The 71130-nt window shown below is 33.5% G+C and overlaps 7 protein-coding genes and 1 long non-coding RNA gene across 11 annotated transcripts in view; 5 read left to right on the top strand and 3 right to left on the bottom strand.

Annotated features, from left to right (window-relative positions):
* Positions 1–225: 225 nt before the first annotated feature.
* Positions 226–1743, top strand: LOC142633458 (RING-H2 finger protein ATL3-like). Its single transcript, XM_075807698.1, has one exon. The coding sequence runs from the start codon at positions 489–491 to the stop codon at positions 1401–1403; it is 915 nt and encodes a 304-aa protein (XP_075663813.1). The 5' UTR covers positions 226–488; the 3' UTR covers positions 1404–1743.
* A 732-nt stretch (positions 1744–2475) lies between these two features.
* Positions 2476–4036, bottom strand: LOC142633459 (uncharacterized). Its single transcript, XM_075807699.1, has 3 exons — positions 3792–4036; positions 3609–3701; positions 2476–3238 (listed from the first exon to the last, which is right to left on the bottom strand). The coding sequence occupies exons 2-3, from the start codon at positions 3693–3695 to the stop codon at positions 2834–2836; spliced, it is 492 nt and encodes a 163-aa protein (XP_075663814.1). The 5' UTR covers positions 3696–3701; positions 3792–4036; the 3' UTR covers positions 2476–2833.
* Positions 4037–8449: 4413 nt separating this feature from the next.
* Positions 8450–15238, bottom strand: LOC142636401 (ubiquitin-conjugating enzyme E2 34-like). Of its 3 annotated transcripts, XM_075810615.1 has the most exons (10): positions 14868–15238; positions 12038–12156; positions 11554–11608; positions 10672–10710; positions 10495–10558; positions 10305–10366; positions 10178–10217; positions 9999–10026; positions 9522–9613; positions 8450–8974 (listed from the first exon to the last, which is right to left on the bottom strand). In XM_075810615.1, exons 2-10 carry the CDS (start codon positions 12092–12094, stop codon positions 8704–8706), a joined length of 708 nt encoding a protein of 235 aa, XP_075666730.1. In that variant the 5' UTR covers positions 12095–12156; positions 14868–15238; the 3' UTR covers positions 8450–8703. The 3 variants fall into 3 exon arrangements, with proteins under 3 accessions (XP_075666730.1, XP_075666728.1, XP_075666729.1); XM_075810613.1 differs by having other exon boundaries at positions 10178–10366; XM_075810614.1 differs by lacking the exon at positions 14868–15238 and having other exon boundaries at positions 12038–12188.
* A 3051-nt stretch (positions 15239–18289) lies between these two features.
* On the top strand, positions 18290–18734 carry LOC142636320 (uncharacterized). The gene is made up of 2 exons (XR_012844300.1): positions 18290–18423; positions 18498–18734. It is a non-coding gene; the product is annotated as an uncharacterized LOC142636320 (long non-coding RNA).
* A 46-nt stretch (positions 18735–18780) lies between these two features.
* LOC142636319 (pumilio homolog 23) lies at positions 18781–27002 on the bottom strand. 2 transcript variants are annotated; one of them, XM_075810501.1, is made up of 11 exons: positions 26864–27002; positions 25606–25852; positions 25118–25481; positions 24613–24915; positions 24121–24288; positions 23602–23745; positions 23146–23265; positions 22709–22894; positions 21252–21400; positions 19841–20023; positions 18781–19577 (listed from the first exon to the last, which is right to left on the bottom strand). In XM_075810501.1, exons 2-11 carry the CDS (start codon positions 25800–25802, stop codon positions 19190–19192), a joined length of 2202 nt encoding a protein of 733 aa, XP_075666616.1. In that variant the 5' UTR covers positions 25803–25852; positions 26864–27002; the 3' UTR covers positions 18781–19189. The 2 variants fall into 2 exon arrangements, with proteins under 2 accessions (XP_075666616.1, XP_075666615.1); XM_075810500.1 differs by lacking the exon at positions 26864–27002 and having other exon boundaries at positions 25606–25874.
* A 21942-nt stretch (positions 27003–48944) lies between these two features.
* On the top strand, positions 48945–54925 carry LOC142636157 (pectinesterase-like). Its single transcript, XM_075810264.1, has 3 exons — positions 48945–49649; positions 49819–50272; positions 53894–54925. Exons 1-3 carry the CDS (start codon positions 49023–49025, stop codon positions 54583–54585), a joined length of 1773 nt encoding a protein of 590 aa, XP_075666379.1. The 5' UTR covers positions 48945–49022; the 3' UTR covers positions 54586–54925.
* Positions 54926–59891: 4966 nt separating this feature from the next.
* On the top strand, positions 59892–64761 carry LOC142636597 (pectinesterase 3). Its single transcript, XM_075810864.1, has 2 exons — positions 59892–61112; positions 63812–64761. Exons 1-2 carry the CDS (start codon positions 60023–60025, stop codon positions 64489–64491), a joined length of 1770 nt encoding a protein of 589 aa, XP_075666979.1. The 5' UTR covers positions 59892–60022; the 3' UTR covers positions 64492–64761.
* Positions 64762–67004: 2243 nt separating this feature from the next.
* LOC142636598 (alanine aminotransferase 2) overlaps positions 67005–71130 on the top strand; it is a 7126-nt gene continuing 3000 nt past the window's right edge. Inside the window, exons 1-9 of the mRNA XM_075810865.1 lie at positions 67005–67378; positions 68833–68883; positions 69001–69051; positions 69552–69617; positions 69703–69764; positions 70411–70489; positions 70601–70705; positions 70805–70915; positions 71121–71130. The exon at positions 71121–71130 is cut by the window's right edge and continues 128 nt beyond it. Coding sequence (XP_075666980.1) covers positions 67172–67378; positions 68833–68883; positions 69001–69051; positions 69552–69617; positions 69703–69764; positions 70411–70489; positions 70601–70705; positions 70805–70915; positions 71121–71130 — 742 coding nt within the window. The 5' untranslated portion in view covers positions 67005–67171. The remainder of the gene's footprint in view (positions 67379–68832; positions 68884–69000; positions 69052–69551; positions 69618–69702; positions 69765–70410; positions 70490–70600; positions 70706–70804; positions 70916–71120) is intronic.

The following is a 71130-nucleotide window of genomic DNA, read 5'->3' on the forward strand; positions in this document are numbered from 1 at the left end:
CGAGGAAAGTGACCTTCTTCTACAATGTCTCCTTGCGACTTTTGGACCAACCCCAACCCAAAAAACCAAATACCGTCATCTTCTTTCCTTCTTCCTCCTCACCTCAGGTCCAAAGTCTTTGAGTCATAAGTGGAGGGTTTGAAAAAACACACACACACTCTCTCTCTCTCTCTCTCTCTCTCTCTATCACGTATTTGCCCACCTCATTCTTTTTAGCCCAAAGAACAAGTCTAACTTAACTTACTCCTAGTTTTTTTTCTTTAAGTTTAAAACCTCATTCAATTCAATATATTAGCCCCCAAAGACCTGACTAGTCTTTGCTTCAACAACAAATCAGAGAAACCCCATTTGTTCTTGTGGGCGTCTGAATCTCTATAAGACATCAAAGTTCAAGCTTGAAAGTGAATTCTTAGCTGATACATTCATTTGGGTTTCAGAGAAAAACAGAGAAAGACACAAACCTTGATCATAAAACTATCAGTATTACCATGAGTAGCTCCGGGTCATCTAAACTGGATGACTCAGCAGCGGTAGAACTAACAGGGAAGATAATGGTGGTAGCCATAATTGTACTCTTCGTGGTGGTGGTGTTTGTGCTGGGTCTCCATCTCTACGCCAAATGGTTTTGGTGGAGCATTGAAGAAGCTAACACTACTTCTCCTCCTTCTCGCCGCCGTCGCCGCCGCTTTGTCTTTGCACCAGGCCAAGACCCTGCTGTTGCCAACTTGAGAAGCGGGCTTGAACCATTAGTCCTGCGTTCACTTCCCGTAATGGAATTCAATCCCAAAAACTTCAAAGATGGTTTGGAATGTGCTGTTTGCCTTTCTGAGCTTGAGGAAGGAGAGAAAGCTAGGCTGCTACCCAAATGCAATCATGCTTTCCACGTTGATTGCATTGACATGTGGTTTCAGTCACACTCTACCTGTCCGCTTTGTCGAAATCCGGTTGCTCCTCCTCAAGGCTCCAACTCCAGTAGTACTAGTGCTGAAATGGTAGCAGAGAATGCTTTAGTCCTTGATGAGCCTCAAGGCGAGAATTTGGCTTCTGGGTATTCCATAGACTCTCCAAATTTCCCAACAAACGTGTTGTTTTGGGGAAACCAGACTCAGTTAAGCTCTGGGACTGCTTGTTTGGAAGAAGGCCCTTCGTCTTCTTCGGCTTCATCAGGTATTGCTACTAGGCCAGCGGATGGAGTTTTGGTGATTGATATACCAAGGCTGATGACTGAGAATTTGTCATCATCATTATCCCCTTCAGCAAGCAGGTTTGTCGAGGAGGAATCAAAGTCACCTATGACAACAAGATTGAGGTCATTAAAGAGGCTTTTGAGCAGAGATAGAAGATCAAATCCTTGTAGTCCCGGTTCTGTTGATGTTGAACAAGGGGGGAGAGGACAGAGTTAAGAACCAGTTTTATTAGATTGAACATATTAGCTAGTATAGAAACTATCCTGGCAATGAGAAATTGTTGTTTTTAAAGGCCTTGAATGCTCATGCTCGGTTCTACCACTCTTGAGAATTACTACTTCGTTTTGGAGTGAAAAGAATTCCCTCATGTTACTTTGCTCCATGTTCTTTTATTCTTGATCTTGACAAATTGAGGTTGAGATCTCCACAATCTTATTTTTCTTGTTATACTAGAATATTGTAGATCTGTTCTTGAAACAGAATTGAACAGTTACTTGAAATGTCCATATCGTATGAAAGTGAAATTGGCTTTGCCGTGTTAAAGAGGGCGGACAAATCATCTTCTTTATTTATTTATTTATTTATTTTAAACAGAAGATGTATTATGCCGTGTTCTTTTTTTTTTATTGATACATCAAAGAAGCACCTCTGCCCCCCAGCTCTTTGCTCATGTGAATCTTATAAATTTTCATGTTAGGAACATGATCAATTACTGATGTTCAATTCAATAGAGAATTGGTAACATGCATATGGAATGGAGTGGTAACGGGCTCTTGATCTTGGGATGCATTTGTCACAGTGCCATTGTTGACAATAGACTAGCTTTTTTGAATTAAGTATACCTGCCTTTCCAGTTAGTTTCTCTTTACTTGATTAGGCTACATTTTGGTTCATTTTTAAAGAAATCTACTGTCTGGTACCCACCTACCCCACCCACAAACCCTCTTTCTCAGGGTCGGTTGGTAACAATCATGCATACAGGAAAGACTTGTCGAGGATAGTATAGGTGGAATAAAATCAAGATGGAATGAGGTAACGAGGGACCATTATTGTTTCTATGGACAATCATGTTATTGTTTCTATTCAATTCCCAAGTTTGCTTGATCATACCAATGAAGCAGAATTTAAGCAGTCAGTTCCCTTGAGAAATAGAATTAAAGAACCTCCTGAGGTCATTTTGACCACATCTAAGTAACTAATGCGTCTTTGATGAGAATTTGGTATGTCATGGTATGTTGGGTTGAATTGCTTGTAAAAGACTACAAAGTCTGTTCTCTGACAATGCATCAGCAGTAAATGCAAAATTAACATACATTTCTGAAAAACCACAGTAGGTACCAAGGAAACAGGATATTAATGACACAATGGAATTACAATTGATCAGTAAGAAGTTCTCTTGTTACTTGGATGACTCAATTATACAAAATAGGTCTCCAAGTTTCTTGCTTTTTCAACAAAATGATCAAATTGCATACCCGCCGTAGCCAATATTTAAAGACTTCAGAAATCAATTGTTGCACCTCAACATAAAGTTTTCCCTGTCTTCACAAGTCCCCCAATTTCACATCAGACCAATGAACACTTTCATGTGGAGAATGCATAAGCACCACATTGGGGGTTGAATCAACAACCTCTTGTTGATGCCACTATGTTACGAGGTAAACAGGTCCATAGGTCTGAACATCATGAGGTCTGTCAAGCTGGTCAAGACACGTATAAGGTATCTCATTCTCCACTCTCTTAGTGGGGTTAAAAAGGCCACTAATAGGCCCAGATGTGGAATGCCTGTACCTGCAATCATTAGTCTTGCCACTGCCATGTATTGGACCAGAAACAAGACGCTGTCTTGGAGTTGAATTGTAAGAACTAACTTCTGGTTCTACTTGAAGCTTGCTCTTTTTGTCAGTTTTCCACCATGACAAGAGAGAATCTTTCCATGATTTCTTTCCCTTTTTCTCTTCGGCCAATCTTTTCTTTCCATTTTCTTCTGGATGCAGTGATGAGCTCTGGAAACCTACTTCCCTTGCATGGTGTCTTGCTTCTTGTAAGAACTAAACCAAAGCCAAATCCATAAATACATTTACATACTGATCAACATTGTGGCATTGATTTTTGAACGGATTACATATCAACACACACACACTCGTATATATTGCATAATAGTAGATATCATATTTATGAAAACATAGATGATTTACAATGACAAACTCGGTTTTGAAGATCAATCAATTGGTGCAACACTAGAGATGATCTAAGTCAAAAGGGAGGGGGGGGGGAGTAGTAATTGCAAACACTTGATGTGGGAACACAATGTTCATGTCAAAAACTGGACTAGTCTCTGTTGACAAAGATTCAACATATTAAAAGTCTTCTCCACCATCAATAAACTGACAGGAAAAAAAAAAGTTAGAGAAAAATCACCTGCGAGAAGTCCACAACATGAGAATCAAATCCATCACCCTCATAATCAGTTGTTTCATACTTCGGGTATATTGGAGATTTCTTCATTTTTGCCTGAAAGTTTTAAGTCCAATATCAAGAACAAAGCAAGAAAACTCAAAGAACAAAGCTTGACAAGAATCAAAAGGAAACATTCAGCTTTACAGGTTGGGAGAGTTTGTGAATATGATCCTCCAAATTGTGGAAAAAATAAATAGCTAGAAGCAAGAAAAGGATTTTGAAGTAAATGAGAATTTGCAATTTGGTGCTGTCCTCAAAGAACTAGATGATGAAATGCTGGGAAACAGGGAGCTCTTAAATAAAATAAGATGATTTAACCACTTCGACTAATAAGAGATTGTACTTCCAAGCATAAAAAACAAAAGCCAACTACCCTATTGATATCCTCCTATCTATCACAGTGAGAGTTACAGAATAGAGAAATAACAGAAAATCTTTTGGTAGTTGAAATGGCAGTGTAATCTTTATAATTCATATTTGTTTTAGAAAGAATGGGCAGTGATGTGAGTAGGAAAGTGAAAAATTCACAATGTATTGCATTTCTCTACTCTTAACATATGGCATTTGATAATAATTTTTTATCATCAAACCAAAATTTTGTAACTAAGGCTTAGTTGTAACTTGTTGAATATGAAAGATATATGATCAAACTTACACCGCAAGGCAAAAGGTGGTATATTAGTCAGCAGTGACAAATATTAATGGGGTCTAACTTTTTTTTTGCATTCATACATACTCTTTACCTTTAATGGGACCAAATAATGAATCAACCCGTCAACACGCAAACCCCTCTTTTGGCTTAGACTTGTGACTTGCACAACTTCTTCAATGTAAAGAGAGAATGGGTTTATGTTTATGTGGGGTTCTGAATTTGATTTTGACAGTTTGTGATTAAAAAAATTGAAATTGAAATTAATCGTTTAATAGTAATAATAATAATAAATAAATAGTAAATACTAATTATAAAGCAAAAAGGATTAAAGGAAATGATAGATCCTAGAGCAGACAAATCTGGCGCATGTTTCGGGGACTCCGAGGCCTTTAGTTTTGGAAGTTTGGGAGGGAAATGCAAGAACCTTTTTTAAAAATGTCATAATCATAATCATAATCATAATCATAATCATATATCCTTCCCCTTGGTTTAAGGCGTGTTGTATGGTTCCCGTTGTACATCAATTTCAATTTGTGTTTAGAGAATAAAGACCAAACCCACCCTCACCTACTTATTAGGGTATGTTTAAATGTTGTTTATTGTTAAAAATTGAAAACTGAAAACACTATAGCAAAATAATTTTTAATGTATAAATAATGCTATGGGACCCAATTTTAAAGTTATTTTTGCTTTAAAAAGTACTTATAGACCTCGTGAATAATGTATGAGACCTACTAAAAAAAAGTTAGAATGGAACCCACTAAAAAAGCGTGCTTACCAAACTAAGAAGAGGCTCACCAGACAATGTGCTTGACATGAAATGAGAACAAATTCGATTTCAACCCCACCACCATGTGTAAACTTAATAAATAAATAAATAATTTGAGTAAAAAACAGAAGACAATATCATTCATGCCACAACTACAACCCCTATACAATGATTTCCCTAGAAGAGACAGTGTAACATGGTTTGCTAATGATAATGTCTTTTTAAGACAACGGTACTATATTCAATTCAACATGATCATAAAATTTTCAAGTATAAGTCAAACTCTTTCCTCTCATAGTGTATGCCTTTGCGTGTGTTTGGCACCTACTTAAAAAATTAGATTATTTTACTATTCAGCTTATTTTTATTACTATTTATGGGCTCTACTACATTTTTTGCTGTACTATTTCAGCTAACTTTTACCTTTATTTACAGTATTTTCAACAAAAAGTTTCCAATTACAGCAAAATAAGCGGTTGCCAAACAAATCCCTAACCTAATATCAATGGAATCAATCATCAATAAATCTGGAACAGGGGACTAAATAAAGCTCCTCAAATAAAGAACTGATTACATAAAAAAAATAAAAATAAAATAAAAATAAAAAAGACAACCTCAAAAAAACAAGAATGAAAGCAAAGCATAAATGCGTTATGCTGTGCTTGGATAGAGGACTTGAGAACAACCCGCTCCGCTCAAGGGCAAACAATGGAAAAATATTTGGCATGGGCAAATAATCCCAACTAATACTCTGGTTGTTTCAGCAATGACGTTTTTTAGAAAACGAGTCATTTTTCAAGAAGTATTTTTTATAAAACTATCTCATTTTCTAATGTTTGGTAGCAACTTTAAATGAGTTGAAAAACAACCTCCTAATTTCCCTTATTTAGCTTGCTGTGAGATATAGTTGTTTTCCAAAAAAATTTAATGGAAAACAATCTCTAAAAATAAGCCATACTTTTTATGTTAATCAAAGATAGTTTTCCTTTGACTCATCTTTTCTTATGCTACCAAACAATAGAAAACATGGAAAATTATTTTTACACAAAGTTTTCCATCGAAACAAACGGAGCGTTAAGTCTAATCTAAAAGCTTCTCCCAAAAAAATAAAAAAAGTCTATAATCTAAAAAAAAGGACTAATATAGAGGAAAAGAAAAAGAGTTTATTATAAGGCTAAGGAAGAAATCCTTGAATAAATATAAAAGCATTGCCTAATAACAAAACTGATTTGGAGCAACTTCCCATGCCCATTGGATTTTTTTTTTTTTTTTTTACGCATTTTGACTCCATTACTGACGGTTGAGATTAAAAGAAAACTTTCATTACTGATTGGGTTATATTTGTCCTCTCAAAAAAAAAAAAAATTTGGGTTATATCTATGATTCAACTAAAAGAAAAGTTGAGTCTCCAAAAGGAAAAACAAATGAAATTCATATTATTTATGGTAGTTTAATGTGACATAATATGATTGATAAGAAGAAATCAAGTCCTAAAGCTTTTTTTTTTTTTTTTTTTGAGAGAGAGCTTCGACTTATCACTTCCGCTCCCCAGATCTTTTATTCTCAACCATCAGAGACGCAAATTTGAATTTAGTTTTTCCTATTCGTTTTAGATTAGTTTTCCCTCTATTTTTCTTTACCAATTGAGCTAACTCAAACCCACTGTCCTAAAACAATCTTAGAGGGAAGTAATAGATCTTCTGTGATTAATTAGTCAAATTAATAAAATATAATATGATCACTTAATGTCTTGGTATTTTGGTAAATAAGGTCTCTAGGTACAATTCATGGGTTCTTTGTTCTCCTATCTCTCTTGTGAAAGTGAAGTTTGACGCAACCATCAGTAATAAGAAGGCATATATTGCAGTAGATAATAGGAACCACAAAGTAAAATCTTCTTTGAAGACTAAGATTCGTTGATAACATAAGGTAACTATTTATATATATATATATATATAATAGTTAGAAATCCTATGCTACACTTGAACTTCAACCCCCCCGAAAGCTCTAAGACTTGAGAAAGTGTCATCCCACCTAACAGGTGGGTGGTGCATACTGCATACGCTAACTCTTCTAGGAGCAAAAAAGGCAATAGAATCGGGTATCACCCACGTAATTTGTTAAGGAGATGCTCCATTTGTGATCTTACCACTTCAAAGCTTTGTGAATTCTCCTCATTGGTCCATTGTAAATGTAATTGCTAGGACTAGGCCTATTTAAAATCCTTTTGATTGTACTGTAACAAACTTTGTTGCCCATAATAGAGGTAGATGAACTCTTTTGAGTAATTGTGAAACAAAGATCTCCTTCACCTTTATCCTTGATTTATGCTTGACAAACTTAAAAGAGATGGTATCAATCTCTCTCTGTCGTAATTTCTTTCGGTTTTTTTTTTTTTTTTTTTCATTCAATGATAAGAATTATTCTTTAAAAAATGTTTATGATTAATTAATAATAGGGCATCCAAGGCCTTTTACAGATGGTATGGAAGTAAGCATAGTAAAAATGTCACATCCCACCTCATCCGCCCCAAAGAAGGGACGACCTCACCCCATCTCAGCTGTACACACACACACACACACTACCCATGTCCCAAATTATTGATCCTATTTAGAAAATCTAACTTCTAATGAGAACATTGTTTATTGAGTTGTCTATAAGCTTAAAAAGTACAATTTTTCGAAACCATTCTTATGAACTTTCTAAATAAAATAAACGGTATGACAGTTTTTTTTTTTTGTTGATTTTTCAAATAGAATTACACTTTGGGACATCTAGAATAGAATAAAGGATCAACACTTTGATATATGTTTTATTCTATATCTATATAAATAAATATATATATATATATATATATATATTATCTTACCATCCCAAAAAACCCTAACACTCTTAGAACACTCTCACAGTGACCCTTCCCTTTCATTAAAATAGCAAAATCAAGTCAAATTTATCCTGCTCCTGCCTACTCCACTCCAACCTCTGAAGAGATGAGAGATGGCACAAATGGGAGAACCATGATCCAACCCCACCCCACCCCACCCTGTTGGCCATCCCTATTGTTAAGCCATTAAGAATCCCATGAACACATCTGCAAATGGTTCTCCAACTGTCTTCCAAACGGGCACAGGCCTTGGCATCAACGGCAGCAAGGTACACATTAATGGGTAATCAATCTCTAAATGAGATGAAGCTGCAGAGATCTAAAGCCATCATAAATGGTCTAATGGGTAAATAGTTTTGATTAGCTCAAGAATTCGTGCTAAGTAGCAACAGAAAATCACCACCTCCAGGCTGTAAGATTTCAGTGTAGGCAGTCCAAATAGGAGTATAGAGAGAATTAAAGAAAAGAAGAAACACAAAAAAAAAAATACGAGTGCCAAACACAAAACTGACTACAATAAGAGAACATCACAGGCATGTAAATGTTTGAACATCGACTACCAAGCAGTCAACATTGACTTAAACGAGAAAACATCAACCAGAGGGAGATCCAACTGAACCTCCTTAGCATCAACCCTATACAAAAATTATGTTAGACACTTGACAAACTTAAGATGCATTAGAATGCATCCCTTGACTTCCAAATGCCTGTATGTTCAGTGATCCTATGAATATCTTTTGTTGCCTAGATATCAAAGTTGAAGCAAGGGCAGTGCCATTACGATGCCAAAGATGGAAACAAGCAAGAACATCATCCAAGTAGGGAATGACTCCTTCTTGGCTTTCCTCCTATCTTGCACTGCATCTACTCTTTTTACATCTTCTCCCACAGATTTGGACATGAGTGAGGAATTTTCTTCTCGGGACGGCTCTGGTGACACCTGCTCTGCAGCAAGCTTCTCAGAAAGCAGCTGCTGGTTATACTTCTCCACATATTCGGGAAACAATTTCCTGAATGTTGCGCTGTTGTGATTACAAAAGTCAGATCCAGTTAGAGTTAAGATTGAAACTACCATTTAGATGCTGAAAACAGTTGAAAAGTAAGAAATGATGTAAGGGAAAAATTGCAACAACCAACCCTACTGATAAAAAGGAGTTCTTCGTGTCTGAAAGCAGGTAAAAGGTAAAGAAATTTAATATTAAATCTTAAAAAAATTGTGGCAGGGGTTCTACAAAGCCAAATTCTATTCATCACTTCTATTGCATGGATTCAGGCCTAGTTTCAAGCAAACAAAGTTATAAGTCCAAGCAAACCACTTCTACCATAGCTAAAGTTGAATATTAGTCAACAATACCTTGGGAAAGAGATAACAGGAACATATTTAGACATCTGGTAATGAGCCACACACACACACGGATAGATATAACTCATAGGCCATTCATCCATATGTCATGGGCAAGAATGGGCACCAGTATATGCATAAAATGGATGCAAAGAACTACTTACAGGTTCAACTTAGAACTGGGGGAAAAAATGACAAAATCCTGTTTGATAGTGCAATGTACTTACTTCTTACAATTGAAAGCAAGGGAGGACTTTGCTAGACGTTGCTTCTCAGCAACAGTAGTGTTCACACTGCCAGTGGTAGGACTGTTGTCCATCTGCAGGAGGGAAATGTATCCTCACATTAGCACATTTTAAGAATCAATAAGAACTTCAGATATGCTTCAAGTATATGCCAATAAAAGTTGCTGTCAATCTTTGAGCCCATAAAAGAAAATTTCACATTTCTTGACATTTCTTGAAATGAGTGGATTTCGATTTCAATTTCAACTTAATCCAACTAAGCCTTAGTCCCAAAACCAAGGTCTGCTATGGATCCCCATAAACTAATCAGGTCAGCATTAGTACAATTGCATTTTTACAAACAATTGTTTGTAAAAAATTGCAAACAAAGAAAAAATCAGAAGGTGCCCACTATCCAAACTGCTGAAATGTGAGCTACTGTTCATGAAACTAGAATATGAAAGGGTCACAAAAACTCACCATGAATGAAAGAAGCCCTGTGAGTATGCTGCATTCATGAGGAAGAAAAATTTTAGTGAAAGACTAAAAAAGTACTATAACTATTCCTTTTAAAAACAACTTGTCAGTATGCAAATAACAGAATGTAATATAATACACATCCACAAAAAAGAGTACTTCAGAACTAGAATCTGTCCTACCTTGATACAGACCACATCGGATTCCAACTTTCAGGATGAACTGCAAATAAAAAAGTCCAGTCAAACATAAAATCAGTTGTCAAAGATAAGAAACGGTTTTCTTCAACTAGTAACCTGAAAAACTTACAATCGCTCATAGACAAGCAGATTTTCTTTTGTGTCATGAATCGTCCATTAGGAGTGGTCATGCTACAAGGCAGGAAAATGTGAATCAAAATTAGAAGCGACAAAAATAAATGCATTAACAAATCCAAATACTGCTTCTGCAAGTAAGAGATTTATTAGAAAAGTCTGGCAGCTGAAAAATAGATTATTACCTAATTCCTGGTGGTTTATAGGGATATTCTGAAGGAAACTTGATCTTTCCATAGTAATATCCACCTTATCCAGTAACAAAATCAGATAAACGAGTCTCAGAATACTATATGATCAGGACAAACAAAAAGATAGGACAAAATACGTTCAGTAACTAATACTATACACTGATAACAAACCTGCAAAAGGTGTTCCTTCACTTCCCTCCAACACATAATCTGGAACATAAAGTCAAAATTAAGAATGTCCAACCAAAATAATGATACTTAAGTAGCTGAGAGAACAGAAAGACAAAATAAAGATCAGGAGCTAAGGAATATCATGTAGATATATGACCCCATCTAATGAACAAAGAAGCATCACATGTCAGCACATGCAATGAACCTGGGTGAAATTGAACTGAACACTTAACAGTAAAGTGTGTTTGGAAGTTTGGAGGGAGAGGAGAGGAGAGGGGAGGGGAATGGTTACCCTTTCCCTATACTCTCATCCAAACACATTGTAAACGTTTACCATGCAAAATGCTTGATATGTTAAGCTATGACTCTTTGCCCTCGCATGAAGTAGAGGTAAGTGCCATTGGCCGCCAATGAGTGAAGTTCTTTATATACATATTGACAAAAAAAATTTGGAAAATATGACCAATAATCTCACAGTTCGTTTTTCTTATCTACTATAGCATCAGCCAAATTGTAGAGACCCAAAAGGGGGTCTTGCAATCTATGGAATCCCACATCGCCTAGGGAAGCACATGGGGATGTGTTTATAAGGAGTGACCTCTCTTTAATGTGTAGAGGCCTTTTCCCCCACTGCTGTGTGCTTTGGGGGAGAAAAAAATCGCGAGGAGTATGGGCCCCAAAGCGAACAGTATCTACACAATTGGGGCGGGGACGTTACACAAACTGCCTAAATGTCTAAATAACTCCATATCTCATATGCATAAAGAGAAAAACAAATGCGGCAACAGAGTCCAATTATTTTTAGAGAAATAATTTTCAATTTATAACATCGAGGGTTTAACAATATTCTGCAGAAGAAGAAAAGGATTTGGATACACTTACGCCACTCAAGAATGTCATTTGGGGAAGGAAGGGCCACAACATGGGAAACTGGTTCCTACAAGTTCAAAGGAAACACAATCAGCATTGTCTAAATGTCATATGTGGAATTAGTTCTGGCAAAGCCAAAAAAAAAAAAAAAAGGCCATCATATGCATTATTTAATGCACATTTATCATTCAAGAAGATCCAGTCCAGGAAGGAAGACAAATCAAAGGTCTGACAGATGATCTTAAATTAATCAGGACATCTTTAATCCTTTCTTGTTCAACATATGGCATCTACTCCATGGTGTGGATCACCACCAGGCCAAAACACATTTGCGACATGGGTGATTCAACTTACTCAAGCCAGAATTAAGCTGAAAATAGTATATTACTGAGGGACAACATTCTTTTGATAAGTTACTCCCAGTAAAGATTCAAATATTACAAACCTCTGAAAATAATAGTTAAATAAAAAATTAATGTAACAAAAGAAGACATACTTTACAAAGTGCTCTATATTCTTTCTGAAGGCGCTTGACGCATGACTTCTCTGCCATCTAATAAATTCTGAAACTAGTAAACAAGCCCTATCCAATCCTTTCTTCCTATACAAAAATTACTGTGTTCCAGAAAAACAGAATAGAAGATGAAGGCAATAATTAGATCATTACAAATAAATATGTTCAAATATTTTAATACTATAAACCTCAGTAAAGGTTAAAGAAAAAACTAATAAAATGAGAAAACAAATCAAATTGTTGAAAAAGAATATGCAGCCCATAATTTCTGAAACAGTAAATGATATTAAATGAGAACCAAAAAGAATTTAAATAAAGTCTAAGTAGATGCAAAATGAAGGAAAGCAATTGAGACAACAGCATATTTATGGAAATAACCAAAATAACAAAGTTGATTCTAGAATGGATATGAGAAGACATATCAAGTTTTGATAAAACTCAAGATGCTTTCCACACACAACAATGTCCACCACTACGCATGTTGGTATTTCTGACATAGCATAAAACTAGCGCAGAAATTGCAGACTAGTCCTCTCTACAAAGACGTTCTTCTCACATATCCATGCAGTTAAAATAAAAATAAATGAAATCCCTCAAAGTGAAGACTGAAATGCTATGGTGGATTTACAGATTTAGTTGAATGAATGATTGGAAACTTTTTTTTATATAAGTAATGAAAATTTTATTCGAAGTCACAAAAAGGAGTCACCCTCCTGTATACAGGAAGTACACAGCAGGGGACCAAAACAATCAAATACACAAATTACAAGCATCCATCGAATCATAAACTAAAAAAATAGAATGACTTCCTATGATAAACATCTAATCCAATAGTGTTTTAAAAAAGAGAAGTTTTAAGTCGGCTAATGTCAAAACACTGGTTGTTTCTCTCGAACCAAGTGCACCACATCAAACAATGAGTGAGCCATCCAGTTAACACCATTACGATGGTGACCAAAATTTCCTTGCGAACATGCTCGGAGCTCAGCCTGTCTTTAGCATTGCCCAGTATATACCAAACAAGGTGAACACCATAGACCACAACTCAAAAAAAAATAGGACAATGTAATAAAAAATGATCTACTGACTCTTCATTACTTTTGCACATATAACACCAATCCAGAATCAGCACTTTCCTCTTACGTAAATTACCAATAGTCAAAATAGTTCCCAAAGTTGCAGTCCAAACAAAAAATACAACTCTGTAAGGAACCTTTTGCTTCCAAATACTTCTCTAGGAGAAGGACTGAATACGTACACCCAACAAAGCCTGATAATAACTACTCACCTCAAAGCCCCTACTCTTAGCAAGAATCGAAGACATCTTATCCTCACCAATACCCCTCAACAAGACTCCATATATAACATCCAGAAAAATAGACAAAGATTCCAATTCCCAACCCTAAATTGCTCACAAGATCTCCAAGTCCCAATAAAGAACCCCCATTAGGGAATTGCATGAGATCAGCCACATAAGCCTCCTTAACATTACTGATTCTGAATAATTCTGAAAAACACATGCTCAAAGGATTATCCTTTCACCAGATATCAGGCCAAAATTTTACTCTAGTCCCATCTCCAATCTCAAACTGAATATGGCGAGAAAAAGTAGATGAGCCACTACTAATAGTCTTCCATAAACTCACCCCAAAGGAGCCTAGAACAAAATTAGAGCACCAACTTCCCTCCTCACTTCCATATTTAACCCTTATAACCCTTCTCCATAAGGCTTCTCTCTTTAGACCCAAATCTACACAACCATTTTCCCAATAGCGCTTCATTAAAATGTCTCAAATGAAGGCCCATATGAAGTATTATCTAAATCAATATGGATACTGCTTTGTATCAAGTATCAAGAAAATGCCCCTCATCATTATGAGTTTTAAAAACAGTGAAAAGATAATTGAATTTTACTAAAATGGTATCTCATCCACCATCGCCAATATCAATAAAATTGTTTAGAATCCATTATTTGCAGGAAGTGTCTCGGCCAGTTACACATTTTTACGCCATTATCACTTCAAAACCCAGAGCAAAGTTTAAATGCATCAAATTTTCCATCCATATATCAAATCCATCCCTCCTAAAAGGGAGCGTCTTAAAGGCAGTGAATAGGTAACTAGATAAAAGCCAAGGGAGAAATATCATGAGCACGGAGCACTCGCCACACCCTACTCACAAATAACTAGAACTAATCTTCCAGAATCTAAAATGATCGCAGAAACTATATATCGTTCGGTGTGTTCAATAGAACTAGAAATTATTGCGAATATGATGGTTCTCTCTAAGACCCTAGTGAAACCCTAGGTTGTAAATGAAACAATATAATTTTGCAATGAATAGATTTTGAACCCATGACTCTGCCCTCCACCCATTTGACCCATAGTTCATTGGCAAAGACAAAATTTTTTTTTTTCTTTTTGGGGTATAAATTACTACCATTTATGTGGACATCACCCAAGAGACAATCATTCCATAGTAATATCAAGGCTCCTCAGAAGAGGATTATATATACATTTAACAGTTTAGCAAAACATGTAAGATTAAGAGTATTGAATCTCTTTAATTTGTCTTAGGGAATAGTAATTTAGGTTAGATTGCTAAAAATCGCAAATTTTCAGGTTCATCTAATTGAAAATTCACAAATATTTGTCTTCGCTTGTAAATGTAATACACATCCGGATCGAAGCAACAAATAAACAAAAGCTATGAAATTAAAAACAAAAAGAACAAAATTAGAAACATGGAAAATCAACAGCCCTAAAATAATTATCAATTATGAAGAGAAAATTGAGAGGGAAAGAGAAATAACCTGGAGCGAGTGAGATCTGATGAGAAATTGAGCCGACTCGCTCAGACCGACGACCAAACTCGTTTGTACAGCGAGTGACCTCCCTCCTCTCTCTCTCTCTCTCTCTCTCTCTCCTCAAAAGCAAAAGCAAAAGCAAAAACAGAAGCAGAAGCTTTCTGACCGACCTCAAAAATTGAAAATTGAGCTCTCTCTCTCTCTCTCTCTCTCTCTGTTTCTCTCTCGCAGCCTCTCAGGTATGGTTTAGGTGTGGGTATGGCGTTGAAGACGGGTTTTACGTTTTTGCGTTTTTGTTTGGCTTAATTACGTTTGTGCCCCCCAGCTCTTGTTTCCTCCGCGTTGGCTAGGACAGTTTTGGGGAAACTTCACTTTTCTTTCCACTTTCTAGCTACCTAGCTTCCTTCTAGATTCTACAATCTACCCTACAATTGAATATCTATTTTATTTGCTTACTCACCATTACTTTACTTTTTTTTTCTTTTTCTTTTTCTTTTTCATAATATGGTACTATATACAACATTTTAACTTTTATGTTTTTCAAAAAGCTAAATATAAAAATAAATCAGGATTTCCTCTCTAAATAGGTTCTTTTCTTTTCAAAATATATTTTTTTAATCAATAAATGCTTGATCTTTCTAATTTATTTGAGTTTCAATTATAGAATGTGGTTTTGCAAATTTTTGTATACTTTATTTAAGAATATAATACAATAAATTACATTTTTCTTTAAAAAAAAAAATTTATATACTAAATATATCAATAATAAGGTATGGAGCAAATAATTTTGAATTTTTTTTATAGATAATGATAGAATTTCGATTTGATGTCATTGCTCTATAATAATTCTTCTTTATTAACAAATACAATCACAATCTTATTTAAAACTCTATCCACTTTATATGCTGTTAAATCCTATCTTTTAATTAAATACTCTCTTTTTTACTGGTTTATATTAGGTAAACAAATTCCATTGAATTCACTAAGTTTATTATCCTTCCAAGTTCCAATCACACCATACCATTAAGAATATCAATGACCTAAAGGTCAACAATAGGCTCTGCTTGACTGGACCAGAAGGGAAAACTTCAACCCATGACCAATGACCATTTTCTTGTTTAAAGGGCTAAGCTGAAAGAGCTACATGGACTCTTTTTATGGGCTTTTCTTTCTTTTCTTCTGTTTTTTTCTTAAAACATCAAATTAAGATAATAGAATGGAATGATCATAAGGGAATGGAATGAATTGGAATGGAATGGAATGGATTTAAGTAAGGGAAAGAATGGAAAAGAATGGAATGGAATGAAATTAAGTAACCTTGATTGGATGTTTTAAAATAAAGGAATGGGAAATGAATAAAAATGAATGGAATGTAAGTAATCTTGTTCGGGAGTAACATGGAGGGAATGGAATGTAATCATTTTATGACAATATTACTATTAGACTCCTATTTTAAAATAAAGAGTTGAATATATAAGGGTATTTTGAGAGTTTTAGTACAAAATTCATTAAATCTAATTTCATTCCTCCCAATTTCGGGGGGAATGAAAATTTGAGGTTTTAAGAGAATTGAGAGGAATGAGTGTTCCCTCTTGCCCATTCCATTCCCTCCCACTTAAACTCCCAAATAAGAGAATGAACTTTTCATTCCCTTTATTAAAACTCTCAAACAGGGAATGGAAGAATATTCTAAAATTATTGTTTTCATTCATTTCTATTTCATTACATTCCCTCCTCCCAAACGAGACCTAAGGAAATGATAAAAATAAATAAAAATTTAAGGAAAGAATCAAAGAGTTTAGAACTTATTTAATTTTTTTACAGTAAACAACTTATAAATATTTTTTTTATATTAAGGCTTTAAATAGTTTTTTCTTTTTCTATCTTTTAATAAATAAAATGTCAAACATTTATTTTTAAAATATTTTCAAAGTTACCAACCTACTAGAAAAATATATATTTAATAAGTATAATTTAGCACAATCATTTTAAGTATCCTAGTTGTTAGGCGAAACTATTTTGTTATAAATTCTAAGTTAATAGGTCGGTTTAGTAGGCACCCATGGGCAGAAAAATCAACCCATGACCTACCCCATTGGGCTACTGGGCTACCCACGAGCCTTGACAATATTAAGTTAAGCCGCCCTTTAGTTTGGTGAGTTAGCTAGCTATTTAGTTTACCCGCGGGCTGTAGGCTATTTGATGCCCCTCACAATGACCCAAAAAATTATTAAGTACACTTAGTACACTACACTTTCCTAACATAAACGTAAGTCTCATTTACGGATTCACACGTGGAATCTACCCTTATATGATTATAGAGACAGGTATTTATAGGCAATTATTAGTTGGGTTGGTTAACATCTTTCCATTAAGTGAGTAAGTTAGGACAATTCTTCATTCTCTTAAGTCACCCAAGGGGACGTTAAGCAATAAATGAAAATTTTTTAGACCTATCCTAATTACTTCAGTCATCTATTTGTGGAATTCAGTTGATACTAATCTGAATGATTCGATCCTTAGGGCCCCCAATGTACAGTTTTTTTTTTTTTTAAAAGGATAGAATCAAATTATAAAACGTAAGACACTTTTAACTTATGCCATGAAGTTCTACGCAATAGAAATTCATGGCGCAATTGGGTCGCATCTAAAAAGATTGGTAGTGGGACGGTGTATAAATTGACCAAAAAGAAAGCTTTGTTGTTGGCATCGTCGGCCAAAACATTAGAATCCAAATTCCAAAGTCCCCTCCCCTTGAAGATAAGACTGCCAACTTTGCGTTATTTTTCACACAGCTTTATACTGTCATACTCATACATAAGTAACATGCCTCAACCCTCAAGGAGCAACCGGATAGGAACAGTCAAACAGTTCAAACTTCATTTCGGCTGGACTAAAACTTCCTTAACAGCTGTTACCAACATATTTTTTTAAGTTTTTAACCTGTGGATCCAACAATGTCTTGCTAACACTTGTTAAGAACCACTATAATATTAACCCTTTTTAACTGTCCCCCAAAAAACACCACTATCATATATTTATATATCACGTGCCTTATCACATGACCCTCTGAAGATATTGCACTGTTCCAACAAATCTGAGAGTCAGAGTTCCAACATGGAACACACACAGTCAACATTGAGCACATGATCCCCCTGACCTCAGATCCCTATTTTACACTTAGATTTTTACAACTTTTGGTTTAGAAAGTTAAGGCTCCCTATATAGTATCTTTAATCATAGGCTTGAAAGCCATCTTTCCTCACCAATAAGGCAAAGAATCAAACACTCTCAGTTTAAACAAGCAGGGATACCAGAAAGAAACCATGAAGGCTTGGTCTAGAGCACTGGCAGCTCTCACTATGGCCCTTTCACTCATACTATCATTCTTGCCTAATGGGTACCAAGCAAATGCTCGTTCACTAACACAACCACCTTCCTTCTCAGTATCATCTTCTCCAGCTCTTAAAGACTTGCAAGGGAAAAGAAAGATTCCTGATAAGCAGCTGGACTCGAGCTTTCGAAAGATACCTCCATCTACTTCAAATCCTACACAGAATAAGTAATTTCTACCTCCAACAGTTTCAAGTCTTTTTGCCATCGACAGCTGACTTTTACGCCATGTTTTTGTTCCAGGTCCACTCCTCCATCTGAGGGCAGCTGAAGTACAGAACAAGGAATACTAGATCCTCAACAATATTAAGTTTTCTTTTTCATTTGTTAGAAGTAGGGCGGTAGTGTTTTACTCAGACTACAACAGTGTTTGTGTATTGCACTCTGTAATGTATTCACATTTTTTTTTAGCTAACACAGGCTGTTCAGTTTTGGTGTTGAATGAATATTTATAGTTATTGGATGTTCCAAGTAGAATTACTTCCAATTGTGTTTAGTAAACTATAAAGGCACATAACTTCCGGTCTTTTAACCAAAAAGCTCAATAAAAAGTTTCTTTCAATTGAAAGTACAAGCATGACACTAAAACTAAACAGCTATGGTAACCTCCTCTCTTACTCCATCAGCTTGTAATTACTTATTAGTCTATGCAACTAATCTTACAAAAATCAAAATCACAAAGTAAACCAACCCGCACTTTCGTGTTTATAACTTCAGTTGCAAAGGCTTTAGCCAGGCTATCTTTTCAGCAGTTTCTTCTCAACTTAAGTTAAAGACTACACAGCTTAAGGTCAAAATTTACATGCTGAAAGCAAAAAGTAGATTTTACCGATCTTCATGTTTTCTACATATTTTTGGAAGCTTTCAACAGGGCATCCTTCCTTGCGGTTTCTCCTGTGTCCTCTTGTCATATTGGCATAGTTTTCGATTTGTGTTTATGTCTTCTGTTTTTTTACTGCTGCTCCAGCATTCTCAGAGACACCATGGCCTTTTTTCTTGTCCCACTTTTTCTTTTTTGCCTTGGTGATATCATCATCCACTGAATTTTTTGGATATTTCCCACTGCGCTGATCTGCTTTTTTTGGCTTGCGCTTAGAGCCTGACATGCTCAAAAATGGTACACCAGAAGACAGGTGATGGTCAATCTCCTTCCTCATTTCCTTCAAGTCTTTTGGGTGTGATGAGTTCTTGGGGGTATCAACAAGAAAACCATCATTTTTGGACGACTTGGCCTCACTAGATCCAAACGTAGTGTAGAACTCTTTGTAAGTTGATTGTTGTGATGTTTGTTTTGACCTCCACTGATCAGGTTGGCAAGCAAATCTGTTGTCATAAGCCAAAAGATGTCAACACACCATAGCTTAAAAAGAAAAAGCTACCGCCAAAATTTGATTTCAGTGAAAATTATTCTAGAATCTTGTATTAAAAGTAACAGAAGTTTCTCCCTTTTTATAACATAATTGCCAGTGTGAAATAGAGAAACTAGCACAAGCCAATGCAATTCTAGTATTGTGTTTTCTAATTCTACAAGAACAGTAAGTTATGAATCAGTTTTACTTGAACAATGAATATATCCAAAAGCTTACCTGTCAACATCTAGTTTTCTTAAGAGATGAGGGCCTTGCTTTGTCTTGGAAAGTTCACTTTGCACAGTTACCAACTCAGATACTATGGCCTCTCTTAGTGACATGTTACTAGCAGTGAAACACTTCTCAACAGTAAATGAACCTGATGACTGCATTGAAAGCTCTCCAAAATGGCCTCGAAGCCTACAAACCAAACATCCAAAAGAGTAGAATAAGATTGGTTATAATCTGATACCCAATTCAATTCAGTGGGATCTTTCATTTGCACTTTTGGTTGGGGGGGGCGGTTGTTTTCCAACATTTTCAATTTGAATTCCAGAAATAAGAGCTAACCACAGGGTAAATCAGAGTTCAAAGCAATATAAAGACAAGGGCCAACTTGAATTGTGATTGAAACAGAGATGATGTTTCCAAGAATATATCAGCTGTCAAGTGTGGGATGAGGCAGGTCTAATTTTTGTAACTTTAACCTTGTTCTTAATATTAAAAATTGTCAATATCATCAGAACTATGCTTTCTTCTGGAGAAAGACATCAGAGGCTGCCGTAATGAGTAATTACAGCCTCAACAGACATTTTCTTTCCTTCTACTGGTTTCTATCAATGCTTAGTCTCTGTGACCAATTATTGCGGGCAAATGTGCATGCCCCAGCGCCACCAATGGAGTCCTAGAACATTACAATTAGTTGAAGTCATCAAAGCACATCTTATTCCCAAGGTTCCAACTCTTAACACAGGTCGAATTGGTTGCAGCAAGAAGACAAGTAAAAACTTCAATTTGAAACAACCGAATTTCAATGGTGAAACTACCTTGCATCTTTAAATTAGTCTAGGGTAACAGTTAATTTAATATATTTTAAGGGGGAGGGGGAAAAAAGAATAAACAGAACAAAAAAAATGAGTTGTTTTTATAAGCAATATCTTAGCCTTGTTAGTGATTTACTACTTACAACTGAAGTCTATTGAATTTTTATTACACATGGTCATACTTGTTTCTTTGTAATATCTAATCTTTTCACATGAAGGCATATTGGCAAGTTAATAAAATTTCACTAATAAAGTTCAAATTTTTATTTGAAAGTACTAGTTTTTGCTATATTACAATTCACCCATGATAATAACATAGTCCGTATTTGTGGCACAGCATAGACAGTTCAATCCTAGGTTTCAAACAATAAAGAACTTCCACTTGTTTAACTGCTTCTGGTTTTAAACATATTTTAACAATGGTCAAAGCTTGAGACTGGCCTGGCCTATACAATGATTAACAAAGTGACATACAGAGGCAAATTAGATAATAGAGTACATAGATTATCATATTTCCTTAACAATTCCATTGAAAAAGATAACCTTCGTTAAAATAAGAACTTTGTGATAGAAATACAAGCTTCCAATACAGTAACAAGACATACTTAGCAACCAATCTGCGCTTTAGTTTTGCAGAAGCATCTGAACTTAGAAAAGCTTCAATAACACGTGCTCCCCCAGCATCTTTTGCTACTTCAAGTACATGATCAGCTTCCATGATTGTAATACTCAAAATATAAGGCTGAATATATTCCTGTGAAACAGACCCAAGATATGTTGTGCTTGTATAAATAAATATATTATGCTGAAATTGCTCAACATATTGACAAAAGGTTGAATTATAACTGCAGTCATTCTTCAGAACAGGCAACAATACAATTGAGGAACAAGCTTAAGATGCTAGTTTGTACTTTGTAATACATTTGTAGTTTAAAATATGAAACATTTTAAAAGATATGATTCTATTGCGAATTTTAAATCATATAAGATATTCCAGATAATCTGATCTTTTAACTCCATAAGATGGTCATCACAGTTTACATAACACATTGTTTTTTTCAATGCCTGAAATATAGGGTCATTACCTTACTGCAATATCATATAACTAACATGATTAAAAGGTGCAAGGCCTAGATATTACAAGTGACAAAAAGCTAATATGAATTTCCCATTTGATATGGTTAATTCTAACAGAGCAGCCTCACAACTCACACAATAAAAGTTACCAAAAATAAACATCAGCATCATCACAATGCAACTGATATTTTTTCCATTCATCACAACTAAGAGTTGGGAGATTATACCCAGAATCAAAACAATGAAAAGCACAATAGAGAACAGCTCATTTGTTGTCAAGTTAATCTAATCTCTTCTAATTGAAAGGAACTTCTTTTAAAATACCAATAACAGCACTAGAAGCTCAACATGGCTTTCAATATGGGAAACAATGCAGGGTGTTGGTCCTGACAAAGTCTGTTGGAAGCCAGCTAAGAGTACAAGTTTTGAGATTACGTCTTTTTTCTTTCATACTCTCCTTGAATAGAATTTAGTTTTACCATCTTTTTCTTGTTTTTCCCTTCCTGTTTTACTTAATCATTGTAATTTTGGATCTTGATTATTTTGCCCCTATAGTACATTTCCAGTGTACTTGGGTTGACTTTGATTTTGGGTTGGCTTTGATTTTTAATAGTATTTTACGTTACAGATGCAAAATATATATATATATATATATATATATATTTATATATATATATATGGGAAACAAAAAAAATTATGTGCAAAAAGCAGGGAAAACGCATATGAGGGAGATATTTCCCCTAAGACAGGAAAAGGACTTGGCAGCCAACAAAAGCAAAACTACAAAATGAGATGGACCCAATAAACAGATTCAAACATTTTGACGGCTTCTACCTACTATGGAAATAGCCATTTTCAATAAGAAGGTTTTAAAGTTTAGTTGATTGAGCAGAACCATGATGTAACGTAAGCATATAATGCAGAATTGCCATAATTATAAAAACCAAGTTCTGAAGCCATAAAAAATGCAAGAATGTTTGCATACACTTTTATATCGAAATACTGCCTGCAGAATTAGAGAACCCATGACGTGCATTTTGACACCACTAGTCCAGGTCCAAAGGGACTTATTTTCACTGCGGAAGTAGTTGTCAAGGAATAGTATTCTAGGAACAATGTATTTGGGAGCCTCATCTACTGAACATGCTGCAGCAGCAAGGGCCTGACAACACTGCAAAACAAAAAATGAGAGATGACCATGATCAGATTGAGGACATGGAAAATAGACCCAAAATAATGAAAGAAAAAAGTCTGCTATGACATTACCTTCTGTTATCATAATCATAAGTAACCATCTTATTCAAATAATAAGAGATAGTTGAGAATTTTCTTGACATATAAATTTACTTCAGAATTTCAATTAAACATAACAGAATAAAAAATATGAAAAGAAGAAGAAAAAAGGAAAATTGAGTTATAAACCTTTTGTTCGTAACAATGAAGCCTTTGACTTGCTGCAATGAGTGAAGCAATAACTCCTGATCTTCCCATTTCAAGAAGTTCCTTAAATTTTGGACCAAGTTCCTCCCAAATCAAATCCATCTTACAGCAAAATGAGGACGTGTTAAAAAAATTAATAATAATTGCAAGAAGATGTTACAATGCACAAGTTTGTTGCAAAATAAATATGCCAAGGTAGCTTACATAATAGTAAAACACCAACATAAACAAATACATGAAACTAATTTAAACCACCTTTTTTTTTTAGAATCCACTAAATTAAACTACTAAATGCTTGTAACTAATACATATCTATGTTGGGACTAGGACCGGGTAATTAAAATTTTCTTAATCAACAATCTACAATAGAAAATCTGAAACAGGAAGGAATATTTTGAAGAGAATAAGTGTCTATGTCAATAAAATTTTGATACATACTTGATCTTGATGTCTTGCATGAGAAATCAGTGATTGAACAACAAAGTTTCCACAATGATGAGATGAAAGTTCAAACAATGAATTCTTGAAAATTTTTGTGAATATTTCATTGTACAAGATTTCAGGAGCCACTTCCAAAATCACCTGCAAATGTTACATACAGTTCAATGAAAATTAAAACTAGCAAAAGCTACTATCATAAACAATTAGAAAGAAAAGACAAATTTGAATGCATGAAATGTGACTGCATTTATGAATTGCTCAAGGGAGATACACTCGCAGTAAGTCAAATGGTTATAGTGGCATAATTGGATAGCATTTGCACATCCACCTATAAAGGTATCATGATGAACTAACTTATGGTGCTACATTAATTGCTTTTATTTCAAAAGATCAATTTATTAGCGCATTGAAATACAAGCTAAGAAAGTCAACGACACAACTCATCATTAAAAGCTACTTGCAATTAATATATATTAGATGCACATTTGCTTCAATCTTATCCAATAAGTCATTTACCTCCATTAAATGGCTAAACGCAGTTTCTTTCATCAAATCTACAACATCTAGCACCACAGCCATTTCTATGAAATTTCCTTCCACAAAATCTTTCTTGGTGCAGCCAAGAAGGATAAGAATTACATGCAGTAACTCTTCATCATTTCCCACCAATAACTTCAGAGCTGTCTGTCAAGGAAAAAAAAAAACATAAATCTTCTATTTCAGCATACCATAAAGCACATAAAGATCTTATCTAAAAAACAATTTTGAAGCTTCATAAACTTGCTCAAGTATAGAAATCTAGATTCATCAACCAAATTCTTTTCAAGGTAGAAAGGATAGCTTAATCTTCATTTAGATGGTATATCTAATTCATCTTATAATATGAAAACATAAATTCATTAAATGAAATTTGACTCATCAAATTACCAAAACTTTTTTCATTTGAAATAATTAAAAAGATAACCTATCAAACAAAAAATTAATTAAAAAAAAAAACTGGAAACATGCCTGCAAAACAAAACTGCTAAACTGATCAACTTGCAGGGTCATAATGTCTTTTCTGGTACAATTCAACATTCCTGACACGAGGAACTTTAATAAATCTGGGAATCCCTGCTGAAGTTGTAGTGAATCATCTCCATCCCTTTGAGACGCTTTAAAATTTAATCGTTCTGCAAGAACTGTCGATGACTTTGTGACATGAAACTCTGTGGAATCTATTGTTACTCCTTTACAAAGGCAAAGAAGACTTCGAAGGACATGAGATCCATAACAGCAACGCATCAAATCAACAGGATTGGCTACAACAACCTGATAGCGATAAAACAATATGAAAAGAAGAGAAAGTGAACAACAATTTTATAATTCCAATCAAGATTATCTTAATTATAAGATTCTCCTTCAATTTTTAATTTTTCGACATTAGAACTTTTCCCATTTAAACCATTGATTTCCACAATGGACATCTTCAAACACTCCTCAGAGCCAACAGAAACCCAAAACCCATAGATACCTTGCATAACATTGTTAAAGTCTCTTCAATAACTGAGTAGGCATCATTGTCCTGAAGATGCTTAGCTAAAGACTTAATAGCTGTCTCAGCTACATGAGAACCAGATCTATCCATTGCAATATAAGGGAAGTCCTTGGCACAGTTTCGAAGAAAACCACAAAGGTGGTCCACATCACAGCCCTCAAGGAGGGTTTGCAAAGTGTGGCTTATGATATAATCTGTTGCAACTTCAAGTTCTTTTCCCCTGGTTTCTTCGAGAGCATTACCACATATAACTGAACGTTCCTCCAGGTCTACCTCACTACTTTCAAAAAGATTTGCAATTTCCAAGAAATACTTTGCCATTTCAGGGTCAACCTGTTTCCTACAAAATCAGGTCAGGTCAGACAATCCATACATCTACCATCATTCTTGAAACTGCACAGACATTCTTCCAGCAAAAGATAAGTAATAATAAGGTGACAAAGTTATAAAATATGCTATAATACCTGACATGTGTTGTTTGTGATACCGAGGTATTTTGATGCTCTGAGGATTTTCTGGCTTTCATGGATCCATCACTCATTTTTCCAGATGCATTTTTGTTGGAATTGTACCCATCAAAGCCATGTCTTTCTCCGCTAGCCGTTCTGTTCATGCCCTTTTTCCTTTTGCCCTGTTTGTATGATTGATTGTCCTCACCCATTAAACTATCCTCCACAAAGTTACAGGTCCTGTGTCTTCTAAATGGCAATGCTTTTGAACCAACAGAAACCATAAGCACCGTGTCAAAAAATCGACAATGGGTTCTTACTGTAATCTATGGTATGATAAAAAAAAAACATAACCATAAACAAATTTAAAGTTATCAGCAAGCTGATAGAAGATATAGGGAAGTTAAGCATCAGGAAAATCATCTACTGTCCCTTTTCTTTCTTAAAGTCACATTAGGGAACTAATTGAAGTCAAGAATATTTTAAATTTCGCCAAGTCCATTAAAACCATGAATGTGAAAGCCAGGAACTTTTTTTTTTTGGTGATTTGATAGTTGGGAGAGGGGATTTGAACCATGGGCAGTTCCATTGGAAACACAGCAACATTGCTATTTTAGGTCAATAATTCAATAGTGTTCTGGCTCTAGACAATTAAATTATTTTTCATTAAAACCCAGGTCCAAATAACATCAAATTTTGAGAACACCCACAAAAAAAAAAAAACATAATGCTATGCAGTTGTAGCATCCATCCTAGCACAGTGTTGGGAATTGGGTTCCAACTCAAACTCTAAATGGAGAAAAGCAAAAACATAGCATCCATCAAATACTTTGAATTTGCCAACACACTATCAAAGTAAATAAACTGAGCAACAAAGAAGGACTCACATCACTGCACCTCACTCAATTGCAACAAACTATAAAACACAAGTTCAAGACGCAGTATTTATACAAATACATGCTCCATTGTTTCAAATGACAATAATAATAAAAGAAGTAAGAAACCCCAGAAACCATATTAGCTCAAGTATCACAAATAAGCAGAGAAACAGAAAAAAGGTGCAACCTTTAAAGTGCTATTAATAAACATTATCACAAATAATCAATATGGGACAATAGTATAATTTAAATGAAATACAAAGAAATCGAAATTTGTCTGGTTTTGCCATATTTTCTCAGCACACAAACACCAAGCAAACACAAGAAAGATATACTCAAAATCATGCATTTTCAGCAAACAATAACTCTCAATTAAGTAAAAAAAGAGAGCATACCCAAAATAAAGAGAGAGGTGGAGAAGCAGCGGCGTCCGCGTCGCACAGAGAGAGAAGAGTCTGTCTTGGAAGAACAACAACGGCTGAAGCGAAAGAGAGAAGAGAGAATGACAACGACGTAGTTTTGATATAACAAGAGAAACCCAAAACGACGTAGGTTGAATTTAATATAAGAAGAGAAACCCAAATTGACAAGAAGAAAAAATTGTATTTAGTTTAGTAGAGCTCATTATGTTGTCAGCACGATCTTAGGGCCGTTTGATACATATATTTAAACATATTTTCAGTTTTTAAATAACATTACATGTATTTTTACATATTTTTTCAGCCACATGTATTTTTTAAAAATACAAACAACGTTATTAGAACAACATTACCAAACGGCTTCTAAATAAGTTAACATAGTGTAATAGTCAAATTTTTATAAGAAATTAGGGGGGGGGGAACACTGTGTGATGGTTTTGATGTCATTGGTGTGGTGTTTTGGCACTGTCGTGTGGTGGTTGGGTTCTCATGCTTGTAGTGCTACTATGTAGGTGGTTGAGTTTGGCACCGTTAACACTGATGTGGATTAAGCGAACACAAGGAATAATTTAACTGAGAAATTTAGTTACTACACTTAAAATACTATACTTAAGTTTTGACCAGCTCAAACTTAGGATAAATTTTTCACAAAAAAAAAAAAAAAAAAAAAAAGGCCAATGATACAATCTTGAACTATTTTGTACATGTTAATATTTAATACATAATGGTTGGTTTTGGTTTGGTTCAAATTAATATTTTTTGAATTTGAAACCAAACTTAAAAAAATTGTTTTTCAAAAATTCAAATTGAAACCAAACTGAGAAAGAAATGAAAAAATTAGATTTGATTCAAGCGGTTTTGTTAGGTTTAATTTTTAGTCCTAATTAATGCTACCTTTGATACTAGAGTTTAGCAAACTTTACTATTGTTAATCCACTTCTGCAGATTAGACATTTTTCTATGAAAATAAAATAGGTAGTGGGTGACTTGATTTAGTGTCTTTTACTTGGATGTGATCATGACACTCTACCCACTGGGCTCAGACCTGTAGAAGCAGGGGATCCAAATGAATAGTTATGCACCTAGCCCCATTGAGAACGCTAGTGAGCATGAACTAAGTATGAAGTTATTTTCCAAGAGCTTCCTATTGTGCAATTCAAACCTGGGACCTCCACTTCTCAAACCCTTAGGAATGAGCCCATGACCACTAGAAAATGTGGACTATTAGTAAATATTATCAAGACCGGAACTCTAACCAAGACTAAATTACGATCTGACAATTAATAGACAACTTAACTTTGACTATGTGATGGCATTATTAGTTCAACTACTTAGCTATGCTTAAAAGAATAAAATATAATATAATACATGAATTAAACCTGCAAAGAAGTTTAGTTTAGTTTAGTTGAATCGGGCTTGTGAAATGTGTTGTAAAATAAAGATGCATTAGTAAATTAACTTCAATTATGTTATATATATCATAGTAAAAACAAAAAATGAAAATTATTAAAGGGAAATGTTAACGGGCAGTTTGTGGGATCCATCTAATAAAAAATTGGTATAAATTGATAAGATAACTGAAAATAGTACTGAACTGACATCAAGGCGTTTCTTAAGAGGCACCTTACAATGCCCATTAACACTACCCATTATTAAAAGTTGGGCCTTAGGTTACACTAAATAGTTATCTCTCTACAAGTGCATAATATCTCATTAATTATTATCATATATTAAGGTATTTTACCTTATATTAAACTCTATTACTTAAGTTTCGAGAAATTAAATTTAAAAAATTATACTTGAATTGAAATTCTGTGAAGGGCTTTGTAACTTAATTGGTATTTTCTCATGCACAAAGTACTTGAAGGTCTAAGGGAGAAAATTGTAAGGGCTCAAAGATGGTCCCAAGCCTACTCAGAATAGTGATACTTGGTATTTCTGGCCCAACACAATTAATTTATAAAAGAGTGAGCTTTCTAAGTCAACTATAATGCTCTGTATGTTCCAAGCATGAAATCAGTAAAGTCGTGACTCTTAATATGATGAAATGAAACACAAATGAAGTATAAACTCTTCCTCGGGCTTGTCCGATGATGGAATGTTCATATATTATTTGCTTCAATCTTAATACAAGTTGATACTCTCTTATCTCTTGTTCAGCTTCTATTTTTCAATCCCTTTCTTGGAGGGATTCCTTTCCTTTATATAGTCCCTCCTAATGCATCTGAGCCCTCCACTTATACATCTCTGGGTTGCAATTTGGATGCTTGTTCCATTAGAACCCTGCTGGAGGTGGTAGAGCGTTGTGAGCTGTGAAACTACTGTTTAGGTGTCTTTTTCTCATAAATGCGGTTAGCTAAGTTGGTGCAGTGCATTGAATGTAGAGGTGATGGTTATCTTCCCAAATATTTCATCTCTTCTTTACTTGCACGTCTCTAATGTATTTCACGATGCCCTCCCCTTTCAGTTTAGATGACTAATTGAGGTACTCCCAAGGTGCATTCGTTCCTTGGGCTCCTTGGACAATGGCTTTGTCCGCATTCCATCCTTGGACCTTTAGTCCATATGTCAAGTCTGAATTAGCGTGGTCTCTATGTCTTCCCTCCTCAGACTTTAGTCCACGTGTCGGGTCTAGATTGGCACATGGATGGGCCTTTGCCTATCTTCAGACTGGGCCCATGGGCTTTATGTTGTGTTCAGATCTCTTCCTCCCACAAAAATATTTTAGTTAAAAGATTAGTAGCAACATATTATAACTATCTTAAAAAAATAAATTGAAATTCTAATACAAAAGTTTCAAGTAATTTAAAAAGAAATATAAAAGCAACTGCATTAGCATATGTAAAAGATTCTGTCTATTTTACACAAAAACTTATTTTTTTTCTATTTTACACCGTCACTTTTATAAAATACTCACATCAGTTTATCTATTTTACAAGATTTTTCAATAAAATATTCATTCTTCATCAATTTTTTATTATTTTCCCAAATGGTCGTACTTTTTTAATTTAAACTTATATTTTAAGTAAACTACCAACACTGGTAGCTTTGCTAATGGAGCCACTTGTGGTGGAGGTCTGATGGCCGAACCGCCGAAATAGTGGTTCCGACGAATGCCACCGGATTGGTCTTGCCGCCCACCGCACCGTTGAATAGTGACCCACCAATGGGTAAATTATCGAAATAGTGGCTTCGACGAACACCACTAGTGGTGTCTTCGACCAACGTACTACCATCACCGGTGGGCCGATTGTTGTAATAGTGGTTCCAATGACCGTCGCCAAATCGATGTCTCAGACCACCGTATTGTTAGAATCGATGACTGAATTGCCAAAATAGTGGCTCCGACGATAAATTCAAACCTAATTGTCATTTTTTTTTTTTCAATTTTGACCCAATGATTATAATTTTGAAATTTATATCCACCGATTATAATTGAGAAATTTAAACATAAAGGTTAAATTTTTTAACTTTAAACCCAATGGTAAATTCAAACCTAATGGTCAAATTTTTGAAATTTAAACTCAATAGTAAATTCAAACCGAAAGGTCATATATATATATATATATATATATATATATATATATATATATATATATATATATATATATATATATATTTTTTAAACTTTAAACCCAATGGTAAATTCAAATCTAAAGGTCAAATTTTTGAAATTTAAACTCAAGTCACATTCTTGCTCTATAAAAATGACCATTTTGTCTCTAATTTCATCCACGTCTACAAAATTATCTCTTTCATTCGGTTTTTGTTCTCTTTTAATGGATTTCCATTATGACATTGATTTTATTTTTCCAAATGATGAGCCTCCATTTGACTCATCTTCAGAGGATGATGAGTTGGAACTTACTCTAGCTATTGCCATAGAAGAATTAAACAATGAAGGAGCATCAACATCATGTTGTCGTTCTTTTCAACCTCACGGGTTTATCTGGCGTAATCCTTTAAAAGGTCATGATAGGTTTTTCCATGATTATTTTGTTGAAACACCAGTGTATCATCCTAATGTATTTTGAAGGAGGTTTTGAATGAGTCGTTCTCTTTTTCTACATATCCATTCAAGAATTGAAGCTACTAAACCATAGTTTGTTCCAAAAAGAAATGTGGCTAACACACTCTGGTTGTCTTCTCTTCAAAAGATGATTGCCGCAATCAGAATGCTTGCTTATGGAGTGTTGGCTGATTTCATGAAGGAATACTTGAGGATTGGAGAAAGCACTCCAATAAAATGCTTAAAAAACGGTTAAAGCAGTAGTTTCAATCTTTTTTGAAAAGTACTTGAGGTCACCAAATGACAATGACATTGCAAGGTTGTTAGAGGTTGGCCAACACCGTGGATTTACAGGAATGCAGGGGAGCATCGACTGCATGCATTGGAAATAGAAGAATTGTCCAAGTAAGTGGAAATGTCAATATATTGGTCATATTCGTGATCCAACGATAATTATGGAAATCATGCCATCATATGACCTTTAGATATGACATGCATTTTTTGAGTTACTGGGGTCTCACAATGGCATCAATGTCCTTGAGCAATATATATCCATCATGGGGAACATTTATCAAAACAATTCTAGCACCACAAGACCGTAAACAATAGCATTTTGCTTCCGCACAAGAGGCGGCCAAGAAGGATATCAAACGTGCATTTGGAGTGCTTCAAGTGCGATTTGCAATTGGATGCGGGCCTGCACCTTTTTTCCACCTTGAAATGCTTAAGGACATTATGATGACATGCATAATATTGTATAATATGATTGTTGGTAATGTGCAACATACTTACCTTGGAGCAAATGACTTTGATTATGATCAAATCGATGATAGTGGACCCGAACCGGTGTCACATAATCCCACTTGTAACCTTATGCGGTTCATTGAACGTCATAATTCCATCAGAGATAGAAAAATTCATTCTCAACTTCAAGCGGATCTCGTCGAGCATCTATGGCAACTACAAGGCCAGTCGTAGGAATTTGGAATTCTTAATTTCTAAGTATTACTACTTTTATTTAGTGTGAACCTTCATTGGAATTTGAAATTTACTATGTTTAATATTAGAATAAAATTTTCAAATTGCATTCCTTTGATGTTGGGCACCTAAACATGGACACGTTAGAAGGTTTATTACAAAATATCATCAATTTTAAAGAAAAAAAAGGAAGTGTGTGGAATAATTTGAAACTACTAGCACTTAGCAGTAAACTAAGCTTTCAAGAAAACCATTAGTAATTTGATAGCCATCATAAGAATGACTTGCACATGACCATGAAAGTATTAATTTTGTTCCTATTGATTGCAGTGACTCATGCTGAATGATGTGAATACTTGAATAATTAAATTCCAAAAAGAAAAATTGAAGTATTGTCACTTCATAGAGTTATGTGAATTTCCAAATTAAAACCTGAAGTCATTAAGTCATTTAGTGACAGCTGTTTTACTATTTTTTTCTAGCAAGCCAAGTTTGTAATCATACCACAGAATTCTGCTCTTCATAGTATGAATAATGGTAACAGGTTCAAGGTTATGCGCACAAGTGAGCATGTAATAAGCAAGCATGTTCACTTGAAACAAGCTTGCAACTTAAGCTTGCAATAACAGCTCTTTGCTTACACTCCCAAAACAAAGACTTTTAATCACCCAAAACATAATGACAAGAACATAATCACGAATTAAATTGAATAATCAAGTGCTATTGTCTGTGCACAATACAAAATTTACAACATTGCTATTTTCCTTGCACAAGTGAAGACTACAAATATATATCTAACATGATTAGAGATTAAATATTTATGTTCTCTGCACAAGTAAATACTACAAAAGAGATGTCTAACATCAAATCATCTATGTCAACCATGTGCTATTGTCCGTGCACTATACAAAAATTTACTTGATTAGATAATGTAAATAATAATATTCAAATTATGATGGAAATTTATACCTTAACCTCTCCAAGATTTCTAAACGACATAGACGAATATATACTCTTTGCTCAAGATCCATGGTTCTTGTATCTTTCATCATAATTTCATCTTTCACTTTCCTCTTTTCGACTTCTTTCTTCTCTTCCTTGATATGAATCAACTTTCTTCGTTATTCGGACACAATGTGCATTAACTATTTTCGTTCTTCTAATGTAATGCGCATACTTTCCTTTTTCTCCTTATGCATTCTCCTCTTTTCTTCCTTAATTTCGTCCAATTGGGAGGAAAGTATTGGGACCATGTTATTACAATTCTTTCTTTTCTTTAATTTATCCTTTTCGGCCTTCTTGCCTATGTGTCTCTCCAAGGTTTCGCCGGAGTTCATCTCATCATTTTCTTCACCTAGATTTATTGAGCTTGCAAAAGTATGGAAAGATTGTGTGGCTGGCTGTCTTATGCGGACCTTCAAATTATCTCTTAGATTCAACCAATTAGCTTTATACCTCAAATTTCTCTAACAATGTTCCAATTGAAATGCATTTTTGCTATTACTATTATACATAGTTTTTGCATCATTAATCTACAAAAGTAAAAAATTGAAAATAATGAGAATCATAAAACTAAAAGTGCATTGATGTACAATACATATTAGATGTTGAGTTGAAATACTTTCATTCTGGTTCTCAGTTTGGGCCACGTATCCACAAAACTTGTTGGTCTCCCTTTGAATTGTTGACCACCGACTATTTAAAGAATCCTTGGAGTGGGTAAATTTCTTGTCATTGTGGAAGGTTGACCAAATTCTATCCCAACATGTTGTGTGTTTTTGGTCTCGTCGATGTCACGACATCTAAGCTAACATTGAGCCACGCAGACACTAGCTTAATTTCTTCATCTACGGTGAAGTTTTTTCCCCGTTGACCTCTCTTAGTCGTTGATTTTTTTTTTTTTTTGCAATGGGGGTGTAGATTGTCCCGTTTCAACTTGGGGTGGAAATTGATGGACATTCACATCTGAATGCGGAGTGGACATCAAAATATTACTGTCAAAAAACTCAAAACCTTGTTCCTTGTCTTGTAAAATGTTAAGGAAGAAGGGATTTTGTGGGTCCATCACCTAATAAACACCAAAATAATTCATAAGCAGCACTAATAAACAACAAAATTGAAGTTGAAATTTATCTACTGATAGTGCAGGGGAAAAGAATTGACAGAGGTGGGTAAGCCAGGCATGCTAGAAAAGCTTAAATTGAAGTCAATAAGCATTCAATTGTATAATCTCAAAAGGAACTATAATGCTTTAATATTTGACTCCTTTTTTACTAGCATATATAAAGTGATGGAGACATGGGACTTAAAGGCCAAATACCATGATTGGTGATTGATCCAAGGAATAATCACTCTGATTTCAAGGCCATCATCTTGTTAGCTATACTGCTTGCAGCCTATAAGATTAGTCCTAGATTAAAATTGCTCCACAGACAGAGACATACTAGGTAGTTCTTTTATGGCCAATAAATAGTATATGTTTCTCAAGTATATCCCAAAGAAACATCCAAAATCAATGTAAAACCTTTAACATCAAGTTGAAGTAGTTTATAACTAAGTAATAAGAGACTCCACCAAATCAGCAAATAATCTTTTCACACATTGAGGTAAAAGATAGAAGTGTTATTGATAAGTCCAAAACATATACAACATATATACCCTATTAAAGCAGTCTGAAAATAGGGGAGAAATAGAAATTTAATACAAGTTTAAAAAACTCCAAATTCTTCAAAGACTTCCTACACATGGGGAAACTAATTCCTATCTAAAAGACATAAAATTTAATCCTTACCTGAACACTAAAATAATCAAATATAAATACACACAAAATCTAAAATACTAATAAATTTCAAAAATGACTTCGGGTGTGTTCCGAAGAATCCCTAAAAAAAAAATTAGTTTAGAGAAACTCCCAAGAATCTTGTTTGAAACAAAAAAAAAAAAAAAAAAAAAAAAAAAAAAAAAAACCCTAAAATCTCAATGAGAAAAACCCATACCTTTTTAGAAAAATTAGTCCCAAAGTCTGTCAATAGAGACACCTCCAAGTTGATCCACCCTCCTCACGGGGCTGCAAATCCCCCAAATTGGTCACATTATTTCCCGTGGTGATGAGAATGAGCAAGAGCTGTTGAGAAGTAGACGAAGAGAAGATGAGAGGAAGAGCTTAGGAATGAAACAAGGAGAGACTATTGAGAGGCGTTGGTGTTGTTTAGGTGAGAGGAGAGAAAAAAAAAAAGAAGAGTGAAAAACGCTTTTTTGTAGTTTACAAAGATAATATTAAAATAATAGATGGACGAGCTACAGTAACAGTGCATATATGTACGGTTACTGTAGCAATTGTGTATAAATACAAAATTTTATACCCACTAATGTTAATTTTTTTTGGGTCAAAATGTGTAAAATTGGTATTTTTTTCTATTTTAGAAGACTTTACACATGCTCAAAGTTTTTCTATTACAAAAATTTTTGGGTCATAATGTGTAAAATTGATACATTTTTCTATTACAAAAGTTTCAAGTAATTTAAAATGAAATATAATATATTTTGTAGTTAAGCATATGAGCAACATCTAGAGAGACAATAATATTTGTCAGGTGGTGCGGGACAGTCAAATCTCATTTCATGGAGATTCCATCCAATGGTGGCTTTTTTTTTTTTTTTTTTTTTGTGTTAAAAGAAAAATGGTAGGAAACTTCCCTACTTTTTATGAGCGTTGAATCAATAATAAATGGAAAAGAGGAGAGAGTTAATAAAAATGACAAATTATAACTTATTTATTAGTGATTTAAAATTTTACATTTTATTCACTCGAGATTAATTCAGTTAGAGTTTCGTAACTCATCTCTATTAAAAATATGGCTAAATTTGCTTTACTATTATGTTTCTATCTTACCAAAACAAAAAATACATAAAAAAAAAAAAGACAAAACAAGATAAAAAGGGAGAGTCTTGTAAAAATTAAGAACCATCGTAATCAAGGGTGGAGGGAGGGGGGGGGGGGGGCGAGGGGGGGTAGGTGCCCCCCTGAACTTGCAAATTTTTTTACATATAATTATAATATAGTATATTGGTATGTTGTGGAATATGGAGTGGACGAAGTGGTAGTCTGTAGAGGAGAAAAGTGAAAAGAAAAGTGATCAAAAGTGAAGATAAAGATCAGAGAGAAAGGAAATAATATGTGTGGAGGAGAAAAAAAAAGAATAAAGAAATGTGTGGATGAAGAAAAAAGAGATAAGGGAAAAATAAATTAAAAAATAAGAAGTTAAAATTAAGAAATGCTATCACAATATTTTCATAATATTTTTACAATAAATCTTAAGTGTAGGGTAGTTACTAGCTAATACTAGTGAATAAAAATAATTTAAGTGGTGTGTTCAAATTAAATCAATAACAACTTACCACACATGATTTGTTGTGAAAGTATTGTACAAATGTTGGGAACATGACACTTCATATTAATATTAGATAATTTTACAAGTCATTATATTATTGCCATAAGTGCTCCACTAGATTTGTTAAAAAAATACAATTGGAAAATTAAAACTATTACTATTAGGTTTTGTTATTTTTATTTCTAAATTTAATACACGAAAACTAAACTCACGTTATTTTTTAAAATTATATATATATATATGTTTAACTTAGTTAAAAAAAAACTTAAAATATATATTTTTAATTTTTATTATTTAAAAAAATTAATTGTATTATTTATAATGTTATCGGTTTGACCACTGGTCTGACCAAAAAACCGGTAACCAATCTCTTTTTCGATTCTTTTACCGTACTGGTTTTTAAAACCATGATTTTATGTTAGATTCTATATGGTAATTACATTAGCATATAGTTGTGTATTTCTTTTGTTATTAATATTGATAAATTTTTTTCAGATTCATTTTTTTACTTTACAAATCTTGTCTTCTAATCTTGCCCCCTCTTACCTAAATTTCTAGCTCCGCCACTGATCGTAATCTCTTCTCCTCCACATCCCATTCATCGAACTCCAGCCAAAAGAACTTATTTACTTATGGTAGAGATGAATCTTTCTACAAGCACTATTCGTACATTGCCAAGCCTTCCACTCCAAATCAAAAAACAAAAAAATAAATGCACACAAAACCCACCAAAACAAAAGGGAGATAAAGAAATCGTTTAGTCAAAAGTTGCTAATGAACCCCAAACAAAGAACCTCAAATCAGATCAACCCACAACCCAGAACGTCGAACAAAGAAAAAAGAAAAAAGAAACCATGAAGCAAAAAGAGAGAGAAGGATAATATACATTTGTGGAGTTGAATTGGGTTTTATTTTTCTGAGTATATGTTCTTCTTGTTTAACCTTATCTACACAGTTTTTTTGCCTGCATGAGTACTCATAAAGACGAACACATGAAATGAGCATGGGTGGTTTTGCCTTGGTCATGATCCGAAATGGGTTTGGAAAATTTCAAGAACATCTAGATACCAAAGAACAATAGTAACATATAAAAAACTTCCATAATTAAAGAGCAATTATAAAATGAGTTTTAAAGTATTAATATCATTGATCAATGTGGTAATTATATTACGGATGAAGGAGGCAATGCATGTGATAGGTTATAGCACTCTTTCCACTTGAACTTGACATTATGTATGTTCTGTTAAGCTCCTAAATGTCTAGGGGGAAAAAAAAATCTAACAAACAAAATGCAAAGGAAAAAGATGTCTATTTAAGATAAGGATCACATGGGATGATGAGGTGTAAGATATTCCTAACATTGCAAAATAATGGCAGCTCATGGCTAGGGCCGTTTAGTAATACCTACTATTCAATACCATCTTTCACATTATTTGTTGATTTCCATTAGGGTCCGTTTGGTTGAAATGGTGAAAAAGTGAAAAGATAGAAAATATTTTAATTTTTCTCCTTTTTGTTTGGTTGGGACTTGGGAGTGGAAAAGTGGAGAGATAGAAAAAAGTGAGTTTGTATAAATTTACTCATATACCCTTGTTAAAAAATAATGGCCAATTTAAACAAAAAAATGACAAAAAAAAAAAAAAGCAATCACCCAATTTATTAAAAAATGAGAATCATGTCTAGTTAAACAAAAAAAAAAACAAAACAACTATCACACCCACAACTCAGGAAAAAAAAAAGGAATGTCCAGGAAAGAAAAAAAAAAAAGGAAAAAAAAGAAAAAGAAAAAGAAAAAAGAGAGAGGCAATGTGCCCAACCAGCCCAAGAAAAAAAAAAAAGAAGAAGAAGAAGAAGAAGAAAGAGGCAACATAAAAAGAAGGGAAAAGAACTTGACATGGGCATTTTGTTCCATTAAGTAGCCCAATTTTCTTCCTTTAATTTTCTTTTTATTTTGAGAAGAAAACTTTTTGGTGGGTCTAGGGAGAAAACACTCGGTCCCATTATTTATTTTTCTTTCTCTCCACCCAACCAAACACACTCCAAAAAGTTTTTCTTTCCATTTTCTCTCCAAAGTTTTCCATCCACCCTATTTCACCTCCAAACAAACACACCCTTAGTGACATTAATAACTTTTTGAACTTTGTATTCAATCATCAATGGCAATCATAAATCCATGGTCCCTGCGTCTTGCATCCTCACTAAATTTGTTGATTACAATTAGTGGCATTATTAACTTTCTGAGCTTTGTTCTTAATCGCAATCATAAATTCATTCAATTCTAGTTTATTCATTTTGAACTACCTGGGGACTTCTAAATAAGGACAGGACAGGCAGTGAGGAGGTTGGAAAAAGATTCAGAGTTTCCTAAGTGCTCAGATTTATTGTTGTTAGGAGTTTCAAATATAGGTTTCAAATATTAATTTTTACAAAACTCTCCATTTTTTATTTTGTTTTGTCTTGTTTTTGTGTATATATATATATATATATATATTTTTTTTTTGGTGTTCTGGAAAGAGAGAAACATAAAAGTGGAGCAAAAATGCATATTTAGCTCAATTGAACTAACCTTACATGAGTAAATTGTTAAATTTCAAACCATAAATAAATAACTTATATTTCGATCAAACCACAAATAGATAAGTTGTAATTTGCCCTAATACAAAATCATTGGGGAGCAGTTTCAATGATCAAGTATATATCAATTATCAAGTAGTATAAATTGTTTGTCTTTCTATCTAAAATCTAATATCTTTTCTCAGGGATCTACTTTAGAAAAACCGCCCTTGTAGTTGTATAACTTTACCTAAACATTTTGTGCTGGCACAAAGAGAATTGAAGTACCATTCATGACTGTGTAAATGAATTATCAATATAAAGTACCGCATGGGCATGGCATGCTGAATGGGGTGGGTTATACAACTTCCACTTTGGGGTCACACCACACCAAAGCAGTAACATGAGGTGGGTTAGACCACTTTCACTTTGGATGGTTGGATTCATAATAATCAATCAACCAATCAATCTCCCAAAGATTCACATTCCCTCTTTACATAATATGCATCGCAACAAACATACACAACGCAATTATCGGTACCCTACGTGGAGGTTAATTTACACTTTTAAACAATCCAACATTTAAATTGAAATAATAATAATAATAATAATAAGAGCCTAAAATAATTTATTGACTTGTATAATAAGAAAAATTAAACATTTTTATACGGGTTGTTATATAAACCGACAACCAATTTGTGGAAATTGGTGCATGGTGTGTGTGTGTTGATTTTAGCGGTTCAAAGACTATGAATAAATACTACTGATCACGGATGGAATAAAGTTGGTGTAGCCCAATTTTTAACAAATGTGAATTACAGAACTCTAATTGAACTAACCTTAGGTGAATAAAGTATTAAATTTCGATCAAACTTCAAATAAATAAGTTGTAATTTGCCCTAATAAAAAACCATCGGAGAACGGTTTCAATGATCAAGTATATATCCATTATCAAGTAGTATAAATTGGTTCACTTTCTATCTATAATCTACTATCTTCTCTCTCAGGGGTCTACTTTAGAAAAAGCCGCCCTTGTAGTTGTACTACCTTAATTACCTAATTAAACATTTTGTGCCGTCACAAAGAGAATTGAAGTGCCATTCATGACTGTGTGCATGAAATATCAACATATAGTACCGCATGGGCATGGCATGCTGAAAATTATAAGTGCTTCTTTATTACACACCACACCAGAGCAGTAGCATGGTGTTGGTTATACGCTTCCACTTTGGATTGTTGGATTCATAATAATTAATCAATCAATCTATCTATCTCCCACAGATTCACATTCCCTTTTTAAATAATATGCATCGCAACAAATAAACACACCGCAATTATCGGTACCCTACGTGGAGTTTAATTTACACTTTTAAACAATCTAACATTTTAAATTGAAATAATAATAATAATAATAATAATAATAATAATAATAATAAGAGCCTAAAATAATTTATTGACTTTTATAATAAGAAAAATTAAACAATTTTTTTATATAGGTTGTTATGTAAACCGACAAACAATTTGTGGAAATTGGTGCATGGTGTGTGTGTGTGTTTGTTGATTTTAGCAGTTCAAAGACTTTGAATAAATACTATTAATCACGGATGGAATAAAGTTGGTGTAGCAATGGCACCTCGTGTTTGACCAATTCATATAAATGCACATTCATTTTATCATTGCGCCACCCACATGGCTTGCGTTTCAAACTTCATTCTTATCCAAACATGGTGGCTCTCATCATCTGAAGACCCATCTGCATTAATTAACGGAATTGCTATAAAGTGTAAACTTTTAAATTATTTTTTTATAAAAAACAAAAAAACAGATCGAATAATTTAAAAATATATAAATTTCAACATTTCTCTAAATCTCCTGTCGTCCGGTTCTACCTTCTACAAAGATAAGGCTACCAGGTTCTTACTATTTTTTTTTTTGTCACAATTTTAATTATAATGTGATACGTTACAGGTCTATTTGACATTCGCTTATTTTGTTGAAACTGAAAATTTTTTGCTAAAAATACTATAGATAAAACTAAAAATTAGCTAAAATAGTATAATGAAATCCATAAATAATATCAAAAAGTGTAATGGACTTATAAATAATAGCAAAAAAAAAATTAAATAATAAAATAAATTATTTTTTAAGCTAGAGCCAAATGTACACTACATATTATTAGAGTAACAGTCTAACATTACTTTTATATATACTATTTTTATCGTGTATCTTTTGTTTTACCAAAGGTTTTAATTAATTTTTTCTTCTTTTATTTGAAGATGGACGTCATTGACAATAACATGTATTATAGTTTTATTAGTACTACTAGTCCTTGTACGTGTACCCGAACCCACAAAAAGGAAGACTGCCGACATTCTACTCTGTCATTGTTTTTAATTATGTGGAAAAACATGTTCATTGTTTTGACTAATAGGGTTTAGCATCTATGTTTAAAGGAGGATTTTAATAATGTGTGCCTAAAGATACACAATAGTATACTATATTTGAAAAAAAATTTATCGAGAATTAAAAAAGTTTTACAGCTTTTTTAATTTTTCACAAAATATTTCTAAAAATAGATGGCTTAACCAAACCCATGCTTTTTTTTTTTTGATAGAAGATAGAATTCTACTTTAATCTAATCTAAATGTATATGTGTGTGAAGTTCCCTCTGGATACTTGAACCCCGGCCCTTACCCTCCACACTCCACAAAAACTTATATTTATGGAGTGACCATCGCACCAAGAGTGTGCGGTGATTAATCAGACCTATGTTTAAATTTATTTTTGGGTGATTAGCGGATAGTGGAGACCAAGCAATGAATGAATGCTTTCTCAAAAAAAGCACGGTGAATCATTATTATTTGGCAATACAACGTGCCAAAGGGTGTGAAGCAAAGCTTTTCTGAAATTGAAGGGACAAATTGACCAAGTTACTAACAAAAAAGCATACTAGGCTAGCTATTTTTTAAGTTGAAAAAATCAATAAGAACCATTCCCCAATCTTGGACATTGATTTCTACTTTAGCTAGCCTATCGTATAAAGCAGAGCTGGAAAGGATCTAATGGTGGGGCGGCTGTATTTAAGCTTGTCTATCTTTATCTTATTTTAAAATATGGTTTTTTTTTAATATATATATATTTTAATTTTTAATATATGGTTTTACTTGTTTGGTATCCGAAGCTTACATAATAAAGAAAAAGGTCATCCCTCCCTTTTGTTTTGCCTATAAATAAAGGGGCAAAAGGCCATCTTACCTTTAACTTCAAATACAGTCTTATACATGAAGAACAATTTTCACAGTTAAAAATAATTAAATAAAAACATAGTTAATTATACCAATATAACATTTAAGGTGATGTAAACTTCCAAGTCAATGGGATGGAAAAGCTTTTAACAAGGAAGGACCCAATCAAATCTTTCTTCAGTTGTTGTAAGTTTGTTCCGTTCAAAAGTGATACTTCAAATGATGAAACCAACAAAAATTAAACAAGATGATCCGGAATTAACTTCAAATTGAATGATATAGTTGCAACATCTTAAATTGTCTTGCTATTTATTGCAATATATATATAGACACACAATTTAAAATTAACAAAAGTCAATAATGCATTGGAGTTTTTGAACCTCTAGAAAAGGTTTTTTTAGGGACAAATTATAATTACAGGAATCTTACATGCCCCCCAAAAGAAGAAACTTTAATAGCAATATTTTACTATTTTACATGGTACTAAGTTCATTAGGATAATAAGCAATGTTTTGAAACTCGGACCATTCATTAAACCGTAAAAGGGAGAGGTTCAAGGTTTTTGAGGTCGAACCGAGGTTGAATCGGAGTCGAACCGTGATGATATCATAATTAATTTAATAATTAATTAAAGCCTACATATAGATATTAACTTTATAAAACTAGAAAAATTGACTAATATATCTATATATATGTGAGGAAATTTTAATGATTTTCAAGTATATATTTAATAATTAAATTAGAAAGTTAATAAAATAAAATAATAATCATGAAAACATTAAAATTTATGATTAATTTTTGAAGTAAAGTTGAATATCTTTGAAGGATTTTAATTATATATTTTTTTTATTCCTGGTAAGAGATGGATAATTTAATTAAGTTGAATAAAATTGTGTTAAGTTGTTTTTATAAAATAAAAAATAAAAAAAAATTGCTAAGGGTTTGGACCTCACGGTTCTTGACACCAGTTCATGCGGTCCAACCCCGGTTTTAGAGGTTCACAGAATTAATTAAAAATACAGTTTTTTATGCTTAAAAAACTGATTTTTATCCTGGTTCCCGTTTTCACGGTCAGACCTCCTGGTCCGGTCCGGTTCTGAAAACATTGATAATAAGTACTTGATTAGGGAAGATAAAAATCATGTGATGTATACTTTTTTTTTAATCTTAAAATAAGACTAAGATAGTTTAGCATGATAAGCTCTCATCCAACAACTTGCAACTTTACAAGTGGCCACGATTCAAGAGTAGGGCTATCCATGGGTCGGATCGGGTTTGGGTCTAACCTGCATCTGACCCGATTGAATCAGGTGAACGGAAAATAGACCCGTGGCCGACCGATTGTTCAAGTTGAACTCGATAGCACGGGTCATCAGTTGAGCGAGTTGGAATCGGTTGGGTGATTTCGGGTCTTAAGCACAACAACATAGATTTTAAAACCCATAACAATCTTCGTACAAATAAAACCCAGAACAATCTTCTAAAGAAACCAAAATAGAGAAATCAAAATCCAAACCAAAAACCCCAAATCTATGAGACTTAAAAAAAAAAAAAAAAAAGGACTAAACCGGCAGCACCACCTCCATTCCCTCTCCCACCAGCAACACATCCATCACAAGATAAGTCCAATTTTTTTTTTAAATAACTTTTATTACTGACCCACCATTAAATTGCACAAATCAAACTCAGACTTAGATTTCAAGTAGAGGATGGCTAATGCAACAACAACTTTGAATCAACGACGGCAGCACAGGGCTAACTGGGCAACATCGGCGAGGAGGCTATGGTTGGTGGCAACAATAGGGCCCAACTTGGTCACAGCGGCAACAAGGAGGCACTATAACAAAATGTATTTTTAGTAACAAAAATATTTGTCACTAAAAGTCCAGTTTTTCGTTGCCAAGGACTTTTAGTGACGAAATCTACTAATTAGCGACGACACTCATTTCATCTCTAATATCCCAACGCTAAAGGTCCTTATGACGAAAAATTTCGTCACTAAAAGTTCGATTAGTTTTGTAAGTGCACAAGTGCACCTGGCCCCAAGAACAGTTATGGGCCCAGGCCCAATGAGCCTTAAACAATATGAATTTGTAGAGTGTGGGCTTGAAACCCAGGTTAGAAGTGTGTGGGGATTAAATGACAAACTAAAGATGGCAAGTACATGGAAACAATAAGGAATATTGTAAATCGTCCTCCTCGGATGTAAGCTGAGAGCTGTTCTTATATTATATCTTTCTCCTTGTCTTTTTTCTTTTTAGGTTACAAAAAGTCCGTCCTCGTTTCTGTTCCAGGTTCCTCCTTAAATACTCCTCTTTTTAATACTTTGTACACGTGTTGCCCCAACTCCTCCCTTAGCCTAGATATTTCTTTTCTTAGTGCCTTTGAACAGTAACTAGAAGTTTCCCTTCCACTGTTCAAGTGTCACTTCCCCATTAATGCGGCCAGGGTGGTAGGTGCAGGATCTTTAATGTGGAGGTAGCAGCCTTTATCTTTGACATTTCTCCAACACCGGTGCTTCTGGGGCATTCTAGGGTTCACCCCTTTTAACCATTGGTTCTGTCCGTGTCCTTTCCTAACTTTTACCATGAAGTCCCAGGTTCTTCGATGTCAGTCCGAAGGGAAAAATCATCCTCGGCTGGATCCTCGGACCCTCGGCGTATGGGCCGACCCGTAGTACTAACAAGTCCTAAACCCAAGAGCAGGTCGGCCTTCCTTAGCATGACCCAACGGCCCATATTCCTATCAAGGTCTTTTTACTCTCCACAAGTTTAAAAAAAAAACTTTTAGTAACAAAAATATTTCGTCTCTAGATGTTTTCCTCGCTAAAAAAAGTATTTAGCGACGAAAATATTTCGTTGCCAAAAACACTTTAGTTTATTAAATCATATTTAGTGACGAATAATTTTGTCACTAAAACTATTTTCGGGTACATATAGTGAAGAAAAAATTCGTCACTAAAACTATTTTAAAAAAATTCCAAGCATATATAGCGACAAAAAATTTCGTCACTAAAACTATTTCTTAAAAATTTTGCTACTTTTAGCGACAAAATATTTCTTCACTAAAACAATTTTTTGTTGCTATATTTGGTGACGGAAAAATTTGTCGCTAAAATTAATTTTCTGTTTTTATTTTTTTCATGGCTTTGATATTAATCTGTAACTTGTCGTTACATTATTAAAACTTCACATTTGAATGACACATTTATTTCGACAACATATTTATAAGAAAATAATCCATACATTCCACAAGTATCCAATTCAATCCATCCATACAATAATTGTTTACAACACATACAATAACACAAGATGTTTTATAACAATACAAAAAATGTAGCATAATATAATTAGGACCAACAAAAAATGTCTACAAATGTCTTCAAGTAGGGTTGGGGATTTGAGAGACAGAGAAAGTGAGAGAAAATTTTATAGAACTGAACTCTGAAACAAAAAAAACTTCATTTTTGAAGTGGGGCAAAACTTAGGTACAGTATCTTAGGTACAGTACATTAGGTTCCCCACTTAAAATTTTGACATCTGTCAAATTTAACATTTCAATCTAACGGAGTTAAAACTTTTTTTTTTTCTTCTTCTTCCTGTTCTGCAGATGGCGTCTCTTCCAAATCCAAAACCATGCTCTTCCAATCCACCATGACCCTTCTCTTCGAAACCCAAAACCCAGAAAAAAGAAAAAAAGAAAATCTCATATCTTTCTCTCTTTCTCTCTCGGCATTTGTATGTTTCCTTTCTTCTTTTATGATCTATGATTCTTTCTTTCTCTCTCGGTGTGTATCCGTTTCCTTTCTTCTTTTCTGATCTACGATTCTTTCTGGTCTGTTTCCATTCTTCTTTCTGATCTATGATTCTTCTAGTCTATGATTCTTTCCTTCTCTCTCGGTTTGTGTATCTGATTTCTTTTTTTTCCTGATCGATGATTCTTTCTTTCTTTTTTTGGGTTCTGGGTTTCGAAGAGAATGGCCATGGGTTTCGAAGAGAAGGTCGTGGGTCTTTCTTCTTTCTGATCTATGATTCTTTCTTCTTCTTTTTTTCTGATCGATGGGTCTTTCGTCTTTCTAATCTATGATTCTTTCTTCTTCTTTTTCTGATCGATGATTCTTTCTTTTTCTTTTTCTGATCGATGATTCTTTCTTTTCTTTTTCTGATCGATGATTCTTTCTTTTCTTTTTTTCTGATCGATGACTCTATGATTCTTTCTTTCTCTCTCGATCTGTGTATCTGATCCTTTGTTCTTCTTCTTCTTTTTTTTCCTGATCGATGATTCTTTTTTTTTTTTTTTTTGGGTTTTGGGTTTCAAAGAGAAGGATCATTGGTAGTTTGGAAGAGAAAGGTTTTGGGTTGGGAAGAGAAGCAGTTTGCAGAGGAAGAAGGAAAAAAAAAATTAGGACTTGCAGTACAGGAAAGGAAGAAGGAAAAAAAAAATAAAAAATTTAACTCCGTTAGATTGAAATGTTAAATTTGACAGATGTCAAAATTTTAAGTGGGGAACCTAATGTACTATACCTAAGGTACTGTACCTAAGTTTTGCCCTTTGAAGTGCGGAGAGAGTTGTAGTCGGCAAAGTGGTCCCATGAAGCTGAATAACTTTAAATTTATGGAAGACATGTTTAAGAGTTAAAAGTGAGAATTTTAATTGGAAATTTCATTTTGGTTTGATGTTGGGTTTGCGATTTGCGTGCAAGTATTAGTTGTGTTTGCCGTTTGAGTGCAAGTATTAGTTGTGTGTTTTTTGTTTGTTTGTTTGTTTTTTATTGTTTTTTGTTTGGAGTGGTAGGTGGATAGCCATTCTTTCTTATTTGTTAGAAATGTGGGGTAGTGGGCTTGGGAAGTAGGAAGTGTGAGGGTAGTTGGAAAATTTTAATTGATTTACAATCTTAACTTCATTTCTCTTTTTAAGAAATCAGAATAGATTAATTAAATTATGAATATTTTTGACAATAGAAAAAATAATAACTAACTTTTCAAATTCTAGTAATATATAGACATAAGTTAAAAACTAATATAAATGATAAGTTTAAATGAGAAACATAAAAGTTATGTACAACAATAAGAGCAATTACAGCAGTGAAACTAAATAATTTTATTCACCTTTCCAATTAAATTGTGGTTGAATATTTTTTGAGTAGTGGGATATATTATTTTATTGTAGTAAATATATTATTTTATTGTGATGTTTATATTATTTTATTGTGTTAAAAGCTAAAATAGATTCACTGCTGCAGTATGTTTTGTAAAATAAGTAGGTAAAATAGATAAAATAACTTTTTGTAAAATTAAATTCCTAAAATTTTAACTCTACTGCTATAGATGCTGTAATAACATTACATTTATAATTTATAACTAGCTTTATTTATTTAATTACGGACAAAAAAAGTTAAATTTATTGCAACATGTGACGTGACGTGATCGGTCATATGTCAGATACGATGGTAATTTAAGAAACGATAAGGATAATTGCACGTGTATAAAAGACAAAACATATCAGATATCAAGTCCCCACCGTTTTTCCGTTTAAATTTTGCGAGTTGCAGAGTTTAAGATTTGAGAAATTATATAAAACTTTTTTTTAAAATATTAAAAATAGGAAAAAGTAATAATAATAAATGGATAGAAAAAAGCATACGGTAGTAAGGGAGCCCCATACTTGGCTGCTTTTATGATTTTGCTGCAATAAAATAAGCTAAAGAAAAATTAAAAGGAGAAAAAAGTAAAAAGTAAAAAGCAAAAAATAAAATAAGAAAATGAAAGCATTTTATTATATGTGTTTAAATGCATTTTTTTAGTTTTTAAATAATACTATATGTATTTTTACACATTTTGAGAGTGCTTGGTATATGCACTTAAATAACAGTTTTTAATTTTTAAATAATATTACACGTATTTTCATACATTTTTTTATCTACATATATTTTCAAAAAATATAAACAAGACTACCATAACAACCGTACCAAACCGGTGTTGTATAAACAAGAAAACTGATGTTTAAATAGGCGCTAAGGGGCTATTTAGTTGGTGAGTTTAAACAACAGTTTTCAGTATTTAAACAACATTATACATATTTTCATATACATTTTCACCAAGATATATTTCCAAAAAATATAAACAACGTTACTAGAATAACATTACCAAACGAGCTCTTTTTCACTCACACGTATTTTTTAAAAATACAAATAATATTACTAAAATAACATTACCAAACGGACCTTATAGATCAAATTAATTCTAGTACTCACATAAAAAGTTACAATTTTTATTACAACTATTCTACATAGTAAACTATAATTAACTGTAAATTAATCATTTTCATATAGCCTCATTATTTTTTTCAATGTTACTCGTAGTTTGCTATGACCAGTTGCGGTAAGAACTGTGGCTTATTATGGGGTGGAAGATTTTTTGTACAGTTTGGGTGTGTTTGAATACTGCTTATTTTATTAAGACTGAAAAATTATTACTGTTGTAAATAAAAGTAAAAGTTAATTAAAATAGTACAATGAAGCGCATAAATAGTACAAAAAATTATAAGGTGCGTTTGAATACCGCTTATTTTGCTAAAAATTAAAAACAATAAAAAAATAATAAAAAAATTACTGTTCACATGTTTGGCACTGTTTATATGTATAATTCCGCTGTTTATGTCCCATGAACGCAAGTTAATAATAATTAAAAAAAAAAAAAAACTGAAAACGCAAATACAAGAGAATATCCAAACGGAGCTTAATAAGACCCAACAAAAATAAGTTGAATGACGAAATAATTTTAATTTTTAATCTACCTCAATCTCACAATTCATGATAGCTGATGTCCCATGATCTGAGCAGCCTGGCACTATGACTATAAGTCTATAAATATCACCACTCACACTCAGCCGACAACACCCATACATACACTAGTCTTTTATCCTTAACCCCTTGTTGATTTATCCACGAACAAATTAAAATGACTCACCTGAAGGAATTCTTGGCCACAAAATTTGAAACCACTACCAAACACATTTCAATCTCCAAGAAAAAGAAGCTCTTCTTGGCTCTTTTTGCCACTCTGTTGGTTGTTGCTGCAATTATAGGCATTGTTGCCGGAGTTACCAAGTCCCACAACAACAGCTCCCACAATGAGATCTCAGCTGCTGCCCATGCCATACTCAAAAACTCATGTAGCAGCACATTGTACCCTGATTTATGTTACTCAGCTATTGCCACTGTTCCTGGAGCCACCGCTCAATTGGCCAGCAAAAAGGATGTCATAGAAAAGTCCTTGAATCTCACTACCAAAGCTGTCGAACAAAACTTCAAAGTCATTATGAAGCTCACAAAATCAAAGCATCTCTCCAAGCGTGAAAAGGTTGCTCTCCATGATTGCCTTGAGACCATTGATGAAACATTAGATGAGCTTCACGATGCTGTGAAAGATCTCCAGTTGTACCCAACAAAGAAATCTTTGTCCCAACATGCTGATGACCTCAAAACCTTAATAAGCTCAGCAATTACCAACCAAGAAACTTGCATAGACGGCTTCTCTCACGATGATGCTGATAAACACACCCGCCAGGCCTTACTAGCTGGGCAGGTACCTATAAATTTCCAAATTCTCTCTAAATTTTTGAACTTTTTAAATATACGATCAAATGTAAATAATATTCAAACTCAAAATTATTTCTTGATATGATGTTTTTTTATATAGAAATTTAACTTATTCGGAAATGCTAAACTTAATCATTTAACTGTTACTGCAACAGGTACATGTGGAGCATATGTGTAGTAATGCGTTGGCCATGATCAAGAACATGACTGATACTGATATGGCCATTCAGAGAATGAAAATGCAGAATCGGAAGCTGAAGGAGGAGGAGGAGGAGGATGATAGTGTGGATGAAAGTGTTAAGTGGCCAGAGTGGTTGTCAGCTGGGGATAGGAGGCTTTTACAGTCATCTACTTTGACACCGAATGTGGTGGTTGCAGCTGATGGCAGTGGTGACTACAAGACTGTGTCGGCAGCAGTGGCTGCAGCACCAGATAATAGTAAAACAAGATACATAATCAAGATCAAAGCTGGTGTGTACAGGGAAAATGTGGAGGTGACAAAGAAAAAGAAGTTTATCATGTTTTTGGGAGATGGGAGATCTAACACCATCATTACCGGTAATAAGAATGTAAAGGATGGAACCACCACCTTCAAATCTGCCACAGTGGGTAAGTCCATGTTCCTTTTCTTTAGCTTGGCCATATCTCTTATGAATTATACTATAAATTTTAGTTATTATAAATCTGATTTATCATAAATCAGAAATGATAATTTAAATATTCGTTTGTTAAAATATGATATTGAGGGGATTATCACATTTTATTAATATAAGGTGGAAATTATTTATAAAAAAAAATTGATAGTTTTTAAGTTTATTAAAAATCCTGTTAGCATATTCGGACATATTATATAAGCCAATGTGAAAGACTGGGACATGTGTCTTTAATTACTGTACTCTGTAGACTGTAGCTAATTGGGAAAGGTCGTGGTGAACTGATGGGTTGAGGCTTGCATCGATCTATATGTTAGGTTAGAGTTGGTAATTGCACATGCTTTAGTTGATGCACATGGTAGAGAAAGGAAGCAACTTGAGATGCATTTGTTTGCTGACAATGGAGTCGGGTCAGTGCCAGAAAAAAAACGTCATTAATGGCAAAACAAGGTATAAACTTCGAAGGTTAAATAAACATATCTGTTGGCCTGACCAAAGTAAAACTGTCAGAATAGATAAACAATATATGTATTCGTATATCTTGTGCTTTGAAGATAAACTAAATGATGTCTTTAATTAATGTTAGAAGTATTAGTTAATTAATTAAATTTACAATATTTTAGCAGCTTAAATTTTTGAGACAATCGGTAATTTAACAATTAATATGTCCTAGCACTGAGGTAATGTAGGCATGATCCCTTAATTAATATGTCCAACAATTAACAAAAAAACGTTTAATTTGATAGAGTGCTCCAGCCCACAGCTAGCTGTGCTCCTCTATGCTTGTGTTTAGTACAGAGAATCGCAGGTTTTCAGACCCACCCAAACCAATCAAGTAGACAAAGGGAAGTGGATATAAAGTATGAATCTGATTCTAGCTACGACTGTATAGCTAAGGCGTCCATATCATATATCTTCTTTTATAGACTTTTGATGGATGGTTAAATTCTCATTTGGAAATCTGAGACCACATGCATGCTCTTTGTCCGCTTGTCCCTATGCCCTAACTAAGAAGTAAACAGCGTTTTAAAGTCATTTCCATAACGTATATGATTATAATAAAGTTCGTCATTTTTTTCAAACTGAAATTATGGTTCATGTCAACATGTAACAAAATCAACTTATAGATGTTGGGACCTACCACCAACTTCCCGAGTCATGTCCTTTCGTTCTTTACCACATTAATTACGGAACGTAATACAATAATTTGCACACTAAAAGACAAGTCACATAGTCATAGTATGAAACACAGAAAAGTATGTAGCACGAGATTAGAAAGAAACAAACAAAAACACTCCGTTCTTTTACTTACTAATTTTAATAATAATAAATTTCTTATTAATGCCTCGGAAGACTTTACTTCAACTATCAACTTTATACTTTATAATATACAATTCAAAATAAAAGAATCTTGCTGAAGTATACTATTATTATTATCTCTTTTATTCATCATATATGATAAATACAAAAAATTTGGTTTACAGCTTTTGTTTTTTTTTTTGGGTCAAAAAAGTTTGGTTTACAGATGGACATGATTGGTCTTTTTTTCACATTATTAAATTATTATTAGGTACGCATTTCAAAAAAATAATACTGTATATTATTAGGTACGTACAGACATACACTTTGATTTTTCGTATACTTTCACGTGTCCTTGAATTTTGTTCCCTTTTAAAGTATCCAAAACTAAAAGTAGGATGCTTCCTTCCGGGATGCTTCCTTCTATTATTAGTTCTTACTTTTGGGTTCAGCTTCTGTCCAGTGCCACACTGGCCACTAGACAGAAGCTAAATCCTTTATTCTTTTTTTATCATTTTGTGTTTTTTTGGCCATATATTCCTTTTACTACGGTGTACGTAAGTATTTGTTTTCTTCAATTTTTAAAGTCACGAGCTAGCAAATGGCGTGTTTGACAGAAAAAGTTTTCTACGCGCCAAGCGTATAAGCCTTCCTTCACAGGTGGGCCTCATACTTATGGGGACCCACCTGTTAATAAGAGATGTCTCACGCACATGACGCATAAGATACTCTCTGTTTGACAACTGATTTGAGAAATTTTGGGGTTTGTTTGTTAATGTAGTTCTACTAACGTGTTTGTTTGTATTTTTTGAAAATATGTATAGGTAAAAAAACATATAAAAATATGCGTAATGTTGTTTAAAAATTAAAAATTATTGCTTTAATCGTTTTCACATTATTTTTGAAGTTTGAGAGATCAATAGATATGTAAAATATATATAATTGTGAGAGTCACACTGTTAATACTCTCGTCTCATCTCAAACTATGATGTACTGCAATCCCAATTGCCCAAATTTAAAAGATATGTCAACATCATATATATAGTCATAGGTGAGATGATGATTTTGTAGGAAACCTCCAAATCCGTAAAGGTCCTACCGTTTTTAATTGCATCTTTTAATTTATTTAATAAGGTAACCCCAGGCAGAGGCAATCCATAAAGGTCCTACCGTTTTTAATTGCATCTATTAATTTATTTAATAAGGTAACCCCAGTGCACCGGAAACAGGGTAAAGTTTTTCCAGGCAGGGGCAGAGGGGGTCCAAAAAGCAACAAGTCATTGTACAAATTAATCGGTCTTGATCTCTCTCCATTTTGAACTCCTTCCAGCGCCCGCTACCTTTCACTTTAATTGTCTTTTCTTCTATTTCTCTCTCACTCTCACTCTCACTCTTTTTCAACACGAAAATCAAATTATTATGTTTATGCCACGCCAACCCATTCTACTTGCTGAGTTGCTGTACGTGGTTTTTGGTCCTGGTCTTGGGTCACAGCTCACATGGGGTTGCAACTTGCAACTTGCAACTTGCAATCAAAGCTTCTAAAATAAAAGTAGAAAAGTCTCTTTTTTTGCTAAACAAGTAGAAAAGTCTCTAAGCTTTTTTAACCAAGCCACCCATATGCTGTACTCTCTATGGTAGCATATTTAAAGTCCGTACGTTGTATGTGATGCATATTTTAAAGGCTGTAGTATGGGCCACAGGCTCAACTTTCTCCTATTTAATAGAAATATTTATTAAAGGCTGTAGTATGGGCCACAGGCTCAACTTTCTCCTATTTAATAGAAATATTTATTTGCATTTATATATATATATATATATATATATATATATATATATAGATTTTCTGACTTTCCCGTAGCGATAAATTGTACGTGGATAACATAAAAAGTTTTTACATTGTAATTGATTCATTATAAAAATGGTATTAATTAATAATAAAACTTATGTTAAAATGATTTTGTTTTAATAGTAATTTGTCACTTTAAATAGTTGTGAAATTTTTCATGTTTATATTATAACATTCCTGTTTATTACTTATTAGATTTGATTTTTTCCATTTTAAAATCAGTAATTTTATTAAAAAAAAAGAGCGCATAATAAGTCATAATTGGTGGAATATAGAGACGAGTACAAAATGTGATATAAAGGATTTGTATTTTGCATCTCCTAAACCAATTAGAACAATACGAGGTGTATATTATTTTTATTTTGTGTCAATAACTTAAATTTATATAGATTGGTTGACATAAATGAATTTTTCCATTTGGTTTTGCAGCCGTGGTTGGAGAACGATTTCTAGCTCGGGACTTAACCTTCGAAAACACAGCAGGTTCCTCAAAGCACCAAGCTGTAGCTCTCCGTGTAGGTGCTGACCTCTCAGCATTTTACGAATGCGACATGCTTGCACACCAAGACACCCTTTACGTACACTCCAACCGTCAATTTTACGTGAAGTGCCTAGTAGCAGGTACTGTTGATTTCATCTTTGGCAATGCTGCAGCTGTGTTCCAAGATTGTGACATCCACGCAAGGCGTCCAAATCCTGGTCAAAAGAACATGGTCACAGCCCAAGGTCGAATTGACCCAAATCAAAACACTGGAATTGTAATCCAAAAATGCAGGATTGGAGCCACGAATGATTTGATATCAGTACGAAGTAGCTTCCCAACATATCTTGGTAGACCATGGAAAGCATACTCTAGGACTGTTATCATGCAAACATCTATAAGTAACGTGATTCACCCTGAGGGATGGCACATTTGGGCTGGGGACTTTGCACTCGATACTTTGTTTTATGGGGAGTATCTCAACACTGGGGATGGTGCTGGAACCGCTAAAAGGGTGAATTGGCGTGGTTTCAAAGTGATTACAAGTGCTTCCGATGCTCAATCTTTCACTCCTGGGAACTTCATTGGTGGAAGTAGTTGGTTAGTTTCAACTGGTTTTCCATTCTCTCTTGGCTTATAAATCTTCTACATGCTAGTTAAGACTTGAGCTAGAGTCTTGGGCGGCATTGCACACTTGGAAATGAAGTTGATTAATAAGAGTTTTTTAAATGAATATTATTGTCATCTTCAGCACAAAAAATTGGGGAGTTTTCATAGAGAAAGTGAATCTCAAAACTTCAACGCAAGTTATGTGTGTAGACTAGTTTCTATTCTCTTTATGTGTGTAGACTAGTTCTATTCTCTTTCTTTTTTATTTTTTATTTATTTTTATTTTTATTTATTTTAATTGTTAAGACTAGGAGTGGGAAGAGATAGAATGTCAGTCTCAATTATTATTAATGAATCTCTTTTGCAGAGTATATGATTGAATGAATTAGTTGGACTTACATAAAACTAACTTGCAATCAAGCAAAACATAAAAACGAACAAGTTGCTACTACCAAAGAATGCCCAAAATTTAGGTAAAATTCCTTGAATGCTTAGTTAAATTTAGCCATGTGTATGCATTAATCAATGTAGTACAAGTAGGGTTATCGTATTTAATTAAGTAGGCCTAGTATAACATTTCCTCAAAGATATGTGAATTTCAAAAATTAAAACATATCATAAGATGTTTTGGCTACCTCAACAAACTAGTATGCATACATACATACCTACATACATACATATATATATATATATATATATATATATATATATATACACACACTCTTGTATTAATTCATTGGCAATATCCTCTTAAGCTAAGAGAGGGTCCTTAAAATAAATGTACCACATCATCAGTTAGGGCTAGTTCTCGCCTCGGTCAGTCTCCTCCTATAATTGCAGATCGGAGGAGTAACAGCTCCCAAACACCAATTGCTAAAGCCCAATGGGCTAGATAATTATGCCATTTATTGTATTTACCTATCTGGTTAGCAAGCCCAATTGATTTTAGAGGCCATTCTCGTTGGGTTATGCATAACCCGTTAAAATGCAAGATAAACAACACTATTCATAAAAATTGCACAAAAAACACACACATCTGGGGAGCTAAATGCAAAAAAAAAAAAAACCATGTTGCTAGAGTGCTTATAAAGAGAGCATTCCCATCCGGAAATGCACAAAAGAAAAAGAAAAAAAGAAGAAGAAGAGATATTTTGCATTACCAAAAAACTATAATCATTTTACATTATCGCTTTAACAACACACTCTACCTCACTTTTTATTTAACAATATATCGCATTAAAATAATATTACTTTAATGTTAAAGTAGCAGATAAAAGAAAGAAAGTGAGATAATCAAGAAAAGGGAGAGAATTAAAGGGAAATAAACAAATTTTACGTGTTGCTAGAGTATTCTTACTATAAAGACTCAAACAAAAACTATCCATATAAATAAAATTAAGTTGGATTCTTACCATTTTTCTTTATCTTATCAAAAAATACAAGCTGTATTTTAAGGTTTAATCACCGTTAGATCATCTTAAGTGGAAGTAATTATTATAATCCTCAATAATTTCTATTTTGATAGTAACTCAATATATCGGAATATAACAATTTGAAAATAATCCAATTAATAAGTAATCTATATAACATATAAAAACACTTATAGATACACCACTTAACTAAAAATTTAAACATATGAATTTGGCTCCACTTATACTATATTAACCTCTCTCTCACACACAAAAAAATAAAAAATAAAATTCTGAGACTTCACTTAAAGGTGTATACCCCAGTACCCCACCCAACATGTACAATATCACACGATATATATACTTGCTTCATTCAATTTAATGTAATTTTTGTTATTATTATAATGAGCAATTGATATTGCAGTTGGTGGATGAAAGGCAACATCAGCATTCCCTTTTAGAACCATTATTGGCATGTGCAATTGATAGCTAGGAACTACATGGGATTCTTTACGTGTTATAGGATAAAAGTTAACCCATATAGAATGACAAATTACCTAATTAAGTCATAAGTCTATACTATGGATAATAATGTCTCTTTCAATAAATTTATTTATTTTTTTACAAATAATATAAGAATGTAGGTATATGTCTCTTTCAAAATATAGACCCTCATCTCCCTCTAATTCTCTCTTAATTCCTCCCAAATTAAGATGGGGTATTATTAATATGTTCCTAATTGTTAGTTAAGGAGTTTTTCTGTTGGCACTTTGGTTGGTGCCTAAGATCTTTGGGTTGCCTATAGGCCATAGCATGTGTTTTCCCGTTGGTTGTCTTTGTCTACTTGTTTTGTTTCCTTTGTTTGTAGGAGCGAGTAAAACTTCCTTGCTTCGACCCAAAGAGGACAACTACCAGGCACTGCCCCTTTCCTATTCAGAATTTTGAGATATATTATTATATATGTTGACATGTTGTACTTTGTTTGCAGCTTCCTACCCATTTTACATTCTTGTATGTATTCTTTCTGTATAGAAAGAGATTTATAGCTAATAAGAAGTTGCCAAACCTGTGTTTATATATTGGCGTAATTATCGGCTCCGCGTATTGACCTTTCTCTATCGATCAAGTGCAATCAAATCCACCCATATTAATACATGCATGGATCTTTGAATTTCATATAAATATTTTGATAAAGAGTAAAGACTTTCCCACTCTTGAGAAAAATCAATTACGTTATAGCACAAGAACGAACATATGTAATTATACTCTGTACGTAGCATGTCAAAAAAGGGAGGAAAAAGAAGTTTCCCACTAGAATAATTAGTTTTCGCAATTCGTGCCATAAATCGTTGCTGTTAGTGCATGGTAGAGACACAATTAGCCAATCACTCATAAAAAAAAAAATTATTAAGAGAAATATCTCTCACAAGATTGGCGCTTGTATTGTCAATGGTTATGAAATTATTGGTATCTCCAACCGAAAATGGTGATTTGTTTTTTTTTGAGTACAAAAATATTGATGCCCTAGATGTTTATAGGACAAAGCTACAAATTATTAGACAAAATTTATGTACATTTTTTTTTTATCAAGTTCCTGTACGGATGTACCTAAAAAATTGTGCTCTTACTCTTACAAACTTTATTTATATTAAACTTTTCTTTTAAAAAAAATTATTATTTATTATAAATCTATAGTTGGAGAAACCGGAGATTTGAATATCAAATATCACTGTTGGAAATAGTAAATAACTTTATTTAAGCTACAAAATTTTTGATCCACTAACCTCAATTTTTACATACAAGATATGTTAAAAAAAATTGGTAAAAAAGTATTTATTAAGTTATTTATAATGTGGCACCAATTGAGATTATGTCAATTTTTGGTTGTATTGATAATTTTTGTTGTGAGAGGACTGTCTATTCTACGATAAATTATTAAGTTCACCAGGAGGACTGTTGATGTGGTTTTTCCTAACCTCCCAACTAATAAAATGCCATTATTTATGCAAATATAACATCACTTGCTAATTTTTATATTTATTCTTTATACTGATTAGGAAGCTCACTCACATATTTGCATAGATGACATTGTCTTATTGATTGGTAGGACCACGTCATGGTGGACCTAATAATTTCTCCTATTCTACAAGTTTCTATCAGCAATATTATTTATGAGATTTATCATCGTTTGAAAGTTTTTCGCATGTTAAATGAGAAGGGAATACACCAGCGCATATTTTAGCTTAATATGTTAAGGGGTTAGATAGTTATGTAACTTGGCAATTAGAGGAAAATTTAGTTCTCATTGAGTCGGTTTTGGCTCATGATATATTGAATTTATCTTCGCCTTAATAAAGTTACTAGTCTTTTCATCCAAAAAAAAAAAAAAATTTAGCTTTTGGTGGGGTTATAAATGAACTAAAAAGTCTATAAACAACTTGAGTTTGGCTTGAAAAATACTTGTTTATATTTGTTTGTTTAGTATATAAGTCAAGTTCAGGTCTAAGTATAGACTTGATTATTAAACAAGTCAAGCTCAAACATAATAATATATTTATAAACATGAAGGTGAATTTAACTATATATGATATCATACTTTTTATATGTATACTTGTCAAAAAAATATACTTATATAAACTTAAAATTGAATTGTGTAAATTTGTAAATCACTAAATTAATAACTAATAAGTATGAACTTCTTATATTCAGTTAGGCTCAATTCATTTACGTTCCTAATTTATTTTTTGGGATGGATGAAATCCTTCGAGAAGTACACGGGCAAGACAGCTAGCATGGTAACGTAGTTCAAGAATGTAAGGTATTGGAAATTGGAGTGATTGTGGAAGACATAAAATATGTTGGTGTATGCTAGCTGCAATGGTGTGTAGGGAAATACTAATTAATTAAAAAAAATTGACCACATTGATCTAGACACAAATATATATATTATTTTATAAGCATATGGGATTCCAGGCTTAGGTTTTACTTGTTCCTCTATGGCCTTGGCAGCAAGTGTTGGGCAAAACCAGGTTCCAATTTTTTTTTTTTTTTTTTTTTAACAAGTGGGTCACAAAAATTATGTGGATAGAGGACTTGACAGCTTTCATACGGTGGTTCAGTGTCATTGGTGTTTCCTAAGGAAATAAGAAGCCGTGTCTGCCCCATTTCCTCTCCAAAAATCTGGCATCAATAAATTGCCCAAATAGCGATGGTTGAAGCCTTTAGTTTTTCTTTCAATATTAATATTGTTGGCTAAGCTATGTAATATCCCACAGCTCGATACATTATTATGCTAGCTAATGAACATTAAAATATTGAAACCAAACCAAGAATTGACACGACACTCACTAGTCTAAAGGTGGATAATAATTTGAATGTGAAAACCAAAACCTGTTAGCGGAAAAAAGAGAAAGAGAAAGTTGGAAATATCGTGTGAAGCCAGACCAAAAATTGTCGCAGCAGCATAATACGATAAAGACAGACATAATAGTGAAAATGAAATGCATGTGCTTTTCACATTGAATATTGTAGTTTTTTTTTTATGTACATTTTATATAACTATACTACTGACATTGTTTTTATATATTGTATAATAATTATAACCTAACACCTTAGAAATTGTGAAAAAAAAAAATGTTTAACTAGATTTTATTATTGCATAAACAACAAAATTATATGAAATCTAAGCTTATATTTGCTTTACAACTTTGATATATAGTAACGAGGCAAAATGTTTGGTATTCAAAGTTAATAAAACAGAAAAAGAGAGAAAGAGATTAATTTAGAGGAAAATGATGATGTTTACTAGTTGATTTGATTAATGATGATACCAATTCTTACACATGAAGCATCGAAGAAAAGTGATTCTATTTCTTACTTTGCCTCACTCTCACTCATATAAAAAGACACACCCACCCAGCCTAACCCTCCAAATCCTTTTTTCTTTTTCAATCACACTTCTTTACCAAAAGAATACACACATCCTCAGCTACAAAAACTAAAAGAGATACTCTCATACCGCTCTCAATAAACAAAAGAAAGCTTGTATCATCGATCGAAATGGACTCATCAATCAAGTCCTTCAAGGGCTATGGCAAGGTAGATGAGATTGAAGAACAAGCATTCAAGAAAAAGACACGCAAGCGTTTGATCATCCTCATCATCTCCTCCATCGTCCTAATAGCTCTTGTCATTGGTGTAGTTGCTGGAACCATTATACACAAACGAAACAGTTCATCATCACCCTCATCTAACTCAGTCCCAGCATCCCAAGTAACCCCAGCAGCTTCACTCAAAGCCGTGTGCAGCGTGACTCAGTACCCAAACTCATGCTTCTCTAGCATCTCCTCCTTGGAAACCGCAAACACCACCGACCCAAAAGTCCTTTTCAAGCTCTCTTTACAAGTAGCCATCAACGAGCTCTCCAAGCTCGCCAACGACACACCCTCCAAGCTCACTGCTCTCACCAATGACCCCAAAGTGAAAGGTGCTCTAACAGTTTGCCAAGGCCTTTTCGAAGACGCAGTGGATAGACTCAATGACTCTATATCTTCCATAGACGTTGGATCAGAATCAGATAATAAGCTGTTGTCCTCAGCTAAAATCAATGACATAAAGACATGGCTAAGCACTACCATCACTGACCAAGAGACCTGCTTGGACTCTCTCCAAGACCTCAATTCCACGGTTGTTGATTATATGAAGATAGCCACGAAAAACTCAACTGAGTTTACGAGCAATAGCTTAGCCATTGTTGCAAAGGTACTGGGCTTACTTGCTGACATTGACCTTCCCATCCATCGTAGGCTACTTGGGTTCGAAGAATCTGAAGGTTCAGATGAATTTCCCACTTGGGTTAGCCACAGTGACCGCAGGCTACTCCAGGAGATTACCGTGACTCCTGATGTGACTGTCGCTAAGGATGGAAGTGGGAACTATACGAGTATCAGCAAGGCAGTGGAGGCTGTGCCTAAAAAGAGTGTAACGAGGTATGTGATATATGTGAAGGAAGGGAAGTATGTGGAGAATGTGTTAATGGACAAGAGCAAGTGGAATGTGATGATGTATGGGGATGGTAAGGACAAGACCATTGTCTCCGGCAGCTTGAACTTTGTGGATGGTACTCCTACCTTCTCCACTGCCACTTTCGGTATGTCTTAAATCTCAAGTCTTAATTTGTCCCTTAATTAATTCTTGGTTTGGTTAGATTTTTGTCCACCAATTCACTAATTATTCATTACTTTCATGCTTTTTCTTAATTGATCTTACAAACCTTGAATCTTCTTCGTATACTACTCACTACAGTTACAAAAAGTTTTTTTTTTTTCTTTAACCACTATCGATAAAATTTAGAAGAAGAAAGAAAAAAAAAAGCATCATTTTCATTTCTAATTGAAGGGAGAGTCTCAATTTAAGGGTAATGATTAAAGTGAAGTAAACCTAGGGTATAAATTGTGCCAACTCATTTAAAATTTAACTATGGTTAAACTAAAATAAAGTTATATATATATATATATATATATATATATATATATATATATATATATATATAAATAAGTTGTCACAATCTATCTCTAAATTTTCTCAATTTTAAATCATTGACCCTTTATTAGACATTTTTTATTTAAATTGGAAATGATTTAAATCTGACTTAATGGACTTAGTGACTTACCATTGAGAACTTTTAATTATTTTTTTAAAATTTTTAGAAACACGCACATGCACACACAAGCTAGAGGGAATAAGGTTCAAACGTAAAAAAAAATATACCACTTATTTCTCTAATTGAAACTCACCAACTTAAAAAATTATATAAAAAATGTTGTATTTGTAGATTAATTGACATATGTATGGATACATTTAACGGTAACTTACATTTTTTTTCAACCTAAACTTTTGCCCATTTACCATGTCTCCAAATTGTGAATTTGAGAGGATTGTATATTTGTATTAATGTACTAGGTTATCTCTAAATTGAAAGTTAAATTAGATAAATATTGCCATTTGGTCATCGGCAACCAATTAGAGTAATTTTGTAATTACACTCAATTTAGATGATAGAGACTACAATAATGCAATTCTTTCAAAACTAAGATGTGATCGAGTTGAAAAATAATTTAGGGGAATATTGTAAATGCAATGAGACTATAGGAAAAGCGTAATTTTTGAAGAGAATAATTATAAAACTTGATTCTCAAGTTAAAAAAGAAAAAGAAAAAAAGATTAGGATAAAAGAATTACATGCGTGTCAATGGACTTCATTGTTATGGTTGGTGAGTGTTGGTTATAAATGGAAAATGAAGAATCTGGTTCAGTTTCATCTACAAGCATTTCATGTTAGTAACTTACCATCCGCGTAGTGTTAAAGCTGCCATTGAATTTTGTAGTTTCTAGTGGGTTCGATATTGGGATGAGAAATCAAATTTATTTAGATACCAAAGTAGATCTAGACAGATTTGATAGGCAATGCACGTGACATTTGGAGTATTTAAGTAATTTAGAAGGGAAACTTAGACACGTAGTAGTATAGTGTAGAATGTAGATAGCAGAGTGGGTTTCTAAATCTGACTACATGGTGAAGATAAGCACATGGCTTTTGTGTCACCATGTGAATTGGATTTAGATGCGCCACAATTACCTAAAAATTCGATACCCACCTCTTTTTTCTCAGGCTTACAAATCAAAGACAATGATGCTTTAAGTAGGACTAGAATGTTCAAGTTCAACGTTGTGTTGTGCGGGGACTATTGGGTGTTTGGATACCCCACCATGTGCTTACCTGGTTTATGATCATATTGTATGGCCATGGGGTCCCATTTGTTATGATAAGAATTATGGCCTGCAAAATGAACATTGGATTTGGTGTAGCAGATCGAGCTGTATCACATAGTTAGGCTGATAGATTGGTATAATAATTAGTTATTTTAGGAATATTATAAATAAGTACTTCTTTTTCTCACATAATTGTAGGTATTACTAATTTTTTATTTATTTATACAGGGTAGAATTTCTACTTTAGCCTAATTTAAGTGTATATGACTGTGAAACTCCCTCCTGTAGACTTGAACTCCGACCCTTGCCCCCCACACTCTATAAGCACTTATACTCGTAGAGTGACCAATGCATCAAGGGTGTGCGGTAGTCTTACTAATTTAATTTATGTTGAAACCCACAATTTATGTGAGAAAAAAATACACATTTATAATACTTCCCGGAGTATTCAATAATTTTTCGATTGATAGATTTATTGGGTTCTTTGTTGGCCCGCAATTTGTTGCGCTTGTTCGCTAATCTCAACAAAGTAAATGTCACAGATCACAATAAGAACGATTGGGTGGAATCTGCCTACTTTAGGAAAAGGTGTCACATACTCATAACTCCATATCATATGTTTAGACAGACACAGACATCTAAACAAATTAATTAATTAATTAGTTGAAATGGCTACAGTATGTGTGCAACTAATTTAATTTACTTCCTTTAAAATGCAGCAATGTAGTAATTTGTTGTTGTCATCATTCTTAATTAATTAAATTATATGATTATCTTTCTCCAAATAATTGTGCTACAGTGGTCAATGTGGTCATATAATCAATTGAACTTAATTGGAAAAACTAAGATGTAGCACTTAATTGTAAATAAATTTTGTTCATTATCCCAAACAACAATATAACATTGTCATATCAACTCAAAATTTTCGGTTGAAACCAAATAATACCATATGCACTTAATCTTTTCCTTATTTGGGCTAAAAGAATGAAATTACTATTGCGTAGAATACTTATTTTTGCAAGGAAATGAGCAAGTATTGTACGTGTACTAACTACAAAATATGTATGCAATGAGCAGCTGTTGCAGGGAAAGGCTTCATTGCAAAAGACATGGGGTTCGTTAACGATGCAGGTGCTGCAAAGCATCAAGCAGTAGCAATGCGGTCTGGCTCAGATCTTTCAGTGTTCTACAGGTGCAAATTTGATGCCTTTCAGGACACCCTCTATGCTCACTCAAACCGTCAGTTCTACCGTGAATGTGACATTACAGGCACCATTGACTTCATCTTTGGCAATGCAGCAGTGGTCTTCCAAAGCTGCAGCATTATGCCTAGGCAACCTTTAGCTAACCAATTCAACACCATCACTGCCCAAGGCAAGAAAGACCCAAATCAAAACACTGGTATTTCAATCCAAAAATGTACAATCTCTCTGTTTGATAATGTTACAGCCCCAACATACCTTGGTAGGCCTTGGAAAGACTACTCCACTACAGTTATCATGCAGTCTGAAATTGGGTCATTCTTAAACCCATTGGGCTGGATATCTTGGGTCTCCAATGTTGACCCACCTAGCACTATTTTCTATGCTGAGTACCAAAACACTGGCCCAGGTTCAAGTGTTGTCCAAAGGGTTAAATGGGCTGGGTATAAGCCCACTCTAACAGTAAGTGATGCAACCAAGTTTACTGTGGGATCTTTTATACAGGGCAGTGAATGGTTACCAGACACTGATGTGGAATATGATGAATCCTTATGATCTGAACAATGAGTCCAGCTTGCATCAAATTCCAAGATTAAAAATTTGGAAAAGTTACAGGCTTTCTAGTAAAGAATGAAATAGTTTTTTCTTTTTTGACACATTAAAAATTGGGTTTGTAGTATGTATGAGTCAGATGTCTTATACTGAGTTTGTATTTTTAATTATTATTTTTTCTAAAGTTTATCTTCTTGAATGATCTCTTTGTAACATTCTTTTTAAACTGTAGTTGAAAGTCCTCGATTATGATTAAAAGACTGAAATGACAAAGACTGCTTTATTTATACTAATAGTTTGAATTATTAAAAAAATGGAGTGAGACAGTCTTTTACGGTAATGCATCATGACTCATGAGTCAGTAAACAACGTTGCAATAAAATAATATGCTCTTGCTTGGTTGGTGTAACAGTGGTAATTAAAAAAATGGAGTGAGACAGACTTTTAAGATAATGCATCATGAATCTGTAAACGTTGCAATAAAACAGTACGCTCTTGCTTTGTTAGTGTAATAGTGGTAATTAAAAATTAATTCTTTTTACTAAAGTAAAAGAAAAGGATTAAAAATAATTACCTGTTGCTTTGAAATCTCCAAACCAGCAGACAAAGAGGAAATCTCAATCTAGGTTGGCCAGAAACATATTAAATTAATTTTACAGTCTCATATTACCATAGTGGTTTAGGCTAGGCTGTGATTCTTTTAATTCTTTTTTCTTATCTGTGTGCGCCTTGTAGAAAAGTAAAGTTTTATCTGATAAAGTGTGATACTTTTTAAATTCATGCATTTCTTTTAGGGTGAAACTAAAGCCATCAGCATGAAGAATATAGATAAAGAAGAGTGAATAATATTCTTTTTTTGATGAATAAGAGTGAATAATAATATTCACAGACATTAATATGACAAGGATTTAGTGCTGGCACAAGTTAGTGTGCATCTATAATTATTATTATTGATTTTAGGATAAATTAAGCTTCATTCATTGAATTAATGTTGCATTATTTAATAATTTATTAATAGATGAGTATATTTTAATAAATTTACTATTAAATAACATTTTCTCTTTGTATTTTCCTACTTGATTAATTTTTTTTTATTTTATATTTTTTCAAAAGAGTCTTGTAAGTAAATATCCTAAAACACAAGTTATATTTATCCATAATTCATTCGCATGTACATATGTATTGAAATGTGTCCGGTCAAATATTCATAATTTTATTTATTTATTTTTCAAAATTGATCATGTGACTTAAAGTACATGTGGATGGTTTTATGATTTTTGCTCTATTTGTTTCGATCACTTTATCTGTTGATCAAAAATAGTTTTCTTTTTAATTCATTTTTTCAGATATTACCAAACATTGAAAAACACAAAAAACGATCTTTACACAAGATTTTTGTTCTATTTGTAAAGATTTTTGATAAAAAATCTTGTGTAAAGATAGTTTTTCGTTTTTTTCAATGTTTGGTAATATCTGAAAAAATGAATTAAAAGAAAACTATTTTTGGTCAACAGATAAAGTGAAGCTTATTTTTAGAGATTGTTTTCCACTATTTTTTTTAAAAATAATTCTATCTCATAACAAGCTAAATAAGGGAAGTTAGGATATTATTTTTTAACTCATTTAAGGTTGTTACAAAACACAGGAAGATAAGATAGTTTTATAAATTTTTATTTTTTGGGAAAAATGACTCATTTTCTAAAAAATATTATCTCTGAAATGAGCAAGGTGTTAATCAATTGTCAAGTAGATGGAATTTTCGTTGAAATTTGTTTGAAGAAATTTTTTTCCCAATAGCTAAAAATAAAAGGAAGAGAAAGTGAAATATGACACGTTTTAGTTAGTTCAATTAGTAAAATCTCTTATTATTTAAAAATAGAATAAATTTCGAGATTTGTCTACATAAAATAAGATAAATTTTTTTTAGTTTTAGATAACGAAAAGAAATTATCATAGAACCAACAGACGTTATAAATTTTAAATAACTAGTCAATGACATATGCACTTAACAAATATATACATAAAAAAAATTGCACATTATAAATCATTACAGATCCTCCATCACGATCATAGATACAGTATTTATAAATTGAAAAGATTGTTGCACTTGGAAAATACGATCAGTTTGACGTGTAAAGCAAAGAAAACAAACATGAGTGTACAAATTTTCCTTATAAGAAATATGATTAGTAGTTTTAATCGGGCGTGGCATCTGACCAATGTCCTTAGTGCATTAAGCTCACTAATCCACACATTAAAAAACAAATACGCGTCATAATCATAACGGGTCCAATATTACGTCACACTTGAACAAAGCTAGATATTTCAGCAATAAACAACGAAAGTTGAGGCTGTCTGAATATTTTGACATCCTCAGATCTATCTATCTACCCAGATTGACTTTCTTGCGCTCCAAGTAACTGTGCCCGTGGGCGCTGTTGGTTTTTTTTATTCCACAAAGTACGAACCTAAAGGCTAAAGTTTTATTAGGGTCGGGTCAGGTGGCTCAAAGAAACAAAGGAGAGTATCATAGATATCTCGAGAAACACGCGATCTATTTTTGACAACAATTCAAGTCATCCGAAAACCAGCAGAGACACACACACATACATACACACACACACACGCACACCCAAAACGGACTTTCAACCCTTTTACTTTTTAGTATATAAAGAACGATACGATGCGGAAATTCGTGAGCGACAAAAGTTGTAGGAAACTGCTTCACCGTTCTTTTCAGAGTCTCGCACAACAGCTACAGCACCATCAACATAAGGGTCCTCTTTCCTTTGTTTCACAATCACGTTTCTTGTCCTCTTCTCCTATGGCTCCCTCTCCTTCTCTAAATCCCTCTGCTCCTTCTGTCACCCTTGACAACATTAACCCCAAGGTAATAATGCCTTTGCTTTCTAAAGTCTTTTGTTTTTTTTTTTTTTTTTCAATTGGGTTTTGTTTATAATGTCTATTAGACAACTGGGGTTCACTGTTTTTGTTTACATGGCTAAAAAGTTTTCTAATTTATGTGTTTCTGCATCTGGGTTTGTCTTAAAATTTTTTGTTTTTTTGTTTTTGGTTTGATGGATGTGTGGTATATATGATTTATCTTTTAATTCCAACCTTGTTATTGTTGTGCTTTCATTTCATGGATTCTGATATAGTGATATGACAACTTGTTTGTTTGTTTTGTTTAAAGCTTTACTTTTTTCACAGCTTGTCTTGTTGGTTTATTTGCTTTACTGTCTTCATCTACGGGGGCATCTTTCTATTAAATTGTTTTACCTTTCTTTTTTTCATGATTACACAGTATTTTGCACCTATGGCGTTCTAATTTTAAGGCTTTATCTAATATTTGAATAGAGGAGAGGGAAATAAGAGTGATATAATATTTTGGGGTCTTGGAATGTTTATCATTCATTACTAAAATAATTTCGTTGGTGTTGCTCAAGTTTTAGTTTTGTTTATTAATTTAAATTTTAGTACTCATAGAACGACCCTTGGACCTATCCAAGAGCCGTTGGCAACGATAGTTTGTTATTTTAGAGACAATTACATATAAAAGTACCATCTCTTAATTTTCTAAATTTGTTAATAAGCTCTAGCTCAATTAGCACCTCTTCCCTTTATATGTGTTCTGGGGAAGGGTGTTCTGGGGAAGGGTGAGGTTGTGGGTTTAAGATACATTCCGTGCTTGTGTAACTTACAAATAAAAAAATTGTCTAGATATCTTTTTTACTTAAAACTTTTCCCTAGGTTTAAAATAGAAAGTAGAGAGGTCCTCTGTTCTTGTTATCCAAGATTTTTATTTCTTAATAATCAACTGTAAAATACCAAAAAGAGCATCACTTGTGCACAGGAGTATATAAGATATTGTAACTATAAAAAAAAATGGCCAAAATGCACTGTTGTTCCCTAACAATAGCCTATGAGTGATTTTAGTCCCTATAGTTTAAGGTGATCACTTTTAGTCCCTAACAAACTTAAGGCGATCACTTTTAGTACTTAACAAACTTAAAGTGATCTCTTTTAGTTCTTAAGAATCTTGAAATAATCAATTTTAGTCCTCTTAGAGCGATGACATGTCAGTTTATAGTTTGGCCACGTTATCTTAGGACTAATAGCAATCACTTAAATTTTAGGGATTTATGGGCTAAACTTTAGAGACTAATTGTGTATCTAAGCCAAAACAAATCACTGTCTACAGGTTAAACTCTCTAAAATTCAAAGGAAAATTGAGGGGAGGGAAAAGCAATAAGAGTGTCTAAGATAAGAAGTTTTCTCATACTATTTGTCAAAAGATGTTTACTGTTGGGTTTGATTTTTCATTCTGGTTGTCTCTTTTCCCAGGTTCTCAAATGTGAGTATGCTGTCCGTGGTGAGATTGTCACCCTTGCTCAGGTGATATGACTAGCCATATTGCTTACAACTATACACAGATATATATATATATATATATATATATATATTTTTTTTTTTTTTCTTTTCTAAAATCCTTTTGTTTGTCATTCTTCACAGAGGTTACAACAAGAGTTGCTGGCTAAACCGGGGTCTCTCCCCTTTGATGAGGTATGTTTCTTATCTTCAACATAATAGTTGGATGGAAATTTCTTGATTATTCACTTACTATAGATTTCCCTGCCTAAGGTCAGCTTGTTTTTCCTTACTGTGATACCTTTTCAATGTGTTGCATTCTTGTTTTTTCTGGTTTCCTTTAGGTAGTGATTGATTGCTGTTAAATTTATTGCTGCTATGATATAAGAAAAAAGGTTTAACATTCATAATTTATATTTGGAACTTTGACAAACTTGGAAATCTATAGCAATGGGATTTGGGATACTATTTGAAAATTGTTATCGACATCTAGAAGGGAAAATATTGACAATTGAATAGCAAATGGTTTTTATTTCCTTCTAAGAGCAAATTGTGATTCTTTTTGAAAATTAATGAAGAAGATGCATGATTTCCATTAGGGGAAAAAATCACTTCCTGCTAGATTCAGTCTCTTATCTACAATCTCCACATAAATTTTTGCCTCATGATTTCTGTCTTTATTTTATCTTTTGCAGATACTTTACTGCAACATAGGAAATCCTCAGTCTCTTGGTCAGCAGCCAATAACTTTTTTCAGAGAGGTTTGTCTACTGTAACTATGTGGTAGGGAGGACTAGCATTAGTACCACTACTTAAAATTACATGTCTAAATCATTCCTTTTTTAGGTTCTTTCCTTGTGTGACCATCCATCCATTTTGGACAAAAGTGAAACACAGGGTTTGTTCAGGTATTGAGAATTCAAAGCTATTATATGCTATTTATTTATCTTATTCTAGGATGGTATATGCTTTCTATATCTTTTGATAAATATCTGAGCTCTGTAATTGGATTTATCACCATGACCATTTCTTGATTTATTCAATGTGTCCTATATCTAGCCTATAAACTTCTTCTCTGAGCAAGTCCACAGCAAACGGAGAAGAAACTAATGATACACTCTGCCTTACTATTGTAGATTTTTTATGCTACTAATGTTGTGGCTAGCTTAGAAACTCCTTGTAAAAAATCGTTGGTTACTTGGTTATCCTTAAACACCATGCAAGTAAACCCACATGTAATAAGTTCCTCTCTTAGAAACCTGATTCTGTTTCATTGTATGAGTTGACTGGAATGTAGCGCTGTTTCAAGATGTTTTTCACCTGGTTCTCCACACTTCGTTTTGAATTTTAGAGCAGCTTCTCTAATACCAGTTGTTATTATCCATTCTGTTTCAACTTTTGACAATGGTAGTCCATGTTGTCTCTGCCGGTGGTTAGATGGAAGTCTTGTCCTATCCATATCCTTCTTGCTGGAATCTTCATGTGGTGGGGATTTCAAGTCTTTCATTGGTAATGAATTTCTGTGATTTACAGATCCTTGTGACTTTTTTGTAGTGCGGATGCCATTGAGCGAGCTTGGCAGATTCTGGATCAAATACCTGGAAGAGCAACTGGTGCTTATAGTCACAGTCAGGTACTGATCACACTGTCCACCCTACAGAATTTTCTGGCAATAAGTTAATCCTATATTCACGGTCCATGTTGAGATGTTATATGATTGTTATTTTGTTTCTTTGTGCATTAGGGTATCAAGGGATTACGTGATACTATTGCTGCTGGTATTGAAGCTCGTGATGGTTTTCCTGCTGATCCAAATGATATCTTCTTGACAGATGGAGCAAGCCCAGCTGTAAATTTTGGCTTCACTTTCTTTTTGTTTCTATAACTTCCAGTATTTTCCATTTCCAGTTGATACATTTGTAACAGATTGTGTTTTCTCTTGTACCAGGTGCATATGATGATGCAATTACTGATAAGATCAGAAAAGGATGGAATTCTTTGTCCCATTCCTCAGTACCCTTTATACTCTGCTTCAATTGATCTCCATGGTGGCACACTGGTAAGCTTCTAATTTTTAGCACTTTATTCAGAAGCTCAAGATTGGTTGTATTCAACTGCTAAGTGAAAAGACTTTATTTTCTTTTTTCTTAGCATAGAATTAACACTGACCTGACTTGGTAACTTGGAAGTTGGAAGTTGGAAAATGGAAATTTGATTTATTCTTTTTTGAATTTTCATTCAATCTTGAAGTATGGTCATTTCAGGTTCCTTACT

Source organism: Castanea sativa, chromosome 5 (assembly GCF_040712315.1).
Source record: "Castanea sativa cultivar Marrone di Chiusa Pesio chromosome 5, ASM4071231v1".
Lineage (NCBI taxonomy): Eukaryota > Viridiplantae > Streptophyta > Magnoliopsida > Fagales > Fagaceae > Castanea > Castanea sativa.

Excerpts from the sequence above, each read along its gene's own strand:
- LOC142636157 (XM_075810264.1), top strand. The coding sequence starts at position 49,023 with ATGACTCACCTGAAGGAATTCTTGGCCACAAAATTTGAAACCACTACC. Across the intron at positions 49,650-49,818 it reads AGGCCTTACTAGCTGGGCAG|GTACATGTGGAGCATATGTG; the intron begins GTACCTATAAAT and ends TTACTGCAACAG. Across the intron at positions 50,273-53,893 it reads CTTCAAATCTGCCACAGTGG|CCGTGGTTGGAGAACGATTT; the intron begins GTAAGTCCATGT and ends TTGGTTTTGCAG.
- LOC142636319 (XM_075810500.1), bottom strand. The coding sequence starts at position 25,874 with ATGGTTTCTGTTGGTTCAAAAGCATTGCCATTTAGAAGACACAGGACC. Across the intron at positions 24,289-24,612 it reads TTAGCAGTTTTGTTTTGCAG|ACAGCTCTGAAGTTATTGGT; the intron begins GCATGTTTCCAG and ends TTTCCTTGACAG. Across the intron at positions 19,578-19,840 it reads AGAAAACTAGATGTTGACAG|ATTTGCTTGCCAACCTGATC; the intron begins GTAAGCTTTTGG and ends TTATGACAACAG.
- LOC142633459 (XM_075807699.1), bottom strand. The coding sequence starts at position 3,695 with ATGAAGAAATCTCCAATATACCCGAAGTATGAAACAACTGATTATGAG. Across the intron at positions 3,239-3,608 it reads ATGTTGTGGACTTCTCGCAG|TTCTTACAAGAAGCAAGACA; the intron begins GTGATTTTTCTC and ends GCTTTGGTTTAG.
- LOC142636401 (XM_075810613.1), bottom strand. The coding sequence starts at position 12,094 with ATGGCAGAGAAGTCATGCGTCAAGCGCCTTCAGAAAGAATATAGAGCA. Across the intron at positions 11,609-12,037 it reads AATATAGAGCACTTTGTAAA|GAACCAGTTTCCCATGTTGT; the intron begins GTATGTCTTCTT and ends TTGAACTTGTAG. Across the intron at positions 10,027-10,177 it reads CCGATGTGGTCTGTATCAAG|CATACTCACAGGGCTTCTTT; the intron begins GTAGGACAGATT and ends TCATGAATGCAG.
- LOC142636597 (XM_075810864.1), top strand. The coding sequence starts at position 60,023 with ATGGACTCATCAATCAAGTCCTTCAAGGGCTATGGCAAGGTAGATGAG. Across the intron at positions 61,113-63,811 it reads CTTCTCCACTGCCACTTTCG|CTGTTGCAGGGAAAGGCTTC; the intron begins GTATGTCTTAAA and ends TGCAATGAGCAG.
- LOC142633458 (XM_075807698.1), top strand. The coding sequence starts at position 489 with ATGAGTAGCTCCGGGTCATCTAAACTGGATGACTCAGCAGCGGTAGAA.